The sequence below is a fragment of the Rutidosis leptorrhynchoides genome, chromosome 11 (genome assembly GCF_046630445.1).
Source record: "Rutidosis leptorrhynchoides isolate AG116_Rl617_1_P2 chromosome 11, CSIRO_AGI_Rlap_v1, whole genome shotgun sequence".
NCBI classification, from domain to species: Eukaryota; Viridiplantae; Streptophyta; class Magnoliopsida; order Asterales; family Asteraceae; genus Rutidosis; species Rutidosis leptorrhynchoides.
Window position 1 is genome coordinate 45389795 of NC_092343.1, and position 72089 is coordinate 45461883.

General features: G+C 36.3%; 2 protein-coding genes and 1 pseudogene across 2 annotated transcripts; 1 reads left to right on the forward strand and 2 right to left on the reverse strand.

Moving 5' to 3' along the window:
* Nucleotides 1-5258: 5258 nt before the first annotated feature.
* On the reverse strand, nt 5259-5774 carry LOC139874516 (uncharacterized). Its single transcript, XM_071861941.1, has one exon. The coding sequence runs from the start codon at nt 5772-5774 to the stop codon at nt 5259-5261; it is 516 nt and encodes a 171-aa protein (XP_071718042.1).
* A 1586-nt stretch (nt 5775-7360) lies between these two features.
* Nucleotides 7361-17861, forward strand: LOC139876914 (uncharacterized). The gene is given in 20 exon segments (XM_071864315.1): nt 7361-7378; nt 7526-7638; nt 8232-8307; nt 8399-8541; nt 8711-8797; nt 8985-9068; nt 9210-9417; nt 9835-9920; nt 10018-10249; nt 10624-10747; nt 11088-11224; nt 13296-13404; nt 13618-13660; nt 13832-13967; nt 14691-14761; nt 14887-14980; nt 15441-15662; nt 16449-16658; nt 17215-17502; nt 17736-17861. Coding segments are annotated over 20 exon segments (2607 nt in total).
* Nucleotides 17862-19851: 1990 nt separating this feature from the next.
* Nucleotides 19852-22202, reverse strand: LOC139874517 (calcium uniporter protein 6, mitochondrial-like; annotated as a pseudogene).
* Between the last annotated feature and the right edge of the window lie 49887 nt (nt 22203-72089).

A 72089-nucleotide genomic window follows, 5' to 3' on the forward strand; every position in this document is an offset into this window, starting at 1 on the left:
CAATTAAAACCTAATGTCAAATATTAAAAATAAATATAACTTAATTTAAAGTGTAAAGTAAATGACGATAATAAAATTGCAATAAATAAAAGTGCGATAAATAAAATGACGATAAATAAAATTGCGAAAAATAAAAAAGTACGATAATTAAAAGTATGATAAGATATAAAATAAAGGAATTATGCTTATTTAAACTTCCGTAATCATGATGTTCGATGTATTGATTTTAATTTATTACCATGGGTTAATTGTCCTTTGTCCTGGATTATTCGATATGTCCATACGGTTTTGTCCATAATAGTCCATCAGTCATAAATATAAAGTGCGAGGATCTTCGTCAAATTATCCTTATACCCGAAGTCAAATATTCCAACTAATTGGGGATTCGAACTGTAACAAGGTCTTAATACTTTGTTTAATGAATACACCAGGTTATCGACTGCGTGTAGTCCAAGGTTTTACTACTTTGTTAACAATTTCACCAATTACCCTTGAATGTAATCCACCCCTGTTTTAATGAGTCCATTAACTATTAATCCATCCCCGTGTCCAGTCAAATGAAGAATAAATTGTATTTATGAATATCCCGCCCACCGTACCCGATTAAGCGTATGTGGTTATATATATATACGTCAAATTGAAACCTTTATATTAAATTAACGAGGTATCGTTTAGTTAATATAAAGCCCATTAATAACCCATAGTCTAATTTCCACAAGTATCGTTCTTTTGTCCAAACCCCAATTATGGTACAAAGCCCAATTATCCCGTCTTTAATATTTAGTCCAACATCACGATTACTTCGATTTAAATAAGCATAATAATAACTTAGCTACGAGACATTAATTTAAAAAGGTTGAACATAATTTACAATGAGTATTACTCGCGTAGTGTTACACGGACAGAATTTCGACTTACAAACTTACAACATTCGCTACCATAACCTTATTATTATTAATCTTAAATTAAAATTAAAATTATAAATATAAATATATATATATTTGAGAGATAGACAGTAGATAAAGATGTACATAATTCGGCAGAAAACGTTGAAATTTATAGGATTTGGCTAGCTACAGGCTCTCATGCGATCGCATGACTTTAAGCCTTCCTGGCCATGCGATCGCATGGCCACCTTTTCCTGGTCACAAATGATTCCAAAACGTGGGTTGCGCGTACTTATTTAATATATAATATAATATATATAATTTTATATAATTAATTATATATTATATTATATTCTTGTGCATTGTTGACTTGTAATTTTAGCTCCGTTGCGTTGCGCGTTGATAGTTGGTTCATGTCCCGGTTCCGGATTTTCGAACGTCCTTGCGTACTATTTAATATATTGTATTTTGCGTTTCGCGGCTCGTACTCTTGTAACTTTTAGACGTTTCTCATCAATAAATTGAACAACTTGGATTGTATTTTGTACTTTTGAGCTTTTTGGTCGTTTGCGTCTTCAAATCGTCGAATCTGTCTTTTGTCTTCACCTTTTATTATTTAAACGAATATCTCTTGTAAATAGAACAATTGCAACTAAAAGCTTGTCTTTCTTGAGGGATAATGCTATGAAATATATGTTCATTTTTAGCATTATCAGTAATCTAATCTAATTATCCTAAGTTTAAATATGTTTTTGGTTCTTGCTACTGATTCCCTGGTGTTTTGATAACAGAGCTTCGCACGAACTATTTAACAAACCAAGTGGCCAGGCAGACTACGGAGAGGCATGATCCTTTTGGTTCCAATATAATTGGAGAATGTTCGGAAAATCCAACAACCAAGTCCGTGTATAATTGTCTTTCTTAGACACAACTAAATGCTTGTGAATGAGTTTGATAAAAGCAGTATTGTCTGATACCAGTTCTCCGGCAGCTGTGCCAAAAGCTTGTATCTACAGTGATATGGTCGAAACGGACGGTTTTATTTATGCGGTGTCGTCAGGTCGCACAGCGTCAGAATCAGCCGATCAGGGTAGCGAACAATAGTTTTAAATTTATATTTAGCGGGGCCTAAATCGTACTACTCCTTATTATGAGTAAGGGAAGTATGACCTAGGGTCGTATTTTTAAGATATCAGTAGAATCGAACCTATAAGTAAAGCTTAAGATAATCCTAATGTGAAGGAGTAGTGGTTTATTACCTAATTTTGGATTTTCAAGTTTATAAGACAAAGTAAAGTAAATGCGATAAAATTTATAATTCAGATAATGTTAAAACAAAGGCATGCTATGATTTCATCAGTTGCTTTGTCGAGATTATGGAGTGCTGGCTCATGAATAGGTAGTGACCTTGTATTCATTACACTGGTCCTAAACGCCCATGTTATAAGACATGTCACTGGGTAATGCGATAGGCTTGAAGATTCTGATTAGACAGCAACATCCCTTACCCCCGACGCCCGTGCAGTCTGACTACAGGCATACACGTTCAGACGGCTCATCCAATTGAGCGACTCGGTTGGGTGACGTATTAACATTCCACAAAGGTCTAAACTTTCTTAAACGTAATAGAATACATGGTTTGCCATATCTGAGAGACGTGATGTGCTTTGATGCTTTCATTAATGATTGGGTTTAAAAGATAGTTAGGCCCTTAAAAGAGTTCAGCCATAAAGAACACCATGGCCAAGACGGGTTTTACATCCATGAACACGTTGGGTTATCCCATCGGTCCAATCCTTTATGTGTTTAAACAAACAATTCCTTAATTAACCAAGAATCCCTCAAGCGGGGTGCAATGCTTGAGACCACGTTATGGTGAAGTGTACTAATCAGCACTGACCAGGTTCCATGGCCATACTTAGCAGAGGTACAGCTTACAACAACCGCTGTGCTTCAGCGTGCACGTACGAAGTTTATATGCTTGGTGACTACACTAGCATGGTCTAGGACTGACAATGTACTAGGGGTCTAGTTAGATGTTTCACTACGAAAGAGTCCTCAGTCGAAATCCAAGGCTCGGTGGACTTACTACAACCGATGTGCCTCAGTCAAACTTACGTTGTATCCTATAGACTTCTCTTACCAAGGGGTGAAACAGATAGTTTACTCTGAATCGGGGTTCGCGACTTCCCAATAACAGAGACAATAACTACGTTCTATTAGTTGAAAAAGCGATTGAGTTTGGAAAGCAGCTCGACAACATACACAAACCATAATATTATTTAGGAATTATTACTGACTACATCATAGCATACACCAAAGATAACTACTCGCTAATCATGGCAACAATATCACGAGGCACAATAATGTAAAGTATTATATAAAGACAAAGGATAGAAGTACCAGTAGATTAAACGAGTTCCGAATACAAAAGTGATAACTTCAAACTCCAGACCGCTCCTAATACAATCTTCGGCGTTCTTCTCCGGGTACTAGGTTTCCCGCACGGAGTCGAAGATCTTGAAAGTATGACTAATATTGTAGAAAGAGAGAGAGAAAGAAGTGAATTGAAGTGTGTGTAAAAAGGGATGACAAAGACCCTTTAAATAGACTTGATTTTTGCCTGCAAACGGCTGGCAGGCCGTTTGGAAAGCCGTTTGCAGGCCCCGTTTGCAAGGGTGGCCCGTTTCTGATGCCCGTTTGTTTTGGCCGTGTGGCAAGTCGTTTTTCATTGTGGCAAGTCGTTTGGAAGCTCGTTTGGCAGGCTGTTTTGCTGATTTTACTGGATCGTAACTTGATTTCCTTGATCGTAGCTTGGTTTCTTGTCTTTTACCGTATTCGCTCTAGAATCTTCGTTTTAGCTCCGATTATCTTGATTCTTTTTGCACCGTCTTCGTAATCACTTGGTCTTCAATTTTAACAGATGAATCGGGTATTTTGGAGATAAAGCTTGGAACTTTATTTTTTTTGGGATTCAATACAGGTGTGAAAACGTGACTTTTTAGCCGATATCAAACCACAATTTCATGCATCAACAAACTAAAAATACATGTTGGTCTCATAAGTCTTATTACTCAAACTTAAACATGTCATTCGGTCCCATAACATAACTTAAACATCTTTCATATAAAATACTCATTTGACCCAAGGCGTTACTAAGCGGTTATCATGTAGCTAGATTCAAAGAGACTTGCAACACCACTTACTAGATTGCCAATGCTCCACTAATCCTTAGCCGATTCCTTACCTTCCTGATGCCATCTAGAACCTAGAAACATTACAACATAAACGGGGTAAGCCACATGCTTAGTGAGTTAATGGTAGGTAAAATAGCATAGACATAAACATATACATAATCATAAACGTAACCATAACCTTCCAACCCAAAAGGGGTTGCTTTCTTGAGTCGGATCCGATCATCTCATACCATAAACATAAGTCTAAGCTTATCGCATGACGTTTTTGGGGTGCCAAATCGGATTCAACGGGGTTGTTACACCCCCGATATAAATGGTCTTAGGATGTGTGGATTTTTTTTACAGAGTATTGGTGGTGTGAGTTTTTGGTGTGAGTTAGAAGTGTTGTGATGATGTGTTAAAATATAATTGATAAAATAGTTAAAAAGATATAAAAATTATATTGTTAAAACAATAAAAAATTAAAAAAATAAAAAACAATGTGTGTTGCTTGTTACGTTGAATGGCAACTGACACCCTCATTTTTGCCCCAAGTCACGTCGCAATACAGCCGAATTAAGCATTTGTTGGTGGATGATTGGGATCCAACGCCTGTTGCCAAGCCCCAATACAAGTCATCTTAACCAATACAAGTCATCTTAATATTTAATATTTTACTTTATTTCAATACCACAAGACATTGTACCTTCTTTTACCGTATCATAGCGGTACTAAAACTATGTACTAATGTATTGTATGCAATAAAACGATTATGTCTGATATCGATATCTGATCCTCAAGTTAAGATAAAAAGAATAGGTGTATCACACTCATCTTTTTTTAGTTATTGTTTTCAAGTGAAATAATTATAATTATGTTTTATTGTCATAAATAATAATTAGGTAAATATTATTTTTTATGACGGATAAACTAGTACTGTAATACAATAAATAAAAATGTACTCGAATTATTAATGTATATATTGTAAATTTTAATATTTTTTTTTGAAAGGCAAACAACTTTTTATTAATTAGAAACGGAGCTACAGAGTACAAGAATACAAGAAAATGCATTGAGGATATGCCCAAAATTAAAAAAGGAATTGCAGCCTATACAAAACTAAAGTAAAAAAACGAAACACGATGGAGAGAATTATGGCAGCGAGTTTGAGAACTTCTGCCAACCTCAAGGAAAGTCAACCATGGTCCTCGTAACTGTTCGGATTCGACAACCATACATTCCAATCCAAGGAAGGATTCTTCGAGCGATTGTTAATCCATTGAAAACTTTTAACTTGGATCTCGTTTAACGTCATTGGGACACTCCAGTCCTTTTTCTCGAATAGGCTTAGATTACGATTCCTCCATATCGAATACCCGCATACCCATTCGATACATTGCCAAATTTTCGAATAGGCATTTGGGTCAGATCTCGAACCTTTTCCCAAGAACATTGAATCCCGATTAGCATACATGTTGATACCCGAATTCCACCAGCTCATTACCCGACCCCATAGTTCCTTCACTTTTGGACACGAAAGTATCATATGCTCCATAGTTTCAATATCATTGTTGCATATATTACACCGAACTGAGTCTAAATTTACACCCCGTTTATCAAGTTCTACCTTTACCGGAAGCCGACCAAGTCTTGCCCGCCAAACGAAAATTTTGATCTTAGAAGGTAGGGAGTTTCGCAGTGTACTAGCCATTGTAGAGTCATCAGGCAGAATTTTTTTTTTAGTACATGGAACAGAGAATTGGTTGTGAACTTCCCGTTTGCGTTGAACACACAAGACCAAGAGTCTGCTTCTCTATGTACAAAATTGAAACTCGCCAACCTCTCTAGAAGATCAGCTAGTTCACTGCTTGTTCTACCTCTTGGATTTCTTGACCAATTCCATAAATAATTTGGAGTAGCACCTCCAGGAGTAACACGATCCGCAACCCGAGCATCCTTGTTTACCTCTAACCTGAAAAGTCTTTCATATTTCTCGCACAACAGTTGGTTATCAAGCCATCAATTTTTCCAAAATAAGGTGTTCTCTCCATTTCCGACAACTTTGACAAAAGAATTTGAGAGATTTACGTTTAGCTTGTCAAAGTCTTTGGCAATGGATTGAATTCCTTTCCAGACCGAACCTGTACTTGAAGAGTATCCCGAGTTGAGTTGACCCAACCCCCCGTCCCTCCCGTATATATTTTTGATTACCCGAACCCAAAACGCATTTGGATCTACTCGAAAACGCCACCACCATTTCCTCATTAAAGCCAAATTTTTAGCTTTAAGGGTATCGACATTTAACCCACCCCGTTCAAATGGTAACAAAATTGACTCCCAACTAACCCAAGACATTTTAGTATGTTCACCCGCCCCGCCCCAAAAGAAATTACGTCTCATACCTTCGAGCAAGTTGATAACACCCGATGGAGCACGGAATAGGGAGAAGGCGTATAACGGGAGGCTACTAAGCACGACTTTATAAGAGTTAGACGGCCACCTAACGACAACGATTTTGCTTTCCAATCCTAATATTAACTAAACGGGGTGGGTTAGACTCGTAAATTTATCAATATAACTAATAGATAAAACCATGTAGCACTATTCATCAATAGTGTCAGGGGTATTTTGGTCATTTGGCCTTTTTTTTTTACCTTCCACTTTGCCAAATACCCCAAATTTGTTCAAAAAATAAAACCGACCCCCCAAACAGTGGGTAAAGTGTCAACTAACTATTTTCATAAAAAATCTTAACTAAACTCCACTCAAATATTCAACAGATCATATCTTCTCGCTCGCAACGAGTTAAATTTTTCCGACAACATCGTTAAACTCGAAATAATTTTAGGAACACAATGTCACTAACTATTGGCAAAACGGACGTTTTTTAAAAAACGATAAATATTTGAGGTATTTTTCATACACGTTGATTTTGCGTTAACTTTTTAAATGTCGACAATTCCATAGCGAAACGCGGAGATGTAAAATACCATTTAAATCTTTGACGGGTTATACCTTTTAGTTCGACTCGAGTTGCGCTTCAACGACATGATCGTTAGCCACAAAATAATTTTACAAACTAAACACAGTAAAATACATTAAAAATCTACCCGGCGTCCGGATAACACAACTAGTTATCAAATAATAATCAACTAAACGCAGAAGTATTTTGGCGCGAAATCCAACCCTAATTCTAACCTCAAGTTCTAGAGTATATAAAAGGTTTTCACAGTGAACAATATTTTGTTTCTAATTCAATCCAGTCATTTCATTCAACACGATTGGAAATCAATCAAAATGGAATCAACTCTCAAGGTAATTTCAATTTCCTTTATGAATTTGTCACACTGTTTTCGTTACGCATAAACCCTAATTTTTGATTTCAGTGCTATACAGTCCACCAAATTAGGAACACTTTTACTTATGCGTGTAATGTTTTCATGTTGATTTATGATTAAACAGGAATATTTTGGGTTTTCGACGTTTCGGCCTTATCAAAAGGAGATTATTGAGAAGATTTTGCAGGGAAGAGATAGTTTGGTTGTTATGGCTACTGGTAGTGGCAAGTCTCTATGGTATTATTTCACTATACATACATATTTTTTTTGTACATATATTAGGGCTATGTTTTCACTATAATATTCTGTTGTTTGCAGTGGCGGAACTAGTATTTTTTTTTTTTTTTACCGGGGGCAAAAAAAAATTTAAAACCGTAGCGATACTTTTTGGGCAAAATATGGAGGTTTTGGGGCAAAAAATTGAGATTTTTAGGAAATTATGGAGGTTTTTGGGCAAAATTTGAAGATTTTTGGGCAAAATTTGAAGGTTTTGGGGCAAAAGTTGGAGAATTTTGGGCAAAATATGTAGGTTTTGTGGTAAAAAAAAAAAAGTCCACCGGGGGCAAAGTCGAAAAACCCAAAATTTTTACACTGAAAAATGCAATGGGGGCGGGCTCCTCACCCTTCCCCCAAATTGTTTCGTCCCTGGTTGTTTGAGTTTTCTTCAAATAGTTAATCTACTCTAAATGAAATAGAACTTGTTGCAAAAAATTATATCATAATCCTAAAAATACTAATAGAAGTATCATATACTGCATTGTTACAAAAATGTCATTTATACTTTGGAAATTGTAACAAAATTGTTAATTTTTTTTATTGGTTTAATGTAGTTACCAGGTGCCTCCGTTAGTTGCAAATAAGACTGCTATAGTTATAAGCCCACTTATATCTCTGATGCAGGATCAGGTATTTTTATTTATACAAACTTATATTAACAAGTTATAAACTTATAATAGGTGAGCAAATGCTAATATTAGCGTATCGTGTTTGTTTGTAGGTGATGGCTTTAAAACAGAGAGGTATTAAAGCTGTGCATCTTTCTACTGCTCAGACTAACACCAGTGCACAAATGAATGCTGAGAGTGGCCAATACGACATTATATACATGACTCCCGAGAAAGCATGTTTTGTTCCTGATAGGTAAAGATTGTAATTTTTTTTTTTTTAATTCAATCTGGATTATGATCAGTACCGTGTTTGATTACATTAGTATATGTAACTAAATAATATAATATGCTATTATGAGCACTACAATTAGTCAATTAATAACGTGATATGATGTTCTGAGTCGTTTTGATATCTAATGCAGCTTTTGGTCGAGGTTGCTTAACACGGGAATTTGTTTAGTAGCAGTTGATGAAGCTCACTGCATCTCGGAGTGGGGCCACGATTTCAGGTTGGTTTCTTCATATCCTTTTTTGCACTTTTGAGATACAACATGACTTGTAACTATTAGTGGCTGTTTTGATGTAGTCAAGTATTATTCTATGTTAAATTTAGCAAGCTTAAAAAAAGTAGCTTATTTGGTGGACATTAGTCGGGTCAGAAAAGTTTAAGCTATTAATTTACTCTTCTGCTTACAGGGTGGAGTACACAAGATTATATAAGCTTCGAGATGTTTTACAAAATGTTCCATTTGTCGGATTGACGGCAACAGCTACAGAAAAGTATGCGATTTGCTACTTGGTTTGTCTTTATTGAACATGGATGTTTCATGTTTGTATTCCACTTTTAGTGTTTTTTAGGTTTAGAAGTTATGCTTGCGAGTGAAGCATGTGCTAATAATAAACATCCTTTTGTTATTCCAGAGTCCGCAATGACATAATCAACTCACTTGGGCTGAACAATCCTCATGTTGCTATTGGATCATTTGATCGTAAAAACCTCTACTATGGTGTGAAATCTATTAACCGTGGTCCTTTATTTGTTGATGAGCTTGTGGCAAATATTACTAAATATGTTGCAAATGCTGAATCAACTATTGTATACTGTACAACCGTAAAAGATGTCCAAGAGGTTAGCCCTTTATAAACTGTTTATCTCTACACGTTAAATGGGTAATATAAAAGAATAGCTAAACAGTAAATGGGTTAGATAGGTCAATCATGTCAAATGGATTGGAACTTGTAAATGGATTCGGGTACCATTCTGAAGTATATTTTAGAGCATTAACCTTTTTTATAGTCTTGAATCAATATGGAAATATAAATATAAATTTTGTAATAATATTTGGACAAAGTGTTCCGGTAACAGAAATGACATGTTTAAACCCTAACTTGTTTGATTTACTGCCCGATCTGCTGACCTGGCATGGCATCTCTAGTATATCTATGAATTCATGTGGATGTTATTCTTTGTTATTGACTTATGATATTGACTTTATCTGATGTTGTTTTAAGTACTAATGTCTTCTCACCTATCTTGATTCCTTAGATTACCAAATCACTTTGTGAGGCCGGACTTAAGGCCGGTATGTATCATGGTCAAATGGGTAACAAGGCTCGTGAAGAGTCACACAGGTTTAAAATTTATCCAAACTTTTTTTCATATTGAAATTAATCATGGCTGTTTTAATATATTTTTTAATTTAAATGTGTATGTGTATCTTGTTGATAGATCTTTCATAAGGGATGAGCTACAAGTTATGGTTGCAACTATTGCGTTTGGAATGGGTATCGATAAGCCCGATATAAGACATGTTATTCATTACGGGTGCCCCAAAAGTTTGGAGTCTTATTATCAAGAAAGTGGAAGATGTGGTCGAGATGGTATCGCTTCTGATTGCTGGTTATACTTTTCAAGGGGTGATTTTTGAAAAGCTGAATTCTATTGTCAAGATGCGAGCTCGGTATGTTAACTATAGGTGGGAAAATGGGTTGGTTGGGTAATGGGTTGTTTTAGCATAGGTGTAAATGGGTCGGTGTTTGAATTTTGAAATATTCTTTTAGGTGTAGTGTAATGTTAAACAACATCTATACGTTGATCCTTGCCAATCTAGCTACAATGCAATGACCAATTTCAAATATTTGGCAAAGTATGTTTTTATTTTATGACATATATGACAATGTAGAATACTTATATTAAGTTTAACGACTAAATTGGAATGGTTTGAAGTCTACTGTATAATTTAGAACATTGATATAAGTACTTTTCTATGTTAAAATCTACGTTTAATGCATTATACTTGGATTTGCTTACTATTGTATAATCTTTAATGATCAGCCTACACAAAAGAAATGTATAATGGATTCGTTCATGGCTGCTCAACGGTATTGCATGCAAACAACTTGCAGAAGAAAAGTTTTGCTCGAGTATTTCGGGGAAACATTTTCTCTTAATAATTGTGGTGAGTAACTATGAACAGTGAAACTCTAATATTTATTCTATGAATTTGGGAGTATTATGAAATAATGTCAGCTAGTATGTTTATATATTACAGTTATATAATTGAATAGGTTTTTCTTTAAAGGAACTAGTTTCGATTGTACTTTGAGTGATTATGAATTGAGTTAATGTCAGCTAGTATGTTTATATATTACAGTTATATAATTGAATAGGTTTTTCTTTAAAGGAACTAGTTTCGATTGTACTTTGAGTGATTATGAATTGAGTTATAAAAATGAAGTTTATTTATTATTCATGGATTATATTTTGGGATAATAATTGAACATGTTCCATTTTTACAGGAAACTGTGATAATTGCACTGATGCTAAGGAGGAGAGTGATGTGTCCAGAGAAGCGTTTCTGTTAATCGGTTGCATTCAGGCTTGTGGTGGTTACTGGGGTCTTAATTTGCCTATAGATGTTCTCCGAGGTTCTCGTGTAAGATTTCACTTTTAGATTCAAATAATTTGTTGTATGCTCACACGCGCACACACTCACACACACACTCACACACACATACACCCATTTATATTAAGTGTATTAAGTGCAGTTGGATGAATTATAAGCAGAAGTTGTATAACTGTTATCATTAAGGAGGCATTAAAATGACCCATTTTTCTTTTGTCAAATTTGTATGTTCTTGGATTGAGTTTGTAATGGATATTAAGGATCGTGGCTAAAACACTCGTATGAGATATGCGTAAACCTTCTCGGTTTAACGAATAACAAAGCTAACTTTCACAGTATAGCTGAAGATAAACCTTCACGGTTTGTTTCTATTATTCAAGATAAATATAAAATAACCAATTCCCAAAAGTAAACAATTACGGAACATAAATACTGGAAGTAGCTAAAAATGAGGAAACAAAGAAAAAGATAAATATAAGGAAAACAAATCCTTGTACAACTCAAACACTTATTAAAACTATCCTTGACCCTTTCTCCACTTCTTGTTTCCTAGCTTCACTTTCACGAAAAACTTTTCCCATGTATTGGGCCAAACATTGGCCATGAGGCCCAACTCGTCATGAGCAGCAACAATAGGCCCAATAGCATGCCATATCATTAGCCCAATGATAATAACATCCAATTCTGCATCATTCTCCCCTTCTTCGAAAAGACTCGTCCTCGAGTCTACAAATTTAACGGCTGAAACATCTAGTCGATCCTCAAGAACTAAGTGATATTGTGTTAAATCGTTTTTCATAACAACATGAACATATTCACAACAGAAAATTTTAACATCGCCATGGTACATGTTGATGTAAAATTCATTTATTTCAGTACCATCCTCAACCTCACACTCGTATTGTTCCTCTTCATCTTTCTCAGTGTCAGTATCGTAAATGGGTACGGTGTCCTCAACCACACAAGGTTCGGGAACATACTCCATGTTAAAAACTTATCAACCAAATCAACAAATGTTAAAAACTTGATCAACCAAATCAACAAAGTCATCCGGTTGAACCTCTCTTGAAACTTCGAGATATTCAAGCTTCATCTCTATATTACGCAAGAGGTTGCATGTCTTCCAACTCTTGAATCTTGCGATTCAGTTTCTCGATCTCAACTTGTTTAGCCATGCCTGGGCTCTGATACCACATAATGGATATTAAGGATCGTGGCTAAAACACTCGTATGAGATATGCGTAAACCTTCTCGGTTTAACGAATAACAAAGCTAACTTTCACAGTATAGCTGAAGATAAACCTTCACGGTTTGTTTCTATTATTCAAGATAAATATAAAATAACCAATTCATAAAAGTAAACAATTACGGAACATAAATACTGGAAGTAGCTAAAAATGAGGAAACAAACAAAAAGATAAATATAAGGAAAACAAATCCTCGTACAACTCAAACACTTATTAAAACTATCCTTGACCCTTTCTCCACTTCTTGTTTCCTAGCTTCACTTTCACGAAAAACTTTTCCCATGTATTGGGCCAAACATTGGCCATGAGGCCCAACTCGTCATGAGCAGCAACAATAGGCCCAATAGCATGCCATATCATTAGCCCATTGATAATAACATCCAATTCTGCATCAGTTTGCCTTACCTAAATTTATTAAGAACTAGCTCAGATGTGTTAAAAATTTATCAGCAATTACAATAGGTGGTAAGTTTGACCTAGTTACTTATGAATGGGTTGTTTTGGGTTTGTATTATTACAAACGGGTTAGAGAAATAAAACAAAGTTATAAAGTTAACAGCCCAAATGGGATGAACTGATCGAAAATCTTGAAAGTAGCTTATGTTATATTTTCAAGACCTTATCTCTTTCATCATCAAAAAGACATTTTTCACCTGTACAAAAGGGAGCCTTTTCAACGTGAATCTTTATCAATCGGTAGCAAAACCTATATGCTCTATTCATACACATACTGTGATAACTACTCGTTGTTAATGTACTTGTCTTTGTTAATAGTGTAAGTTCTCATATAACTACACCTGATATTTAATGCTCAGTTGGTTATATGTTTGATAAATCTTCTTGTGTGTTCGTAGGCCAAAAAGATAATTGAAAGCCAGTTTGAAAATCTTCCTTATCATGGACTCGGTAAAGATTTTACAGCGAACTGGTGGAAGACACTAGGATCTCAACTAATTTCGTTCGGTATGCACTACTTTCAAGTAATTCTGTTTATTTCAGTTATAAAAACCTTTTCTTTGTATCAAAAATTAGAGTTGGGTAACAGTTGTGTTGGGTAATGGACGGGTTTGGTAATGGGTTAATATAGGTTCGGGTTAGAAAGGTAATTTACTGGAAAAGGTTGAAACTTGATTGACTTGGGTTGACTCGTTAGTTCAATTATTCAATCTGATGCAGGTTACTTGGTTGAGACTGTTAAAGAATTTTCTAGAACCGTAAGGTATGTTTCTAACCTTTTTGAGTTGTATACGTGTATAAAATACTAAAATATACAATGTTCTTTTGTCCTTCTTTTCTTGTTTATTCTGACTTGTTTCAGCTAAGTTTTTTTCTTTTGTTGTTTATAAAATAATACTGATAAAACTGTGAACATTTTTTTTTAATGTATCAGTGTTAGTCCAGAAGGTGTAAAGTTTCTGAGGTCATGTAGGCCCGATCATCAACCGCCGTTACTTTTGCCGATAATTGATGAATCAGGTGGTCATGGTGATGTCACGGCTGGCTCAGGACAAGATGGACTGTCACAGGTAAGTTAAAATGACATTTTTGTCCTTCCTTACGTCAACTGTTTTCTCATCTTCAGTCATTCACTTGTCTATTATGTTAAATTTTTATGCATCTATTGCACTAAGCCTGGAACAAGGTTGGAAAAGTCGCGAGACGGAGATGAGTCGGTCGGGAAATGTCAATTTATATACACATAAATATATTAAACATAAATACAGGGCACAAAACTTATTTTTTAAAAATATTAAAATTTTTTGCCCAACTTTGACCAACCTTGACTTTGACTGATTTTGACATACTCAGACCGACTTTGACCGACTCATACTGACTTTAATATTTTCTAAAATCATTAAAAATGAGAGTCATTTGTGGTACAGGTTTGGCTGGATTGTCTAAACTCAACATTTAAAAAAAAATTCAAATCCTTGAACTCATACATGTGTCTTGTGTGCAAAAAGCATGATCAAATTCATATGAAACATATCAGTTAATAAAGGTTAAATGCTTTCAAAATACACTTTTGGGTCACTATTTACCCGTTCAAGCCTTCTGACCCATTTCATATTAGCCATTTTGTGATTAGATGTTTTCATGTTTATGTTCAGCCTATCATCAGTTGTATCTTGTACACATATTGAATTTTCTTTATCAGTTTAGCCACTTGGATGCGTTTTATCGGTTTTATCTTTTTATTATTAGTCTGGGAAATATTATATTTTGAAATTTGATTAATTGTTATATAGGCGGAGGCCGAACTCTATAGAGTACTTCTAGAAGAGAGAGCGAAGCTTGCGCGATCTGCTGGAACTGCCCCGTAAGTTTATATTTTTTTTTAACATCTATAATGTAAAACAAATATTTAGATAACTGTAATTAGTGTTAGAAATAGATATGAATAATATAAACATTTTTTTTTTAAGATCACTTTTCACTTTGCAGATATGCTATATGTGGTGATTTGACATTGAAAAAAATAGTAGCAACTAGGCCATCTACTAAAGCAAGGCTGGCAAATATTGATGGTGTTAACCAGGTATTAACAGGTCTTTGTCAGACAAAACCAAATAGTTTTTTAGTTTTTTTATTAAGGAATTTTGATTTTGTTCATTTTACAATCTTCAATTAAATTATATCCACATATTTTATATATTTTTATATAAATTCTCATCTACAGTGTCAGTACCTTAAAATATGTAATTGTTAGAAGTTCTAGATTGTGTTTTGTAACTTTTGAAATATATTTTACACATTATATAATAAAAAGTTTCCATATTTTGAATCTATCTTTATAAAAGAAAAGGATCTATTTTTGGTAATATTATTGTTTTAGTTACTACTAAATTAATCAAAGTTGCAAAAATCAAATAACTGATGATCTGGATTTATTAATTCAAAACAGCATAATCACATACAAACAGTTTCCTGCAGCTGTTCTATTACTACTGATTATTCAACTGTAACATTTATTATCTGCTATTTTTAATAATATGCAGCACCTTGTTACAAAGTATGGAGATCATCTTCTTCAAAGTATTCAAAAATTTTCAAAAGAATTGGACCTTTCTTTGGATAGTGTTGCAACCATAGAAGCTACTCAAGCTAATAATAACAGCAAACCTTACACGGTACCGAAACAACCGAAAGACTTGGCGCCTGCAAAATACGGAGCTTGGAAAATGTGGCAAGAGGATGGTCTCTCAGCTGAACAAATTGCTGTATGCCTTTTTTTTACTGGTGATTCTAATCTCTCAAGGTGGCATAATGGGCGGGTTGGGTGAGTTGGATAATGGGCCAAACCTGGTTGTAACGTGTCATTTTTAACATGGATCATCATTTATATGTTCCTTTTTTACCCATATCTGTTGTGTTGATTAAATTAAAGATAATGTTAGTAGAAGATTCTGCTTCCAGAAAATAATGTGGAATGTTGTGTGGGTTAAACGTACACTTTCAGTGACTTGTTGCCCGTTTGAACCGTTCATGCTCTGCTTTATTTTATTTGAACAGTTTGCGATAAATTACAGCCCACATTGGCCCATTTATATTAAATGGGTTGAAATTGCCACCTTTATTAACTTCAATCATATTGCATGTCTTTTTTTACTGTTTAAATGATACTGATCTCTAGACGTGACATGATGGGTGGGTCGGAGAGTTGAATAATGGGTCAAACCTGGTTGTAACCTGTCATTTTCAACACGGATCAACATTCATATGTTTTTTTTTCTTACCCATATCCGTTGTGTTGATTAAATCACAAAGATAACCTTCGTACAAGATTGCGTTTCCAGAAAATAATGTAGAATGTTGTATGCATTAAACACACTTTCGGTGACTTGATGCCCGTTTGACCAGTTCCTTTTCTTCTATTTTTTGAACATTTTGCAATAAATTACAGCCCACGTTGTCCCATTTATGATAAATGGGTTGAAATTGCCACCTTTACTAACTTCAATCAAATTGTATATGCTTTATCTTTACCATCTGTACGTTTGTTCTAGAACTTTCCTGGTAGATCGGCTCCAATAAAAGTGCAAACGGCTCTTGCATATGTTCTGGATGCGGCTCGAGAGGGGTGCGTAATTGACTGGCCTCGATTGTTTAAAGAGATCGGTCTTACAAAATCAATTGCTGATAGTATTGATGCTGCAATTTTAAAAGTTGGCTCTAAAGACAAGCTGAAACCTATCAAAGAACAACTACCAGAAGAGGTAAAGTTTTTCACATCAAGATATAACATTTGACTGATAAGTAGTGTCAAAATTGATTCTTTTTATATATATAAATGAATTTTTTAAGGTTGATATATACGGGTTGAATTTTTTTTGTTGGTGACATGTATGGGTTGAAATAGAAATATTATAAGGTTGATATATATGGGTTGATTTTTTTTTTTTTTTTTTAGAAAAGAAAAAAATTAACACAATTATTATTATCTTAGTTTTTGACATATATGGTTTAAAATACCTCTACCTTGTATTGATTACCATTAATTGACTTAAACCTGTTTCATTGTTAGATAATGTTAGATAATAGGTTAGGCTCAAGTCCAATATGTGGGCTTGGGTCCGTTAGGGTTTAAAGTCATTAGGGTTTCATTGTATTATGCGACGATCTTAGAATAAAAGAATAAACAAAGTGATTGGGTATTGGGGGTTGACTTAAACCTCTACAATGAAACCCTAATGACTTTAAACCCTAACGGACCCAAGCCCACATATTGGACTTGAGCCTAACCTATTATCTAACAAAACCATGATTTATCAGGTTGATTACACTCATATTAAGGCATGGTTGACAATGCAAGAACTTGGGATGTCAACTGAAGCTTTTTTATCTGCTAACCCAGATACTGAACACGATTCTAATGAATCAGAAGAGTTGTCTGATAAGCACAATGCCATAAACGCGGACCCACGTGAGAAAACTGAAGCGGTACTCATCGATGATTCTCCAAGAAAGCGTCAAAAGGTTGATATACTCGAACAAGATAATCATCCTCTTGAGATTACCGAAGCTTCCCTTTCAGACTTGCATCAGAATTCTGAGAATGGGGTGAGTTAAAATATTAGAAACTTTAATGGGGTTAGATACGTGTTTCAAAAAAAAAAAAAAAAAAAAAATTAAATTTAACAAAAAAAAGATGTGTGGTTCAAAGCTCAAACTCATTATAGCGATTGCATTATTATCTTTGTAATTGTTCCAAAAAAATATCATCTTTGTAATTGTAATCAGATTTAAAAGGTGGTATAATTTGTATTCATTGTTTGGTTTTGTATAATATGCAGGTTACGTTGTCGGACATATTGAAGCACTTTAATGGATCTACAGAAGCGGTCGTGGTAGATTTTCTGACTTTTATGGAGAGTGAGATCTTGATCTATAAAAAGAACAATGTGTATAAACTTATGTGATGGGGGTGATGAATATGCTTTTATCTCTCAAGTTCTATTAGTAGTTTACTAGAAACGAAATAGATGTTATGGCTGTAGTTATGCGAAGTATCTTTTTGCTAACATTTGATCATTGGGTTTCAATCGTAGATGATTCACGCGTTTTAAGTTGTACTCTTAAAAGTGCAGTAATTTAGCTTATTATATGTCAAGTATTCAAGTCTCGTTACACGTAATAGTAAGAGACTTAAGTTTTTTGTCCGTTTTAAGTAATTTAGCTGCTGTCATTTTACACAAAATGACAATTTTTGAATATATCATATCTAAAGGCACAATTAAATGATACAAAAAATGTACATTATAAAAACTGAAGGAGTATCTTATTATTTAGTGCCTAAAGAGGAAGAAGGATTCGAAGCTCGTGTTGTAGACTTCAAAATATTATTGACTATAATTCTCACGTCACTAGAGGTGACTGTCTAGTGACGGTGTGTTAACCTGATCATGTTAACCTGTTGAACTATCAATTTTGCTGATGATTTATTTATATTTGTTAATTAATAAGAAAATAACCATGTTGAGCAATGATTTTTCTCCATCCTAAAATAGAGCAACTTTTTTTTAACCCTCGAGTCACTTTACAATACCTCACAAACACAAAATTGGATGTGAGAATAAAAATATAACCTTCCATCTCACCTTCACATACCTTATATACGTGACCTTCCCATACCTTATATACGTGTGGATCAATGTAGGGGTGTGCACCATTTAGTTTCGAACCAAAAAAACCGAATATCGAATCGAATCCAAACAAAAAAAAAACCAAACCGAATTTTTTAAACGGTTTCGGATCGATCGAAACCGAAACCGAATTTGTAATTCAGTTTTCGGTTTGGTTTTTGGTTTTGAAAATTTTAAATTCGGTTAACCGTAAACCGAATTAAAAACCGAATTCAAATTAATAGCATATTAAAACATATTTATATTTATAATATTTATACATTTATATTATGTTTGATGTATTATTATATTTTTATTATACAATAAACATGTTATATACCCTGTATACTTAAATTAATTCCACAACCGTTATTCCTAATTTATATGTAAGTTTATGTTGGTTAGAATTTTTATTTTTAGTGCTTTTCGGTTTTAACCGAAATCAAACCGAAATTAAATTCGGTTTTCGGTTCGGTTTTGGTTATGGTTTTAATATTTAAATTTGGTTTCGGTTTCGGTTTGGTTTTCGGTTTTGATTTTATAAGTTTCAAACCCGAAAAAACCGAACCGAATAAACCGAAAAACCAAAAACCAAACCGTTGAACACCCCTAATTTATCAATGTTGTGTTAAGAAAACGAGCGAAAAATTACTTAAGATTTACCAAGTTTAATACGGTAGTAATCCACTTATATAATGATATAATTAACACATTATTGTTATCAACTTCTCCGTATAAAGGAATGAGCAAATATGTTTGTTTTTAGCTAATATATGGAGCAGGAGTTTATTGGAATATACACAACTTGAATCTCAAGAACAGATATGTTTTCATGATCTTAAGCGAATAATCACTCGATGTTTGTTGGTAGCTGATATAATAATGTAAACTGCAATCTTAATTTCATGTGAAGTAAAATGTGCTCAGGGTGTACAATCAACTATGACAAACAACCAAAACGAACTAATAAATGGCCGATTTGATCACAAGAATCAACATGTAATGAAAACAAGGCTAAAATTATACCACAACCATTCTGTTAATGCTTAACAAGTCCCTATAAAGACTTTAAAAGGTCTATGATTAGTGGAAGACAGGTTTAAGCATTACATAAGCCTCTAAAACAGGCGCTGAACATAATTCAAAAGTATCAAAACGCACAAATAGGCAATCACGTATAAGTATCTAGTATCTTATCTTGCAAAATTTGTGGACCTAATAGTACCATTAATAGTATGGCAGATCGTCAAAAGGTCAAAACACGTCAATAGAAGTCAAACCTCTTCTGTTAGTTCTTGTGCAACAGATCCCTAGTTTCCAATTCCACTCCTTCAAAATTATGTTTTGCTGAAGGATGCGCATCTAAAGGCGACCTGCATTTCTTTTGTAACTCGATGAATCTTTCAACATCGAAATTATATTTCTTGATCAGTTTTCTTCTTCGGGACAAAAACAGCCTTTTCATCAAATCTTGATATGTGAGGTCCCTTGATGTTATAAGGAAATAAGCATACCCCACAATTAGGCCAGATGTGGTTGCAAAGAAGGCAACCGGTTTCATAACATCCCAAGAAAATTCCCAGAAAGTCAAACGGAAGAAAAGTCCGATTTGAGCTAGTGAAAACGCGACCCTGTGGGGTATGCTAGTGAATACGACGGACCTGTTTGTGGGCCAGCCTATCAATTTCTTCCTGTTTTGCTTGTAGCTTCTTTTTCTCTTCCCTCCTCGGATCATCATCAGCTGTTAGGGCAAGGGGTACAGCCCGTCTAACAAGATCCACCACCTAATTATTCAAAACAAACAGAAACTTTTAATAAAATGGACCACATAAGACTGTGTCTAAATTTGCATATGCTATTTGAAGTAGTAGTATCAATCAAATGTGTGTGTGTTAAAAACTGTAATGATTTGATATCTTTTTTAGATAACATGAGTGCATAACAAGTGATTCGGTAGCTTATAGTCTACCTATACTCACTTCAAAAGAAATTGTTGAAACAAAGATGCTCCATTATCAAAAGTTCAAAACATGAGACTATGAGAGCATAAGATTTAATTAGTATCTTCTTTAAAGAAAGTGACTTTTTGCTATATAAAACAATCTTTCAACTGAGTAATGGCAACCACTGTTTTTGAATCACCTTTATTCTTAAGCACCTTCAAAGTAAAGAAAGCATACCAAGATTATGTACTACAAGTAAAAAACATGATATTATCTCTTCTCTCGTTAAAAGTACAACTTTAATATTATAATTATAAGAGGCATAACAAGTGTTTTGGTAGCTTATCGTCTACCTATTTCCTTACAAATAAATTGTTGAAACAAAGATGCTCCATTATCAAAACACGAGAGGATAAGATTAGATTAGTAGATTTGTAATCCTTTCCATCCATTAATTTGCTCGAAATTCAAGGGACCAATGACAGCGCGACATGAAAATGAGCTTAGGGTCTGTTCTCACTATTGCTCATGTGAATAGTTTAGCGGACACAGTTAACCTTTGTTAGCATGAAGGATGAAATTGAGACTTTAAAATGTTTTTAAAGGTTACATATGCATAAAATAAAATAGAGGGATGAAACGGTTAAAAAGTGAAAAACATAAAAGACAAAATAAGCAATATCAATTCACTTCACTCTATACTTTAAAAAAGAGAGTCATTATTAAGTAATAAATATTTCAAAAACCACCTTCATAACCATTAGATCTAAAAATGACCTCTAAATACCCCTTAATCTAATGGTCATGTCATACTTTCATTACCTAATAAATCAAAATGTCTCTTTTAAATCCCTAAATTACCCTTACCCTAAATCTCTTAAAACATAAAACAACACACCGTAAACCCTAAATTAGCTAACCATGAGTTTTTCATCTCTTATCCTAAACGAAGAAAACAAACCCGCGCTTCGCTGCGGAGTAGTTTCGATCGGTTAACAGTTGGTGATTTTGATCGGTTAATTGAACGTTAGAAAATAACGGAATGAAAAAGAAAGTGAAAAAATGTTGTAAAGCTCCGTGTATAGCAAAAGAATCACCTAAAATCATGCACCGATAATGCTTACTGTTTTACACTTGTTGAAAACTTTAGTGTACGGGAGTATTACATTCATGGTTATAATGTAAAGTAAGTACAGATTTCGAACATCGTCCAGGTTATTAATTTCTTTTTTGTTAATGTTAATTATGTAATTTAAGAATCATGTTTATGTAAATTGATTTTTATGCCCGTTGAGAATTAATCACTAATATATCATATTCGAATATGTTATATGTTTGTGTTCCTTTGTCCAATAATATTTGGAACTTGGAGTAGTTAATGTAGTTAGTATAAGGAAATGTAATGTAATGTGGTTTTTGGTTTCTCCATTTTGGGTTATAGGTTTGTGTAAAATCCACTCTTTTACTCCGTGTTTATTTGCTTGTTTTTAGGTACGAGATTGACAGGTACCAGTTTATTATATCTTCACCTACCAAAATAGATTCACTATACCATTACAATTCAATCTAAGGATTCACATTTTTTTCTCACATAACAATTCACAATCCTAATTTAAAAAAAACACCACTCCCCTCCTAATCTTCTACCGCCACTGGTGAGGTCAACGCTGACCGCCATTCTTACGCCGCCCGCCATTTTTGTTACCTCCGGCCATCGTCGTCACTCTCTCTAACCGCTGCTACCTTCCTCTTTTCTGTTCTACCCGCCGTCCACCGCCCATCCCTCCTCTTTTTTGTTTCTTTTTACTCAGATTTATGGTTGGTGGCAGGTGATTAATTGCTTCATTGCGTAAAACATACTCAGATATATGGTGCTGGTACTCTGCTTTCATGTTGGTGGTCGAGCGTGGAGTTATTGGTGTGGGTTCCAGGATTCGTAGGCGGTTTCAGGCAGGTGGTGGCCGGAAAAAGACTGAGGTTATTTGGGTGGTAAAGAGCGGCGTTGTGGCCGCGGCGGAGGTGGCGGTGGTGGTGGTTGCTGTGTTTTAGTGTTAGGGTTTTTTTATTTTTTTGGTGTTTAATGATTGTTACATGTGGTGTATTAGCTGTACCTGTTTATGAAAGTGAAGGAAAAAAGACGATAATGCCCCTCTGAGGCAAAAAAGACTTTTTTTGCCTCCGTGGACCGTGCTAAGCTCATGAGACTTGGTATTATTATTATTATTGATAATAAATCACATTCTTAGCTTCTTTACCCTAAAATCCTAAATCCATCCACAAACGATTCGCACCCGATACAGCACATCTATCGATTTCTCACGCTCATCGGTATTGATCTTTGGTTAATGTTCAATTTATGATTTGTGTGGTCGATCGCTTTCTTATTTTACGAATTTCTTTGCATAACTCTGTAAATGTTTGTGCAGTTAATATCCATTTTATGCTTGCTGCGATTATCTGTACCGTTTCTAGGTAAGTTGTTCTAATTTACGTAATGTTTGCTTATAGTGTTGTTTTCTGGTGCACTTGATTTGGGTTATTCTTCAGAATCACATTGCTTCTCTGTCAGTTTTGATCGGTTTGTCATCTCCATTGTTATTATTATTGTTCTTTTAATTTACCATTTATCCGCCCATTGGTGAGTCATTTTTTCCAATTTTTATCTGTTACTGTCCGATTGTTTTTGTAGTCATTTTCCAGATTCTACTTAAGAACATTTGTACCATCTCAAGGTAACTAAAGGTTTCAAACTTGGTTTGTGATCTTTTTATTTTATTACGATGTACAAATGCGAACTTGGATTGTTTTAGTATCAAGTACATTTTACTTACATGAAAAACAATATGCATCAAAGGGGTTCGATGCACTGTCTGTGGGAAATGTGACTACATATCTATTTTGTTGGTTATGATTGTTTAGTGATCAGTGAATTATTAGGGATTTTAATATATGAGTTATCCTATACTTCGTAAGAATTATCCTTTATGATATATGAATTATCATTTTTACGATTCAACATCCATATCAGGTAGGCATTGAAGTACTTCTGTTAATAGATAGCTGGCCGATGTAAAGAAAATGTTGAAAAATCATAATTTCAAGCAACCTGGCTCAAAAGTAAGGGGAGTTGATACAATAGAAGTTTAAAGTCAAGAAGCATTCAGCCATTTAGTAACGACGATCGCCTATTTACTAATTTAGACCCAGTAAGTTGTATACGAAAACATGAAGTACAATATAGTTGGTGTAGTATGTGACGAACCTATTTTTTTTGTTTTGCTGTTTTTTGTTTCACATCGTAAATATTTTTTTACTGCTGAAATGTTATATAAAGTTATCGCTGCAAGTGCATGTTGGACTCACTGGCACAATGGTATGCCTATTGCTTTGTTGCTTTGTATAATCGTGGGTATAGTTTACAAGTGATAATAAGCTCTCTCTAAATAGGAGACCATATATACACATACAACTGACTAAGTATGCAAAATATCATCGTTTAGCGAATCGACAATGATAGTTTGCATCTACGAATGAATGAGTTTAGTGTTGAAGATTGTTCTTAGTATAGTGAAATGGGAGCTCTTGATTATGGTGTTAAAGATGATATTACACCTACAATGGAATATATTGTATGGACCTGACTCGAGTTGCATTTATGAATATGTCTCCATATATTTTATATCGACTTATTTCATTTTTATGGGCTGCAGTTTGACTTTCGATGATTTAATTGTTCATTTTGAAGAATTTGTGATATATATATTTTTATATATTTTTCAGGTAGATGTTATCAGATGAGAAGGAAGTATCAAACATCAAGATGGCTATTTAAAACAAATGCTCTCTATTCTTTCCAAAAGTTCAACAACAATGAAGATATAATATATAAAAGTCACTATACTCGATAGGTAAAAAAAAATTCTTCCACTGGAAGTTTGTATTTAATTTCTTATTATACAACTCTATGTAACATGATGGTTTATTAAAAATCAAAAATGAAGTTGCTTTATACTCATAGGTTTACTAAGGACAGTTTCTTTCAGGTACTCAACTGTAACCGAATCATGTAAAACGCCAGTTTCCTAGCGCGAAGACGACCCAAGGCAAAAAGTTGGCCCCCTGGGGCACATGGATCTGCGTATAACCCCATGTATTACCATGCGGTACATATGTTTGATGGAGGGCACTCTGGGAGTTTAGTCACTAGATCTCTATTTTCAATTGGAGTTGATGATGATGGTTTGACAGTTGGCAAGGTCAGTCAGCATACATGTGGTTGCTCTGAATCACTGACTTAGTCATTGTTGCATATAACTCAAGGTGTGTAGTAAACTCTTCCATTTCCATTATTCATTCAAAATTATCTGTTATTCATGTGTCTCTTCGCCTAAAATTCCCTAAATCATGAACCCTGACAATTGCATGAACCCGAAACAGTATACACAATGTCACACCAATAACAAAAATATGATTATGATTCATTTTTATTAACAACAGTTTGGAATCACCCATACGGGACTAAACCACCTACGCCTTCATCTTTTGCAGTTGCATAACCCACTCTCAACTGTTGCCCGATGTACGTAAGACCCCATGAGTGGAATTCAAGGGTTAAAGGACAATCTTGTGTGCAATATTGCACCCCACGAGAATCGAACTCCTGACCTCTCGCTAAGAGAGGCAGACCACTACCACGTGAGCTACAATTAATTTCTCAACTTGCAAATGTGCTACTCCGTATAAGATACTCGAGTCCATATTTTGATGGTAATTGAGTAAAATTGGTTGATAATTAACAATTTAAATGTAAATTGATAAAGTGAAAAGAAATAAATAAATAAATAGAATAAAATAATATAAAAGTAGCCCCGAAATGAGTCATCCGAGTTAGAACCGGTCTAAAGTCGTATAGATTCCAAGGTGTATTTTTAATAACTGATCATAATCATAATCATATGTAATGATATTTGCTTACTCGTGAAGATACTAGTGTTCGTATTTGATCCTTTAGTAACAAACTTATCTTCACAAATAAGCCTTTTTAAATTATATAATTACCCCTATATCCATTTTAATGAAAAAAATTATTTCTCGTTGTTGTTGTTAACTTACTTCTTCACATTCTCCTCGTTCCACGCCTTCAAGCTAAAGTGAGCTGTATATTCTTTAAACTTTCTCTTTTCTTCATCCTCTGTTTTATCAAAAACGGTAACATCTCTGTCTTCTCTAATCTTTTGATATTTAAAAAAGAAATCGCAGGCATTTTCTTGTCTCTCTTCTTTGCTTCTTGCTAAATAATCATCTCTCCATTCTGATAACTTACCCCATTTTCCTAATTTTCCATTCCACCACTCATAATAAAACACTCTTGTACCTGGATCTGAAAAGACTGTCTTGAATCGATCCTCAAACCAGTCAGACCTAGCTGACTCGGAGAATATAATACCGATCGCTAAGTAGAGTCTTTGAGAATCGGGTCCATTTGATGAAATTTGCGAAACACCAGTCATAAATGCATCCAAAACCATATAGTGAGAAATTAAAATTACCAAAGTTACAATATCGACTATCATAAGTAAAAAATTTATGTTTATGAGCAAGGTCACGTGTGAGAGTACACCTAAGACGATTTTCGATTTTTTTTCTCCTTATCCTCTGCCTCGATTTTTGTTTCCCAAACACCATGCTTATTCTTTACACCTATATAGTAGATGTCAGAAGTTTTGAAAAATTAAATTAAAATTACCCTTCTTCGTCGAGTAACATAAACTTCAATCATTCTCTCGTGATGAGTATGGCCTATTCGAGCCCTTCTTACAGATGCTAAACAGTCGAGAAAATTATTACTGTTTTTAACTGGATTTTCAACGTCTATGTCAGAGAAATATCGAATTCGAGCTACAACATTATTCGGATAACGACTTGCAGGCATTTCCAAATCCATTTCCGAACAATTTGTGATTTGGGCTAAAGGAAATTTTTTAGGGTTTATCGAGGATTTGGGCGATGTGTTTTGAGGATGGTAATTTATAGACAAAATTGCTTACTTTGTCCCAATGTTTTTCACTTTTTAACTGTTTCATCCCTCTATTTTATTTTATGCATTTTTGATCATTAAAAATTATTTTATTTCATGCTAACAAAGGTTGAATTGAGACTTTAAAATGTTTTTAATGATCAAAAATGCATAAATTAAAATAGAGGGATGAAACGGTTAAAAAGTGAAAAACATAGGAACAAAGTAAGCAATTTTGTCTATAAATTACCATCCTCAAAACACATCGCCCAAATCCTCGATAAACCCTAAAAATTTCCTTTAGCCCAAATCACACATTGTTCGGAAATGGATTTGGAAATGCCTGCGGATCGTTATCCGAATAATGTTGTAGCTCGAATTCGATATTTCGCTAACATAGACGTTGAAAATCCAGTTGAAAACAGTAATAATTTTCTCGACTGTTTAGCATTTGTAAGAAGGGCTAGAATAGGCCATACTCATCACGAGAGAATGATTGAAGTTTATGTTACTCGACGAGGAAGGGTAATTTTAATTTGGTTTTTCAAAACTTCTGACATCTACTATATAGGTGTAAAGAATAAGCATGGTGTTTGGGAAACAAAAATCAAGGCATAGGATAAGGAGAAAAAAATCGAACATCGTCATAGGTATACTCTCACACGTCACCTTGCTCATAAACATAAATTTTTTACTTATGATGGTCGATATTGTAGCTTTGGTAATTTTAATTTCTCACTATATGGTTTGGATGCAATTATCACTGGTGTTTCACAAATTTCATCAAATTGATCCCGATTCTCAAAGACTCTGCTTAGCGATCGGTATTATATTCTCCGAATCAACTAGGTCTGACTGGTTTGAGGATCGATTCAAGACAGTCTTTTCAGATCCATCGACAAGAGTGTTTTATTATGAGGAGTGGTGGGATGGAAAATTAGAAAAATGGGGTAAGTTATCGGAATGGAGAGATGATTATTTAGCAAGAAGTAAAGAAGAGAGACAAGAAAATGCCTGCGATTTCTTTTTTAAATATCAAAAGATTAGAGAAGACAGAGATGCTACAGTTTTTGATAAGACGGAGGATGAAGAAAAGAAAAAGTTTAGAGAATATGCAGCTCACTTTAGCTTGAAGGCGTGGAACGAGGAGATTGTGAAGAAGTAAGTCAACAACAAGATGAAAGTTATGGTTACAAGTTTGGTTTAAAATGTTTATGCTAAGTTTACTTGAATAATTAAGTTAGGATTTAATTAAATGTTTAGTCTAGTTTTAATTAATATTGTTATGTTATTAGCTTTCGAAGTGTTGAATCAGTATTATTATCTTTGACCGATTATTAGGGGTTGGGTTAGTCTAATTCCTATTTTGATGTATGCACGTTGGGTTAGTCTTCTTATGTATTGAATTAAAGTACACAACAGTTTAATATTTCCTTCTATATATTTATTTTGTTTCCTGTTCCATATCACAACCACAGCCTCATTTTTTTCATTCTGTAATGTAAACAATTTATTTTGTTTTGTTAAGGAGCTAATCCTACAAAAGTTAATGGTGTTGGAAAGTTAATTCCGATTATTCAGAAGGACCAGGTCAGCAATTACAAGATGCGACAAGTTTGACATGGTTACTTATGAATGGGTTTTTTTTTGGGTTTGTATTATTACAAACGGGTTAAATAAATAAAATAAAGCTATAATGTTAACAGCCCAAATGGAATGAATTGATCAATGAGTTCAAAAGGTGCTCAAGTTATATTTTCAAGACCTCATTTCTTTTTCATCATTTAAAAGACTTTTAATATAATTAACCCATTCATAAGTAACCATGTCAAACTTGCCGCATCTTGTAATTGCTGATAAATGATTAACACATCTAAGCTATTAGTGGTAATCAATTTTACATAAGGCAAACTCAGTTCAAGAACATACAAAATGGACAAAAAGAAATCAAACTAAGGTCATTTAAATGTCTCCCTAATGATGTAACTAAGAAAAGTTACATACATCATTGCTTATGCCCCTACAACTTCTGCTTAAAGTTCATCCAACCACAGTTAATATAAATATGTATGCGTGTGTGTGTTTGAGCCTACAACAATTTATATGAATTAAGAAATGAAATTTTACACGAGAACCTCGGAGAACGTCTATAGGCAAATTAAGACCCCATAATCTGCTCCATCACAATTCAACTTGCTGCATCACAATTCAACTTGCTGGCCTGGTCCTTCTGAATAATCGGAATTAACTTTCCAACACCACTAACTTTTGTAGGATTAGCTCCGTAACAAAACAAAATAAATTGTTTACATTACCGAATGAAAAAAATGAGGCTGTGGTTGTGATATGGAACAAGAAACAAAATAAATATATAGAAGGAAATATTAAATTGCCGTGTACTTTAATTCAATACATAGAAGACTAACCCAACGTGCATACATCAAAATAGGAATTAGACTAACCCAACACCTAATAATCGGTCAAAGATAATAATACCGATTCAAAACTTCCAAAGCTAATAACATAACAATATTAATTAAAACTAGACTAAACATTTAATTAAATCCTAACTTAATTATTTAAGTAAACTTAGCATAAACATTTTAAACCAAACTTGTAACCTCCTCCTCCTCCTCCTCCTCCTTGTTGTTGTTAACTTCTTCACATTCTCCTCGTTCCACGCCTTCAAGCTAAAGTGAGCTGCATATTCTCTAAACTTTTTCTTTTCTTCATCCTCCGTCTTATCAAAAACTGTAACTGTAGAGATTAGATTTCAGTTGAATTCGTGTTCCATAGCTTGATTGAATATCACATATAGTATATGTATACGTATATGCTGTAAGTATATGAATGCATATGAAAATAGATGATGATGAACACAAGATGAATCTGAATCTGTTTCAATCAATACATTGTGCCAAGATTAGAATACAATAGGTTGAGAGGATTAGGTTAACTAGGTGTAGGTTAAGGTGAAGGTGTTGGTGTAAAGTGAAGGGAAAGCTTATGTTCTAAGCTAGCAACTAGGTATTTATACTTCCTTATTACAACAACAAATCATATCTATATATTAGACCTAACAATCTCCCCCTTAGATGTGATTTGTTGTTGATCATTTTCGTACTCTTGTGCTCTCAGGGGTCTTGAGGATCTCTTTGATGTCTTGAACTCTCCCCCTTGAAATATGCTCAGTTGTTTGAAAATGAAGAATCTTTTTCTTTTAAAAGCTTCTCTATTGTCGGATAAGAATGATCACAATGCACACCATCTCTTGGTTTTGACATTGTTTATCCCCCTTGGTGTGCGTTGTCCAAATATGTCTTGATGGAATTGAGAGGGGTGTAGGAAAGAGCTTGTTTGATGAGTTTCTTTAACTCCCCATTGAAGGATGACTTATCTTGCTCCTCCTCAATCGGACATGGGGAGTTTGAAGTATTGTTGTGAAGAGTTTGTGTCGGAGATTTGATGCGGAAGTTTGTGTAGTGGGTTTTTCGGGTTGATTTGTCATTGGTTTTGATGAACAATTTGTAGGTCTGGTCGATGTGTTTAATTGATCTTGCATTCCATCGAGGTTGGATCTTGGTTTGAAAAGGTTTTGGTTTAGCCTGAGTCACGGGTCGTGGCTTAAGAGAAAGTAACTCTTTGAATGAGTACTTGAGTGGTTTTGAAGGTGTGTTAATAAACGGTGTTTTGTTCGAGTTGATGGATGATTTTTCTGAACTTGATTGCTTCGGTTTATGAGGAAACCATCCGTATTGATCACGAAATCCGGTGAGTTCTCCATTGAGCCCATAAGTAGGTTCCAAAAACGGTTTATTTGTTTTGGAGTACACTCGTTGTCTGTGGGAAACGAATTTGTGAGGTTGGGTAACCTTGGGGATCTCAGTTGAATGAACCTTTTTCTTAACCGTAGGAAAAGTACATACTGATTCTGAAATCTTTGGTTCATTGAATTCTGGGATTTCAACTTGTATACCCATCGACACCATTGTTGGTTTAGGAGTTGGTGTCAATTTAACATCTAACTCATGTTGCAGATCAGAAATGCGTTTTTCAAAGACACAAGTTAATGTTCGGTCATGAGTTTGAAGATTATCAACAGTAGTGTGAAGTTGTAGAATGGTCTTTGAATCAAACTCACATTTGGACTTGAGATAACTATTTTCTGCTTGAAGAGTTCGAATTGTCTTATTTTCTTCTATGAGTTGAACAACTTTCTGTTTGAGTCCATTATAAAGTGCTTCAGAATTGAGTCGTTCCTTGTGAAAAGAATCTTTTTGACTTTGTAGCTCTGCTTAACTTTCCTTGTACAACCGTACTTGACTCTCTAAATCGTTTTGAAGAGTAGACACTTTCTTTTGTAAGAGCTCCTCCCGTGACCATTTAGATGTTTTTGATTATCATCTGTTGGTATTGGAGGTTCTTCGGATGTTGAACGGTTTGCGGTTTGTGGAAGAGACATTTTTCGAATGACTTCAGTAAACTTCTCAAAATTTCGTTCGAAATTTTAACGAGAGTCGTTAAATTTCTTAGCCTCGTTAATCCTTTCCGTTAGCTTTAACTTTGCAACAGCAGTCCTTCAAAAATAGATTTAAAAAGAAATGTGGCTACCAAGAATTGAACTCATGACCTTCTAAGTAATGACCAAGGTGTTAACCAGCTGAGCTATCTCGTTTTTCTGATATATAACACAAATAACTCTTAAAAACCCTTTGATCTGTTTTCCTTTTTCCCAAAATTAAAAGAACTCTGAACGTATTTTTTTTTAATCGTAACTCAAACTCGATCACAATTCTTGTGCAGCAAAACTCGAAGTTACTTCCTCCCAAGATCAATTAGTTAACTTTTTCAATTCAATTCCTCATCTTCTTCTGTGTTTCTAAATCGTATTTTTTGTTAATTTCTTCTTCCCCAATTTAAAAACACAAGAACCCTAACTATTTTCAATCCAAAATCAAGCGACGAGTTTAGGTTACGTGAGGTTTGAGAGCATTTGGTTAACTAGGTGTAAGTGATGGTGTATGTGTGAGTGACAAGTGAGGAAAAGCTCTTGCATTCTATGGAGGAGATGATATTTATATGCTCATACCACTCCTCTTACATCACAAACTACTAATACAACACACATCATATATTTTTAGACCTAACAGTAACATGTATGTCTTCTCTAATCTTTTGATATTTAAAAAAGAAATCACAGGCATTTTCTTGTCTCTCTTCTTTGCTTCTCGCTAAATAATCTGCTCTCCATTCCGATAACTTACCCCATTTTTCTAATTTTCCATCCAACCACTCCTCATAATAAAACACTCTTGTCCATGGATCTGAAAAGACTGTCTTGAATCAATCCTCAAACCAGTCAGCCACTCCGAGAATATAATACCGATCTCTAAGCAGAGTCTTTGAGAATCGGGTCCATTTGATGAAATTTTCGAAACACCGCTGATAATTGCATCCAAACCATATAGTGAGAAATTAAAATTACCAAAGCTACAATATCGACCATCATAAGTAAAAAAAATTATGTTTATGAGCAAGATCACGTGTGAGAGTATACCTAAGACGATTTTCGATATTTTTCTCCTTATCCTCTGCCTAGATTTTTGTTTCCCAAACGCCATGCTTATTCTTTACACCTATATGTCAGAAGTTTTGAAATACCAAATTGAAATTACCATTTCCTTTCGAGTAACATAAACTTCAATCATTCTCTCGTGATGAGTATGGCCTATTCTAGCCCTTCTTACATACAGATTCTAAACAGTCGATAAAATTATCACCGTTTTCAACTAGATTTTCAACGTCTATGTCAGCGAAATATCGAATTCGAGCTACAACATTATTCGGATAACGACCCGCAGGCATTTCCAAATCCATTTCCGAACAATTTGTGATTTGGGCTAAAGGAAATTTTTTAGGGTTTATCGAGGATTTGGGCGATGTGTTTTGAGGATGGTAATTTATAGATAAAATTGCTTACTTTGTTTCTATGTTTTTTACTTTTTAACCGTTTTATCCTTCTATTTTATTTTATGCATTTTTGATCATTAAAAACATTTTAAAGTCTCAATTTCATCCCTCATGCTAACAAAGGTTAACTGAGTCCGTTAAAACTATTCACATGAGCAATAGTGAGAACAGACTCCGAGAGGAAGACGTAACTTTCCACCAAAGGAAGACGTAATTCTGCAAAAAAAAAGCACCAACAGATTTCTACATACTTGTCACAAGAGCAATAGTGAGTGTTGGTTTATACAATTTTCTCATATTGCTTAACATAATTTCATCATCAACGACAAAAAAAAAATATAAAAAAAAGAAATTGATAGAATGCAATTTAAGTCAAGTGAAGATTTGTAGCGAGAATTCAATAAATAATTCATCGTACAACTAGGTTTTCCACATTTATTCTGCACGAATAATAAAAAAAATAGAAAATAAACTAAAAAAGAAAAAAGAAACCTAATTATATGTATAAACATAATAATATACATCATGTTCTTCTATTAAGGATGAGTGCAATAATTTGACGATTTAAAGAAGCAATTGCACTACCCCTCACCGGTGGAACAAATAATTAGGTTTCTTAAGATGAAAAAATAAAATTGATTAGTTAATCTATTAATTGTGTTGTTAAAATTAAATATATGAAAAAGTTTGAGGTGATGATTGAATTGGGGCTTAGAGGGAAAGAAATGGAGCAAACGAGTGTGGAGAAACGGTGGTGGTGTTTGAGGAAGGCGGTTAGAGGAGAGTCACACGTTAGGAACCAGGTGGCTAACTGCCAATCTTTTATCTCATCGTAAAGCCACATTTAATTTAATGTTTCAATGGTTTGATCGGGAACTGCTTGTTATGAAAAATGGAGTAGAACAGGTTGTTGGTGAAGCAAAACCAGGTGACCTTTTTGGTGAAATTAGGGTTCTTTGTTATAGACCTCAACTTTTTATTGTTTGCAGCAAAAGATTAAGCCAGCTGTTAAGACTAAACCGTACTACATTCATGAACATTGTTCAAGTCAGTTGCTTAGTTTTGCAAAATTACGTCTTCCTTTAGTGGAAAATTACGTCTTCCCCTCGGAGTCTGTTCTAAACTTGATTTTTTTTAATTTAATTAGTTAAAGATTACGTGGGTAGTCCCTGTGAATAGTTCCAACGGACTCAGTTAACCTTCGTTAGGGTGAGGGATGAAATTAGGACATTATAATGCTTTTAAGAATGAAAAATGAAGAAAATAAAACACATGGATGAAACGGGCAAAAAGTGAAAAACACAATGTACACAATGATAGAAAAACCTGCATGAACCCGAAACACTATACACAATGTCACACCAATAACAAAAATATGATTATAATTCATTTTTATTAACAACAGTATGGGATCACCCATACGGGACTAAACCACCTACAACTTCATCTTTTGCAGTTGCATAACCCACTCTCAACTGTTGTCCGATGTGCGTAAGACCCCATGGGTGGAATTCAAGGGTTAAAGGACAACCTTGTGTGCAATGTTGCACCCCACGAGAATCGAACTCCTGACCTCTCGCTAAGAGAGGCAGACCACTACCACGTGAGCTACAATTAATTTCTCAACTTGCAAATGTGCTACTCCGTATAAGTTACTCGAGTCCATATTTTGATGGCAATTGAGTAAAATTGGTTGATAATTAACAATTTAAATGTAAATTGTTAAAGTGAAAAGAAATATATAAATAAATAGAATAAAATAAAATAAAAGTAGCCCCGAAATAAGTCATCCGGGTTAGAACCGGTCTAAAGTCGTATAGATTCCAAGGTGTATTTTAATAACCGATCATAATCATAATCATATGTTATGATATTTGCTTACTCGTGAAGATACTAGTGATCGTATTTGATCCTTTAGTAACAAACTTATCTTCACACATAAGCCTTTTTAAATTATATAATTATCCCTATATCCATTTTAACGGAAAAAAATTATTTATTACTGAAACTAATAATATTTGTATCGAACACATTAATATTGAATACTGACCTATTGCACGACAATTGCATAAATTATTATTCGATAACGTTAATGTTGATATTTATCAAATGTATAATATAATTAAAATAAAAATAAAAACCCGGTGATTACTAATAACATTTGTACAGAAAACAACATTAGTATTGAATAATAACGCACAGACTATGAGACCGTTTATGTGACATATTGTTTATTTAAATTTTAAATATATAAATATAATATCCTTCAATTATATATATATATATATATATATATATATATATATATATATATATATATATATATATATATATATATATAGGGGCAGGATCAATGGGGAAGTAACCAAGCGGGGGAAAGCAAAAAAAAATAAATCGTTTTTTTAGAATTTTTTTTTCGGCATCAAGATCACACGAAAATATGAACATTTAGAAAAGACACTTCGTGATGAATGTTATTATTTAGGCGGGAAAACGATCGACAAAAATAACATTCAAGATAATATTGTTCGTGAAGAATGTGAGCATTTTTTTTTCTTCATGTTTTGTGAAGTAAAATTTAGCCCGATTTAGAGTTTAAGGTTTAGGGTTTAGGGTTTGGTGTTTTGGGTTTATTCCATAAACCCAAAACACCAAATCCTAAACTCTAAACCGTTCGTGTTAAAAACTCAATCTAAATCCTAAATCTAAACCCTAGACCCTAGACCCTAAATTTTCTAAACCCCGATATCTAAACCCTAATATCTAAAACCTCAACATACGCTCGAAAAACACGATAATTGTTATACATTACTTCTTCGAGCGTTTTTCCGCCAAAATAAAAATATTTATCACAAAGTGTCTTTATTAAATGTTCATATTTTCATCCAATCTATAATGTTCGTGAACAAAGTTTTTCCAAAAAACGAAATAAAAAAAATTTGTTTCCCCCCGCTTCCCCCGATTGGTTACTTCCCCCTTGATCCTACCACTATATATATATATATATATATATATATATATATATATATATATATATATATATATATATATATATATATAATCAATGGGAAAGTAACCAATTTGGAGGAAGTGGGTGAGGTAAATTTTTTCTTTTTTAAAATTTTGGTTTTTTTCGAATTTTATTTTCAGGAATCAACATCACACAAAAATATGAACATTTAAAAAAGACACTTCGTGATGAATGTTATTATTTAAGTGGGGAAACGATCGTCAAAAATAACATTCAAGATAATATTTATCGTGAAGAATGTTAAATCTTCGAACGTTTTTTTTTCATGTTTTGTGAAGTACATTTTGTCAAAATTTAGCCCTAAACCGTTCGTGTTAAAAAAATTATGTTTATGAGCAAGATCACGTGTGAGAGCATACCTAAGATGATTTTCGATTTTTTTCTCCTTATCCTCTGCCTCGATTTTTGTTTCCCAAACGTCGTGCCTATTCTTTACCCCTATATAGTAGATGTCAGAAGTTTTGAAATACCAAATTGAGATTACCCTTTCATTTCGAGTAACATAAACTTCAATCATTCTCTCGTGATGCGTATGGCCTATTCTAGCCCTTCTTACAGATTCTAAACAGCCGAGAAAATTATTACCGTTTTCAACTGGATTTCCAACGTCTATGTTTGCGAAATATCGAATTCGAGCTACAACATTATTCGGATAACGACCCGCAGGCAATTCCAAATCCATTTCCGAAAAATTTGTGATTTGGGCTAAAGGAAATTTTTAGGGTTTATCGAGGATTTGGGCGATGTGTTTTGAGGATGGTAATTTATAGACAAAATTGCTTATTTTGTCCCTATGTTTTTCATTTTTTAACCGTTTCATCCCTCTATTTTATTTTATGCATTTTTGATCCTTAAAAACATTTTAAAGTCTCAATTTCATCCTTAATGCTAACAAAGGTTAACTGCGTCCGTTAAAACTATTCACATGAGCAATAGTAAGAACAGACCTGAGCTCATTTTCGCGCTCTCATTGGTCCCTTGAATTTCAAGCAAATTAATGGATGGATAGATCACAACTCTACTAATCTAATCTTATCCTCTCATGTTTTGATAATGGAGCATCTTTGTTTCAACAATTTATTTGTAAGGGAATAGGTAGACGATAAGCTACCAAAACACTTTTTATGCCTCTTATAATTATAATATTAAAGTTGTACTTTTAACGAGAGAAGAGATAATATCATGTTTTTTACTTGTAGTACATAATCTTGGTATGCTTTCTTTACTTTGAAGGTGCTTAAGAATAAAGGTGATTCAAAAACAGTGGTTGCCATTACTCAGTTGAAAGATTGTTTTATATAGCAAAAAGTCACTTTCTCTAAAGAAGATACTAATTAAATCTTATGCTCTCATAGTCTCATGTTTTGAACTTTTGATAATGTAAAAGTGGACATCTCCCCGATGTCAAAGTGAGGTTTCAACTATCAACAACAACAACATACAATCCGCACACAAACAATCAAATTTACCAAATTATATATATACATTGTACTCAACTTGGTTGAGATCTTATCAATGAAAATGCACAATTAAGCCACAAGTCTAGGCAAGACTATAACGTCATCAACAAGCACGATCCATAATGAACCTCCAAGCAATTCAACCTAACATACAAGCATATATATATATATATATATATATATATATATATATATATATATATATATATATATATATATATATATATATCACAACATAATCATCTTAGTCATTCAAGACCAACTACCTAGGGTTCGTCATTAAACCCATTTACATCTCTAACATCATTTGACTCATCTCATGACTTATAACCATAAGTCTTCTCAATTTACAAAACTCAATTTAACCCACAAAACTCATTTGGTCAAACAAGTCAATTGCACATAAGGTTTATCATTTAAACTTACAAAAACACACTTTTAACATCATTAAACAAACACAAGACTTATTACACAAGTCTTTTCAAACCCTTGGTCCAAATGACTAATCCACAACACAAATAACAAGTATTGTTACAATACTCACATTAACCATCAAAACTTATTTTTAAACATCCATTTGACTAAATAAAAGACTAATAATCCCAAGTCTTCCCAAACCATTCCCTAACATCAATTCTTGACTTCATAACCCGAAAGTCATTCATTTACAAAATCATCATCTTACTAACCAAAAATCCGTATTTAATCAACCTTTTAAACTTACAATACTTCATAACAAATTTTAGTATTTTTAGCAAAACCCATTTTGACACCCACTAGTCAAAAATCAAGACTTACATGGATAAGTCTTTTAATTTAAAAACATAACACCATCTCCTAACTTATTCAAACAAGTTTCTCATAAGCAACTTAGCAAAATTAGTGATGACGATCAAAAGATCCGTTGGAAGACAAACGCTCTTCGCAACAAACGATTAAAACACTAACGTGAATTAACCTCGGGTAAATACCCACGTAAATTAATATTACGTAAACAATAGGAGTATAAACTCAAACTTTTAATTAATTCCAAGAGATATATCTCTTCCACGTACATGTGAGGAGTATATATAATAAAAAAAAAGAAACTTAACCTATTATGACTCTAAATCAACTTGACTCCCATCTGTATCCCAATTCTAATTTAATGGATACAAATACTATGTAATATAAAGTAACTAAATAAATAACATAAATAGAATTAATCTTTCTTTGCCTCCAAGTATGTCTTCAATCAAGTTGCGTTCCATATCAGTCTTCCCCACCTGAAAAGAACTCGCCCTCGAGTGCCAACTTAAATAAGACGTTATACCCGGATCAAAAATAAACCAATCAATGACTACTTGGTGTACAGTGCAACTCAAATAAAATGATGTGCCCGGGTCAAAGATAAACACATCAATGACAAACTCATCGTTGCCACTCCAAATTTGTTTGCGACGATCTCTTTCAAAATTATTATGCTCTAAAACCCTTTTACCCTTCTCCCCTTCTCGAAAAGAACTCGACCTCGAGTTCTCAATGCACGGTTTATACACGAACAAATCTCCTTTATTAATCATCTTGCTTGCATCCAGGGAGTTATTCATAGAAGCAATTAAAATCTTATTTCCTCCGTTATCTTTTGAAATCTCTACAACTACACCTGCATCATGGATACCTTCCGAACTCGCGGCTAAATTATCTATGGATAAATTCTCTTCTATTAAATTAGAGCCTAACGAATTTGGATCTTCTTCAACACTAACAACTATACCATTCTGCATCTCCTTCAAAATAATTTCTTTTTCTGGACACGAGGATATATTTTCTACCTCAAGCTGATTCTCTTCAACTATTTTATTATTTTCTGCCTCAAGTTGACTCTCTTTAACAGGTTGACTCTGCTGGTAAAGTTGCGGTTGATAGTATGGATGATAGTAGGGCAATGGTGGATAGTATGGTTGTTGGTAGGATTGTGGTTCATAGTAAATGGGGCATCGGTGGTATTGTGGGAGTTCATATTGATAGTATTGTTGTGATTCGACTGAAGCATCATAAGTAGCTCTTCGGGTTTCCTCTTCAAGCCATCGTTGTTTTGCACGTTCGCTGGATTTGTTAACTATATCTAACGTGTTCTTAAGTCTTTTTAGGGCGGTAGCGAGATCGCAACTTTGATTACCCTTATCGGCCATTGAACAAGAAAAGAAAAGAAGAAAAAAAATCTCTCTCTTTTTTCGCGAATGAACAGTACCAAATAGTAAAATTCTGACGCGTGAACAGTACTTTCTGACGGATGAACAGAAATTGAACAGCGATTTCTGACGATGAACAGTATCTTCGGATGAACAATGACGATGAACAGTGGCGATGATGATGAACAGTAACACGAACTTTTTTTTTAGAACTTTTTTTTTTTGAGATAGAATATCAAAATCCAAACGTGGGAGAGACCCAGCTAATCGAATTAAGATATGGTGGATAGGTTATCAAAAATCCAAACGTGGGAGAAACCCAACTAATTGGAATTATGATAGATTGGATCGATTGCTCTGAATACCAATTGATGACGATCAAAAGATCCGTTGGAAGACAAACGCTCTTCGCAACAAACGATTAAAACACTAACGTGAATTAACCTCGGGTAAATACCCACGTAAATTAATATTACGTAAACAATAGGAGTATAAACTCAAACTTTTAATTAATTCCAAGAGATATATCTCTTCCACGTACATGTGAGGAGTATATATAATAAAAAAAAAGAAACTTAACCTATTATGACTCTAAATCAACTTGACTCCCATCTGTATCCCAATTCTAATTTAATGGATACAAATACTATGTAATATAAAGTAACTAAATAAATAACATAAATAGAATTAATCTTTCTTTGCCTCCAAGTATGTCTTCAATCAAGTTGCGTTCCATATCAATTAGATTCTTGACTTGAGTCATCGAATCACCATTTACACACTTTAAATTTTGACTATTCATTATCTTTACAAAACTCACTTCCATGAACCATAACTCTAATTTCGAATTAGAGTTTCTATGTAACCAAAACCCTTGATTACTAACATATACAACATCATCTAACAATTAAAACACTAAATCAAAGCATAAAAGTCCATACCTTAAGTTAGGGTTTCAAAATCCCTAAATTACACCAAGAAGATGAAGATAAAGGAGAAATCTTGAACTTCAATGATTCTATCTAGTGTTAGGGTGATTGATTACACTCAAAAACCGAATTGACTGAAGAAATTTAAGGTTTTCTTGCTTGATCCCTCCAAACCCGTCACACTCTCTCTCTCTACACTTCTCTCTCTAAAATTCTCTTGAAACTTCCAGAAAAACAAGAATAAAGGGTTGCTACCCAATTTTTATCCAAGTGGGTATTTAACCCAAATTACCATTTTAACCCCACTCATAATAATAAAATAATAGTTTATAAAAAAATGGGTTGTTACAGTAAGTTTTTGTACTTTATATTCTATCAGCGTCGCATCATGTAGGTGAAATTATTTTCAATAACTCTAACCAGTGTAACAAATATATAAACAATATATATACATTTTTTAAAATCACTTTTCACTTTGCAGATACGCTGTATGTGGTGATCTAACATTGAAAAAGATAGTAGCAACAAGGCCATCTACTTTAGCAAGGCTGGCAAATTTAAATGCCAATCCAAATCCACTGTTAATGTTGCTGAGCTTTATCTAATTTTTATCATATTAGAATATACTTTCATCTGACTCTTCAGTCAACTGTAACATCTGCAATTATTAATAAAATGCAGCACCTTGTTACAAAGTATGGACTGTGGAGATCATCTTCTTCAAAGTATTCAAAAAAAAAAAAAAATTCAAAAGAATTGGACCTTTCTTTGGATGGTGTTGCAACCATAGAAGCTACTCAAGCTATTAATAACAGCAAACCTTACACGGCACCAAAACAACCGAAAGACTTGCCACCTGCAAAATACGCAGCTTGGAAAATGTGGCAAGAGGATGGTCCCTCAGCTGAACAGATTGCTGTATGTACCTTTTTTTTTTTTTTTTTTAAACTGGTTAAATGATACTAATCTCTCGAGGTGGCATGATGGGCTGGTCAGGCGAGTTTGATAATGAGCCACTTCGACATGGATCACACACTTATATGTTCCTTTTTTACCAACCAAGATCTTTTGTGTTAATTAATTTATAAAGATTTTAATTAGTACATAATTCTGCTTCCAGAAAATGATATAGAATGCTGTATGCATTAAACGTACACTTTCGGTGACTTGCTGCCTGTTTGACCCGTTCCTTTTCTGATATCTTTTTGGACATTTTTGCAATTTAGCCCATTTATAATAAATGGATTTTTCGCTACGCTTAACAGAACGAATCAGAGAAGAACACCACCTCTATCTCCGAAGAGAAGACAATGATGTTGAAATCCTAGAAGAACGCATTCAAGACTTTATCAATTCTCTTCACGATCATATCTATCACGAAGAAAGGCAACGAGAGCATAATTCAGTGGTTTGCACTATTCTCGAGACAAGATTATGTCGAGATCAGAAGATCATTTACTCCAGGGTTTATAACGCCTTAGCCGGATCTGCACTTCCGTTCTCACGAAACCAACGAGCACTACCGACTCTCATCCGGAAGCATATGGATCTTTCCACCGGACGCCCGACTTATCACTCTGATTTGCAAATGATCGAGGAAATTCACAGCCTTTTCGCTCTTTTGGATAGAGATAATTTCGAAAGCACACCAGACAGACTAGTGATTTACGTAACAATTGATCACCACGTTGATCTGATTATCAAAGAGTTACAAGACGCCGTTATGGAGGAAGCAAGGCGAAACAATCCGTTCTCTCATCTTGAACCAGATCGAGTCAATATTTTCACCTATGTTACGAAGCAGCTATCACGTATCTTCCACGAGTCCACAGATCCTAGTTTCACATTTAAAGCTGGATGTCGGGAGATATACTCAAAGACGGTGAAATTAATACTCGGATCAGGATTACTGTTCACTTCTTTCCAGCTTCGTCTCTTAACAAATCTGTGCAAAGCAACAGACTCTTACTGTGGAGATCACCGTTCCGAAGACTTCGAAATTCTAAAGATACAGTTTCTGACATTGTTTGAAGACCTCCGAAATGAGCATCCCATCAGAGAAATCATCAACACCTGTAACAACCCAACCCGTTAACCGACCAAAAACGCAGCATAAAAAAAAAATTAAAACTGAGCTGTCCAGATGGGGTGCGCGGCGCGCACCCACACCTGTGCGCGGCGCGCACAGGGCCTGACAGCCCGCTGTCCACTTTTTCCAATTTTCGCAAAAAGATCTCTTGCTTCCCGACACTTTTAGACCAAACGCTCTTCACAACAATTTATATTAGTTAAAACTAATACGTTCCAATAATAAAATGAGTTTTACGAGATCGGGCCCACATCGGCCGTTTTACGACTTTCGTACAAACTACAAGTTTTCGACCACATGATTTTTAGCACAAAATAAAGACCGAGCATGGCGATTGGGGATACGCTACCCAATCCTAATCAATCCAAAAGCAAGATCTTCTAAAGCAACTATGCGAGTCCACTAGTTCCCACGCTTACCCGAGCCACCGTCTCCAAGCAAATCTATAAAAATGTAAACAACGAGAGGGTAAGCTAACGCTTAGTGAGTGAGAATATACTACATACATATATATGCATAAAATGGACACGCCACACAATATCAAATAACACATACCGGATCATCCGAGCATATAGCAAGCAAAACTAAGCTTACCGTACAATTGCGATACCACTAGCTACAACATCAATGTAAGTTCACTCACAACGTTATGAACAACACTACCAAGCTACACCCGAAGGGCTAGCTACAACACATCAATATCAAAAATAAGATAATATAATATCCCCGAACCTACAACCCAAGGCTAAACTCTTAACCTTAACAATAAGATGACCGTATAAACCGAGTCACCATGAATCCGCTATAACCGAAATTCACAACTTAACAATAAGATGATCGTGCAAACCGAGCCATCATGAACCTATATGTGAAGTGATCTCTATAACCGAGAACCGCTTCACCCAACACGCACCCATCCTACACATACATATGCACATAGGATATTAACACTCACCTTTTCGCCTTGATGAATGCGACCGAGTAATTCCGCAACACGTCAATGGAAAGTACCTAATCCATTATCACAAATACAATAACACACTTAGAGTGGATTTACAAACCAACTCAATTCGACACTTAGTGCAAATTCGACCAATTGCACTTACAAACACCAAAAGCGTCCAAACTAACCACTAATCACTAATCACAAGTGAAAATGGTCCTAATAAGCCAAAAGAACCCAAACTTAAGTGTTTAACACTTATCAATCTCAAAATCACCTAAAAACCCCAATTTTGACTCAATTCCAAAATTAGTCTTTCAAACACACCAAAAGGGTTCCAATACTTCCATAATCACTAAACCTAGTGATTAAACCCAATTACAAGTCATAAACAAGACCAATTTGTTCGCCAACCCAAAATCCACCAACAATAACAATAAACCCGATTACTAGCATCAACAAACTCACTTCAAGGGTTTTAAATGGGTTTCTCTACAAATCAAGTTCAAACCCTAACTTTGAATATCAAATCAAACAATGAAATTCGGAGTTAGAACTTACCACAACAACCAAAACGTAGCTAGGAACGAGGTGAACAACTTTAAAACCCGAGACTTTGATCAATTCAAGCTCCTTCCTCTCCAAAACCCAATTCTCTCACTAGAATTCTCCCTCTCTCTCTCTAAGATACTTGAGAGTGATGAATGGATGTGAAAATGATCCAAAAGTGGATCCAAACCAGCTGATAAGGCCTGAGATCCGGCCTCAAGTGAAAAGACCAAAAAGCCCCTCATTAAACTTAAAATAGAAAAAGACAGAATTCTGTCGCTGGGCATGTGCGCGGCGCGCACCCATGTCTGGGCAGATTCTGACCTTTTAACTTTTACACTATGCTTCACCCACTAAACGTACATCATTATAACTCTATGTACCATAAATATTTGGGTGTTACAACTCTCCCCCACTCCTCGTGATCCTCGTCACGAAACCAAACGGACCCACACTCTACGGTCCTCAAACATACGTTCCAAACCGACTCCTACCACAATTATCATAAACTCGAAGATTATACCATTTACCAATTACACACTTGCACGCATTTCGAGACATGCAATACACACGACATCCGAAAACTACCACAATCGCTTAACATTCGCTAAAACATCATGTTTCCTTCCAATCTCTCTAGGCAATCCTCCCCAATGAACCGCCTTTAACACTAAATCGTCATCCGCGATTTATCAAGTCCTCAAATCCGAGCACTAAAACTTGCTCAATCCCTCACATCGGGAAAAACTCAACCAATCTCTTACCGAGGTATCAATCCCTTAGCGTACCATTACCGAGTACAATGCTAAAAGCAGCCAAGTCTCAACCTAAGGTCAACAACCCGAAACGATGAAGACCGAACAAAAACGAATCCTTACGGATACGCTTACCACTAAACATCCTTTGTAGCGCGCAATACAACCAATACGCCACTATCCTAACATCATAAGCAACGGCTAAGACCGAAAGCGTCCAAAACGACTATCGCAATACTAAACCCAAGGTGCACAAAAATCGACTAGTGTTACACCCGTAACAACATGTGAGCGAAACACGGCTATCGCCTCACTAATCCCACGACATGGTCCCCACGACCCCACCATCGGCGTATAAAACCACCGTTAGTTCACACAACGTGGCCCTTACGACCCCACCATTGGCGTATAAAACAACCAATAGATCACACATCCAACAACAAGAAGGCTGGCAGAAAACTACACGCGACTCACTTTCCAAATCTCAACACCGAATGAAGTCAGTGGACCCCGTCAACGGTCATGCTTCACCGATATTACACTACACCCATGATGAAGTCAGCGGACCCCGAAGGTCATGCTTCACCAATCAACGATCTCATGATGAAGTCAGCGGACCCCGAAGGTCATGCTCCACCAATCAACAATCCCATGATGAAGTCAGCGGACCCCGAAGGTCATGTTTCACCAATCAATGAACTCATGATGAAGTCAGAGGACCCCGAAGGTCATGCTCCACCAATCAACGATCCCATGATGAAGTCAGCGGACCCCGAAGGTCATGCTTCACCAATCAATGATCTCATGATGAAGTCAGAGGACCCCGAAGGTCATGCTCCACCAATCAACGATCCCATGATGAAGTCAGCGGATCCCGAAGGTCATGCTTCACCAATCAACGATCTCATGATGAAGTCAGCGGACCCCGAAGGTCATGCTCCACCAATCAACGATCCCATGATGAAGTCAGCGGACCCCGAAGGTCATGCTTCACCAATCAATGAACTCATGATGAAGTCAGAGGACCCCGAAGGTCATGCTCTACCAATCAACGATCCCATGATGAAGTCAGCGGACCCCGAAGGTCATGCTTCACCAATCAATGATCTCATGATGAAGTCAGAGGACCCTGAAGGTCATGCTCCACCAATCAACGATCTCTTTTGGCCTCGAACAACGAGTGGCGTAACATCGCGCTCTGCTTCGCCATAGTGAATCCTAACGGATACCACTACCCATTCACAAAATTGAGCAAGAACCGCCTATATCAAACATAGGCACAAAACAATAATTCTCTAAAAGAGGATCTGATACACACATCCCTTAACCGAGGGATTTCACCTTGCTCACCATACCCGTCCATTATCTCTCAACGAGATTTACCACATTACTACCTTGGTGATATTTCAAATCCAAAATCATAAGTACAATTTAACCGAAATTGTACCCTACCACAAATCGACCAAATCTAGGTCCCGACGCAAATTTTGGATCTACCAAAAGCATTGTCCGAAATCTCACACTAAAATCTCCTCGTGCGGGAGTGTAACTCCCCCACTTGGAACTACGTTCCATAACCGCATCTCGTACACCCGCACAATGCTACCAAAGGTAGACTTTACCAATAATTGAGTTCACACAGCCCATCACCACGTCTTGCTTCAACTTTGAGCATACCAAGGATCCTAACCTATCCTTAAACACTTCGAACAAAAAGTGTACCACAAATTACACGAACTATACACTCGCAATCATCCAATTGCTTTAGTTTGTCGAATTTCACCCGATCGCTCATGAACCTAAGGGTTTCACTTCGGTACCCTAAGTACAATGTAACCGCAACACAATCGGAGTCGAACACCACGCTAGTAGGTATAAAAAGGCACCTAATGTCGCATCACGTAGACTCCTTTACCAACATGCATCGAGACCAACACTCGATTTCAAGAGTTTCAATCCACCCGACGAACCTCATGGTTCATCAACTTCAACACGAAAGCGAACACGCACTTAACGACCGAACACCAAAACCCATTTCCATGGTTTGGTAGAAACATTTCCCAAATACTAAGGAATGCTTGGTTGCACCAAGTCTTACGCCCTTCGCCCAACAATCAAACGTCACCATAGGGTACTTCCATTAGGAACGTCACCCATATCAATAACATGCACAACACCATTGAGACTTTAAGGGTCTCACTCAAACGAGCTTAACGACCCGATACCAACCAAAATGCTTAAGCACCCAAGGATTCGCACCATAGGATCAAGGCACAACACACCACTTATACACTCTACTGAGAGCAAACCGGAACCATAAACGTAAACCGCCCGCTTGCTACGAATTATCTCCAACGGAGAATAAAGTTTAGCTAAGACTTATGCACATACCGCATGTTATAACAAACGAACAACATATAATTTCGTACTAAAGGTACCTGATGTAGCGCTGTTGGGCTTCCGTGCACCACCACCCATCATGTATTCGCGCTCTAACCTCCTAACCCGATCGTCATGCGATTCGGAACACTCTGACTTCCGGTGTCCCTCCATCTGGCAAATGAAACACCTGATTGAGCCTAAAGGCACCACCGTACAATCTTGTGTCAAATGACCCCGTTCCCCACACTTAAAGCACGTGAGCTTGTAACCCTTCTTACTCTTCTTCTTCACATTCCCGACGCCTTCAGGCGTACTTCGTGCCCTCTTACCATGAGCACCATGTAATCCTAACCTTGTAAGTACATCTTCATCATTACTACCTCGAGGTTTAGGAAACCTCTTTTCAAACTCTTCCTTTACAACATTAGTCACTTGGTCTCGGACCATTTCCGTCATTTGTCCTTCGACCAACTCCTTGGTTACTTCCCTAACTTTGCCGGTGAAAACCGAGACATATTGTTCAAACACGGCCTCAATCTTTAACGTTAACTCATCCTTCTCTTCGTGAATAGGCTCACTCGTTCCGCATCCATCTTCCGTTTTCATTCTAAGGAATGCAAACGATTAGATCACGAACGTATAAACCACACGCACAATGTAACGACCCTGGATTTTCCAACATTTTTTTATTAATAATTATTATTATTAATACGTGTGATATAACGAATGTATGTTATTACATTTACATGTTGCCATGATTGCCCGAACTTGACTTTTAAGTGCCCGAAACGTCTTTGTGACACACGAAACTTGCACGAATAATATTTTCAAGTATTATTTACATTCATGATTAATTTTATTAATCATTTTAATTAACTATGGTGATTAGTTAGTTACTTGGGCGTTAATTGGGTTTATTTGTTAATTAAGTGAACTTGGGCTTTATTAGTGTTATGGACTTATGACCTTGGGCTTATAAGCCCACCCTACATTATTAGTGGACTTAGTTAGCCCACTCTTCCTTGTAAGTATTACTTAGAATATGTAACTAGTTGGTTAGATCAAATGGAATCTAGTTTGCTCTTAATCCCCATGTAACCATATCTTTTTCCACCCTTTTTAGCTTTAGCTTGCAAGAATCCAACAAACATTTCCCTCCCCCTTATTTTCTGCAGAAAAAAACGTGGCCTTAGGGCCTTGGATGGGAGTTTTTGGTTTTCAAATTTCATTACTTACTTCATTCACATTTACTCTTTCATTTACACACACATTACTTGCATACTTTTCTCTCATTTCTCTCTCACTTTTCTCTTCATCCTTGTAAGTTACAAGCTTTCTTTCTCCTTCCTTTTCCTCCTAAAAACCGATTTCCATATCACCCCATAATCATCATCATCATCTTTTGTTAATTGTTGTTTGATTACTTGTTTGTTATTATTACTTACTTACTTTGTTGTTGTTACTTACTTACTAGCTTCCAAGAATCAAACTTGTTAGTTTGATTCTTCATTTTATCTTGTTAAAACAAGAACAACAAGAACATATACTTTCTAGTTATGTTCTACATTTGTTATTTTTAAAAGATTAATGTTCATGTGTTGATAAACTCATACGTGTGAATCATGTTTGTAAACTTTAAAGTTTACATTCTTAAGGATCAAACTTTGGTTTGAATCTTTAAAGTATGAACAACCATGAACAAATTACATGTTTACTTAGTTTACTTCTTCTTGCACTTTACTTTCATGTAATTAGTTTAAATGGTCAAGTACTACAAGTTAGTCTTGATCTCATTAATCTTGAACTAAAAGTTAACCTTGAAAGTTCAAGAACACACAAATAAGTTTTCTTTAAATATAACTTTGTATACTTATGCTTGATCTAGACTTTTGGGCCTTGGATCTTCAAGATCTAACTAAGAACTATGTTCTACATCTTAAGATGTTGATTAGTTAGTTTACTTTCAAGTTTGTAACTTGTTATTAGCTTTAAAGTTCATGTATGTGTTAGATCTAAGACTTTGATGTAACTTTGGTTCATTAAAGCACTTGCAACACTTAAGTGAGTTGTGTTTCATGTCTTAGACTTGCACTTGGGTTATGATGGTCAAATCTTGGTCAAGATGATGTAGACACATCAATGAGTTGTACACTTGAAGCTATATGCATCAAGGATGAGAACCATGATGAACATCAAGCACCAAGACCACCGGAACTCACTTAAACTTACTGTTTCTGTCCAAACCCTACTGACCTGCTGTTTCTGTAACAGACCCGTAGACCTGGGCTGTTGTGGTTATGATTTTCAAATATCTCTGTTCGAGTAGATAACTTTTCATATAGGACTCTTCTTAATCCGAGTTACGGTTTAGGATTTATGGCCCTCCGATCGTCACTATGTCCTTTAACGTTGTGCAGAAATTTCTGACCTACTCGCACTTAGACCGTCGCCACGGTCAAACGAAGACGAGTTTGCTTCTGGAATTTTTACCACACTTAAGGGACTCATAGACGGAGCCATGGCCACTGGTCTCACCTTAATTCAGTTAGGGTAGAGGCCGTGGTGACTGACTGAAGTCAGCCTTTGTTTTTAAACTACTTTCATAAACGAAACTTACTTTACGCCTTTTGTTTGATGATGAATGATGATGAACTTTATGACCTTATTTACATACTTTTAAACCTATTAAGACGATTTACTGACTTAGTACTATTTGACTTAGGTTGAGGACCTTCGGACCGATTACTTGCACACCTTTTCCGAACCAACTTTACGACTACATTATCATTGTGAGTTATAGCATTCCCTTTTTACTTTAACTTATTTTGGGAACTGAGAATACATGCGGATTTTATGTTTTACATACTAGGCACGAGTACTTAAACTTATATATGCGTGGGTTATACAACGGCATAAACATTCCCTTTAGCTCGGTAACGTTTAATCATTGGTTTTTGAACCGTGAACGCGAATCTTAGATATGGATCCATAGGGTTTGACATCCCCACTCGGGCTAGTAGCGCCAGCATTTAACGAGTGTTTAATACTTCGTAGACATACGCACTTGCTAAGTGTACTTTCAGGGGGTATAAACGTTAAGTTAGTTACCAAGTGCCCACGGTTAACATATACTTTATCATACTGTTTTGAAACGCTCTTTGTAGCACTGAAATCTCGTGGCATACCTTACATACTGTTATACTTAAACTATAGCTCACCAACCTTTGTGTTGACATTTTTAAGCATGTTTTTCTCAGGTGCTTGAGGTTAGCTTCCGCTGTGTACTAGTCGTGCTGTAGACACCCGCTGCTTAGAGTTGCTATCGCATGAACTACTTTATTTTGCATTCAAACATTCGTACTTTTGAACTATGACTTGTAACGACCGTTGTGGTCACATACACTTATTATTTGCTTCTACTTAGTGAAGCATGATTTTGGATTGTAAAACATTCGATGTTGGTTTAGACATCACTTTATTATGAATGCAAACTCTTTTTGAAAACGCATATAGTACTTAACCTTGTAATGATCCTGTTGTTGATGATTCGTACACGATGGTTTTGTACGGGGCATCACATTTGGTATCAGAGCATTGGTTGTAGGAAATTAGGTTGCATTAGTGAGTCTAAGACCGACCCGAATAGGATTCACTAATAGGACTAATCTACAACTTGCTAGTTTACTTGTTTCCGCTGAACTTACTGCATGCTGCTGCTTACTGTTACTGCTATATGCCGTATGCTACTACGTGATTTCACTACTGCATGCTATTACTTGCTTTCGATTGCATGCTACCTTCGTACGATTTGCTGTTATTGCCATGCTACTTATTGTTATACATGATTTAAACTGTTGGCCTAATACGTGCTTGCTTTATGACTTACTGACATGGAAAATTTATTTTCCTTGTTCAGATGTCGGATGTACCACCTGCTAGCGTTTTGGGCAGTTTAGACTCTTCAGGTGCTCCACCTACCACCGTTGCCGATCCACCGGTCCCGCTACCCATTAGTGATCTCGGCGCTTCTACTTCCGGAGCCAGTAGTAGTACACCTGCCCCAGTGGCTGCTTCCGATGGACACGTAGGCCCTACGGAGATTCCAGCTCCGTCTGCTCCCGGACCCTCGGGGTCACAGCCCCGCATCGGTGGGATTGAGATTCCCGCGGAGTTCGGGGAAGGGCCATTTCGTAACCATATGCGCACGCCTTGCCGACGCACTCCCGACGGACGTTTAGTGCCGATTCCGCCAGGCAGACACAGACAGATGTTGGCCGCCTTCGGACTACCAGTTCAGCCACCCGTGTCACCACCACATGATTCGGATGACTCATCATCCGCCGATTCTTCATCAGATGATTCTTCATCAGACTCCAGTGACGACGAGGACCCTGCTGATATACCTATACAGGCACCCTCCACCCCGCCGAAGAAGCGGTACCGTCCTGATGGCACCGTTATTCCAGGGGTGAATGGAGGTCGTGCTTTCACTGACGCTTTTGGTCGGCGTCGGAGGGTTACTGCCCGTAAGCGGCTTGTGTCGTACCCTGCCGACCCACAGATACGTAAGGTTCCCCGTTACGTATTGACTATTCCTGGAACCGTACCGCCTAGATTTAGATACGGACCATTCCCATCTAGGGACGTACCGTCTACATCCGGAGCTGCACCATCTACTTCAGCACCACCCGCACCATCGGCAACACCAGCACCATCCGCTCCATCGGCCCCACCTGCACCGCCAACACCGCCTGCCCCACCATCTCCCACAGTCGAGGAATTGACAAGGGAGGTGGAGATTCTCCGAGCTCGGGTTACTAAGCTCGAGGAGCAGATGGCTCAGGTTTTGGACATCCTACACCCACCTCCACCGTAGGACTTTTGTATTTAGATTTCGTTATGTAATCTAGTTGTATATTCTTGTAATATTTATGTATTGTACGAACTTATTCAGATGTATGAAACTTGTTATTATGAATGGAACTTTGCGTTATTTAATTCTTGCACGATGTTCTATTTACATTACTGTACGATGATTCTGTGGTATTTATACCTAGATGCGTTATTTAATAACATGAGATGTTTTGATTCCATGTTGGTTACTATATACTATATTATTACTATATTGAATGCTGGATTTTGACTTGAGTCAAAATTTTTGTTTAGAACATCATGGCTAACGGTCGATCCACACCTACTGCTGCTCAAATCGAAGAGATGATCCAAGAACGTGTAGCCGCAGCCCTAGCAGAAAGAAATCTCCAAGCTCCACCGCCACCACCACCACCACCGGTTATCCCACCCGTTCGAAATGGGTGTACTTACAAGGAATTCTAGAGCTGCAAACTGCATAACTTCAGTGGAACCGAGGGACCGGTTGGTCTCACCAGATGGTTCGAGAAACTTGAATCAGTATTCCGAGTTAGCAACTATTCGGAGGACAACAAGACCAAGTTTGCTTCGTGCACGCTATCTGACGGCGCGCTAACGTGGTGGAACACGTTAGCTCAAGCGAAAGGCATTGATGAGGCGTATGCTACGCCATGGGAGGAATTCAAAGCTGCTATGATTGATGAGTATTGTCCGAGGACCGAAATCCAGAAGATGGAAATCGAATTTATGCAGTTAAAGGCTGTTGGGAACGACCTTGATGGTTACAACAGGAGATTTTTGGAACTAGCTCTTATGTGTCCGACAATGGTCACCCCGGAATTCAAGCGTATGGAGAGATACTTCTGGGGACTCCCTAAGTCCATCAAAGGAAACGTCACATCGTCTAAACCACCGAATGTTCCCGAAGCAATGCGCATGGTGCATACCCTCATGAATCAGATTCTTGTTGATGAGCCGGAGAAGGCTAAGTTTGAGGCTGGTAGTAGCGAAAAGCGAAAGTGAGATAACAACAACAACAACAACAACAACAACAACAACAACAACCACCACCACAACAACAGGGGGAGAACTTATGACCATACCCCCGCCAAGAGGCACAACAAAGGTGGAAACCCCAACCCCAACAACAACACCAACTCTAACCCAAACTACAAGGGAACCTTACCACAATGCAATAGGTGTTACAAACACCACACTGGTATTGCAATGTTGTCTGCGAGAAGTGTCAACGGGCTGGGCTTATCGGAAAAGACTGCAAGGTCACCACTTTGAATGGGAAGCCGAATACCAATGGACCTAAGAAGTGCTACGAATGCGGGCAGACGGGCCATTTCAGAAATGCGTGCCCAAACAAGCGAAAATATGGCGGGCCACCCCGTGGTAGAGCTTTTAATGTTAATGCAAGGGATGCACGCGATAACCCCGACTTGGTAACAGGTATATTCACAATCAACAATCTTTTAGCTTCTGTCTTGTTTGATACTGGTGCGGATAGAAGTTATGTATGTAGACATTTTTGCGATAAGATTAATTGGTCATTAGTCCCGTTAAAAGAGAGTATGCTTGTCGAGGTCGCCAATGGAAAACTTGAAAAGGTTGACCACATTAGTCGAGGAGCTATTATCAACATAGCTGGTGCAGATTTCGAAATTGACTTGATACCTATCAAACTGGGAAGTTTTGACGTGATCGTTGGTATGGATTGGTTGAGCAAGATAAAGGCTGATATTATTTGTGGAGATAAAGCACTTCGTATACCACAAGGAGATGGCGAACCACTGATCATCTATGGAGAGAGATGTACCTCGAAGTTGAACCTCATTAGTTACGTGAAAGCGCAAAAGATTATGAAGAAGGGACGTTTTGCTGTCCTAACACATGTGAAAGCGGTAGAAACTGAGGTGAAGAGCGTGAACGACGTTCGAATCGTGAACGAATTTTTCGATGTCTTCCCAGAGAAATTGCCTGGATTGCCGCCGCAGAGAGCCGTAGAGTTTCAGATTGATTTAGTGCCAGGAGCTGCACCTGTAGCTCGCGCACCTTATAGACTCGCACCTTCCGAGATGCAAGAATTACAAAGTCAACTACAAGAACTACTTGATCGAGGATTTATCCAACCAAGCTTCTCGCCTTGGGGCGCACCTGTGTTGTTTGTGAAGAAGAAGGATGAATCCTTCCGTATGTGTATTGACTACCGTGAACTCAACAAATTGACTATCAAGAATCGGTATCCTCTTCCACGAATTGATGATCTTTTTGATCAACTACAAGGATCGAGCGTTTACTCAAAGATCGATTTGCGATCCGGATATCACCAGCTGAGGGTGAAGGAAAGTGACGTGATGAAGACTGCATTTAGAACTCGTTATGGTCATTATGAGTTTCTCGTGATGCCATTTGGATTGACCAATGCACCTGCCGTGTTCATGGACCTCATGAATCGTGTCTGCAAGCCGTACTTGGATAAGTTTGTTATCGTCTTCATAGATGATATCCTCATCTACTCTAAGAGCGAAGAAGAGCATGAGCAACACCTCCGACTAGTGCTTGAACTCTTGAGACAAGAGCAACTTTACGCTAAATTCTCCAAGTGTGAATTTTGGTTGAAGGAAGTCCAGTTTCTGGGTCATGTTGTGAGCGACCAGGGTATCAAAGTTTATCCCGCCAAGATTGAAGTCATCAGCAAGTGGGAGACCCCCACTACTCCGACTCATATTCGCCAATTCCTAGGTCTCGCCGGTTACTACCGAAGATTCATCGAAGGATTTTCTCTGATTGCGCGTCCTTTGACCGCGCTGACTCACAAGGGCAAGAAGTTCATTTGGGAACCCGCACACGAATCAGCATTTCAAACTTTGAAGAAGAAGTTAACCTCCGCACCTATCCTATCACTTCCCGAAGGCAGTGACGACTTTGTTGTTTATTGTGATGCATCGAAGAGTGGTTTTGGTTGTGTACTGATGCAACGATCAAAGGTTATTTCCTATGCTTCTCGACAATTGAAGATTCACGAACGGAACTACACTACTCACGATCTTGAACTTGGAGCCGTTGTCTTTGCGCTCAAATTGTGGAGACATTATTTGTATGGAACTAAGAGCACTATCTTCACCGATCACAAGAGTCTCCTGCACATCTTCGATCAGAAGCAACTGAATATGAGGCAGCGTCAATGGATCGAGATGCTCAACGACTACGATTGTGAACTCCGTTATCACCCTGGCAAGGCCAATGTTGTAGCTGACGCTTTAAGCCGAAAGGAGAGGATGGCACCTCTTCGTGTTAGGGCTCTGAACATCACCATCCATTCGAATCTCAACAGCCAGATCAGAGTAGCCCAAGATGAGGCTCTCAAGGAGGAGAACATATCTCACGAACATTTGAACATACTTGTCTCTCGATTCGAGGTTAGGGAGTCTGGACTCCGATGTTATGCCGGAAGAATTTGGGTACCTTGTTATGGAGATCTACGAAACCTGATACTTGATGAAGCACACAAATCGAGATATTCGATTCATCCTGGAGCGGACAAAATGTACCACGACCTTAAAGAACAGTATTTATGGCCGAATCTCAAGAAGGACGTTGCGACTTATGTTGGTAAGTGTTTGACTTGCTCGAAGGTTAAAGCCGAGCATCAGAGACCTTCTGGGTTACTTCAACAACCAGAAATCTCACAATGGAAGTGGGAACGGATAACAATGAATTTCATCACCAAGCTACCAAAGACGGTGGGCGGATACGATACCATTTGGGTTATTGTTGACCACCTCACCAAATCTGCACACTTTCTAGTGATGAAGGAAACGGATACAATGGAGAGACTTGCTCAATTATACATCAAGGAGGTTGTATCTCGTCATGGTGTATCTTTATCGATCATCTCCGATCGCGATCCCCGTTTTGCTTCTAGATTTTGGCGTTCTTTGCAAGAAGCCATGGGAACTCGTCTCGACATGAGTACTGCTTATCACCCTCAGACTGACGGGCAAAGTGAACGAACGATTCAGACCTTGGAGGACATGTTGCGTGCATGTGTCATTGATTTTGGAAAGGCCTGGGAAAGGCATTTGCCACTCGCCGAATTCTCGTACAACAACAGTTATCACTCAAGCATTAATGCCACACCTTTTGAAGCATTGTATGGCCGTAAGTGCCGATCTCCTATTTGTTGGGCCGAAGTAGGCAAAAAGAAAATCACCGGACCCGAGGTAGTCCACGAAACCACGGAGAAGATTGCTCAGATTCAAGCTAGACTAAAGACTGCTCGTGACCGTCAAAAGAGTTATGTCGATCTTAAACGTAAAGACTTTGAATTCAATGTTGGAAAGCGTGTAATGTTGAAGGTTGCACCTTGGAAAGGTGTGATCCATTTCGGAAAGCGTGGGAAGTTAAACCCACGATACATTGGTCCTTTTGAAATCTTGGAACGTGTTGGACCCGTTGCTTACCGTTTGGATCTACCAGCACAATTGAGCTCAGTTCATCCCACCTTCCACGTGTCGAACTTGAAGAAGTGTCTTGCTGCACCTGAACTTATCATACCACTAGAAGAACTTACAATTGATGACAAACTCCACTTTGTGGAAGAACCAGTTGAGATTATGGATCGTGAGATCAAAACTTTGAAACACGACAAGATTTCGATCGTCCGAGTGCGATGGAATGCCAAACGAGGACCCGAGTTTACTTAGGAACGAGAGGATCAAATGATGCGGAAGTATCCTCACCTTTTCCCGACTCCTCCATCTACCTCAGATTAAATTTCGGGACGAAATTTTCTTTAACAGGTGGGTAATGTAACGACCCTGAATTTTCCAACGTTTATTTATTAATAATAATTATTATTAATACGTGTGATATAACGAATGTATGTTATTACATTTACATGTTGCCATGATTGCCCGAACTTGACTTTTAAGTGCCCGAAACGTCTTTGTGACACACGAAACTTGCACGAATAATATTTTCAAGTATTATTTACATTCATGATTAATTTTATTAATCATTTTAATTAACTATGGTGATTAGTTAGTTACTTGGACTTTAATTGGGTTTATTTGTTAATTAAGTGAACTTGGGCTTTATTAGTGTTATGGACTTATGACCTTGGGCTTATAAGCCCACCCTACATTATTAGTGGACTTAGTTAGCCCACTCTTCCTTGTAAGTATTACTTAGAATATGTAACTAGTTGGTTAGATCAAATGGAATCTAGTTTGCTCTTAATCCCCATGTAACCATCTCTTTTATTCACCCTTTTTAGCTTTAGCTTGCAAGAACCCAACAAACATTTCCCTCCCCCTTATTTTCTGCAGAAAAAAACGTGGCCTTAGGGCCTTGGATGGGGGTTTTTGGTTTTCAAATTTCATTACTTACTTCATTCACATTTACTCTTTCATTTACACACACATTACTTGCATACTTTTCTCTCATTTCTCTCTCACTTTTCTCTTCATCCTTGTAAGTTACAAGCTTTCTTTCTCCTTCCTTTTCCTTGTAAAAACCGATTTCCATATCACCCCATAATCATCATCATCATCTTTTGTTAATTGTTGTTTGATTACTTGTTTATTATTATTACTTACTTACTTTGTTGTTGTTACTTACTTACTAGCTTCTAAGAATCAGACTTGTTAGTTTGATTCTTCATTTTATCTTGTTAAAACAAGAACAACAAGAACATATACTTTCTAGTTATGTTCTACATTTGTTATTTTTAAAAGATTAATGTTCATGTGTTGATAAACTCATACTTGTGAATCATGTTTGTAAACTTTAAAGTTTACATTCTTAAGGATCAAACTTTAGTTTGAATCTTTAAAGTATGAACAACCATGAACAAATTACATGTTTACTTAGTTTACTTCTTCTTGAACTTTACTTTCATGTAATTAGTTTAAATGGTCAAGTACTACAAGTTAGTCTTGATCTCATTAATCTTGAACTAAAAGTTAACCTTGAAAGTTCAAGAACACACAAATAAGTTTTCTTTAAATATAACTTTGTATACTTATGCTTGATCTAGACTTTTGGGTCTTGGATCTTCAAGATCTAACTAAGAACTATGTTCTACATCTTAAGATATTGATTAGTTAGTTTACTTTCAAGTTTGTAACTTGTTATTAGCTTTAAAGTTCATGTATGTGTTAGATCTAAGACTTTGATGTAACTTTGGTTCATCAAAACACTTGCAACACTTAAGTGAGTTGTGTTTCATGTCTTAGACTTGCACTTGAGTTATGATGGTCAAATCTTGGTCAAGATGATGTAGACACATAAATGAGTTATACACTTGAAGCTATATGCATCAAGGATGAGAACCATGATGAACATCAAGCACCAAGACCACCGGAACTCACTTAAACTTACTGTTTCTGTCCAAACCCTATTGACCTGCTGTTTCTGTAACAGACCCGTAGACCTGGGCTGTTGTGGTTATGATTTTCAAATAGCTCTGTTCGAGTAGATAACTTTTCATATAGGACTCTTCTTAATCCGAGTTACGGTTTAGGATTTATGGCCCTCCGATCGTCACTATGTCCTTTAACGTTGTGCAGAAATTTCTGACCTACTCGCACTTAGACCGTCGCCACGGTCAAACGAAGACGAGTTTGCTTCTGGAATTTTTACCACACTTAAGGGACTCATAGACGGAGCCATGGCCACTGGTCTCACCTTAATGCAGTAAGGGTAGAGGCCATGGTGACTGACTGAAGTCAGCCTTTGTTTTTAAACTACTTTCATAAACGAAACTTACTTTACGCTTTTTGTTTGATGATGAATGATGATGACCTTTATGACCTTATTTACATACTTTTAAACCTATTAAGACGATTTACTGACTTAGTACTATTTGACTTAGGTTGAGGACCTTCGGACCGATTACTTGCACACCTTTTCCGAACCAACTTTACGACTACATTATCATTGTGAGTTATAGCATTCCCTTTTTACTTTAACTTATTTTGGGAACTGAGAATACATGCGGATTTTATGTTTTACATACTAGGCACGAGTACTTAAACTTATATATGTGTGGGTTATACAACGGCATAAACATTCCCTTTAGCTCGGTAACGTTTAATCATTGGTTTTTGAACCGTGAACGCGAATCTTAGATATGGATCCATAGGGTTTGACATCCCCACTCGGGCTAGTAGCGCCAGCATTTAACGAGTGTTTAATACTTCGTAGACATACGCACTTGCTAAGTGTACTTTCAGGGGGTATAAACGTTAAGTTAGTTACCAAGTGCCCACGGTTAACATATACTTTATCATACTGTTTTGAAACGCTCTTTGTAGCACTGAAATCTCGTGGCATACCTTACATACTGTTATACTTAAACTATAGCTCACCAACCTTTGTGTTGACGTTTTTAAGCATCTTTTTCTCAGGTGCTTGAGGTTAGCTTCCGCTGTGTACTAGTCGTGCTGTAGACACCAGCTGCTTAGAGTTGCTATCGCATGAACTACTTTATTTTGCATTCAAACATTCATACTTTTGAACTATGACTTGTAACGACCGTTGTGGTCACATACACTTATTATTTGCTTCTACTTAGTGAAGCATGCTTTTGGATTGTAAAACATTCGATGTTGGTTTAGACATCACTTTATTATGAATGCAAACTCTTTTTAAAAACGCATATAGTACTTAACCTTGTAATGATCCTGTTGTTGATGATTCGTACACGATGGTTTTGTACGGGGCATCACACACAACACCGTCCCATCTTGCTAAACACTCGTCGTACATCACTTGTTAGACATGATTTGCACCCGTAATAAGGTTTGCAAGTCCTTATTATGCCTACACGCCGTATCAACTTGTTAGTACAACGACCGCCTCGCTTGATGTCATAAACAAACACAAACAAATTCCACGCAACAACAACACACGCAAGAATTATTATCACAACACAATAATATATTAATAATATCCGCATTACTAATATAAACGTTAGTCCACTTACAAACAAGGCACTAACTATAACCCATTCCGACCCGTAATCCTACAAGTCCAGCAACAAATAAGCACACACAAAAGTCTAAGTCTAGGCACCTATCTCAAGTCACCTAAATCCCTTAGACCATGCTCTGATACCACTTGTAACAACCCAACCCGTTAACCGACCAAAAACGCAGCATAAAAAAAATTAAAACTGAGCTGTCCAGATGGGGTGCGCGGCGCGCACCCACACCTGTGCGCGGCGCGCACAGGGCCTGAAAACCCGCTGTCCACTTTTTCCAATTTTCGCAAAAAGATCTCTTGCTTCCCGACACTTTTAGACCAAACGCTCTTCACAACAATTTATATTAGTTAAAACTAATACGTTCCAATAATAAAATGAGTTTTACGAGATCGGGCCCACATCGGCCGTTTTACGACTTTCGTACAAACTATAAGTTTTCGACCACATGATTTTTAGCACAAAATAAAGACCGAGCACGGCGATTGGGGATACGCTACCCAATCCAAAAGCAAGATCTTCTAAAGCAACTATGCGAGTCCACTAGTTCCCACGCTTACCCGAGCCACCGTCTCCAAGCAAATCTATAAAAATGTAAACAACGAGAGGGTAAGATAACGCTTAGTGAGTGAGAATATACTACATACATATATATGCATAAAATGGACACGCCACACAATATCAAATAACACATACCGGATCATCCGAGCATATAGCAAGCAAAACTAAGCTTACCGTACAATTGCGATACCACTAGCTACAACATCAATGTAAGTTCACTCACAACGTTATGAACAACACTACCAAGCTACACCCGAAGGGCTAGCTACAACACATCAATATCAAAAATAAGATAATATAATATCCCCGAACCTACAACCCAAGGCTAAACTCTTAACCTTAACAATAAGATGACCGTATAAACCGAGTCACCATGAATCCGCTATAACCGAAATTCACAACTTAACAATAAGATGATCGTGCAAACCGAGCCATCATGAACCTATATGTGAAGTGATCTCTATAACCGAGAACCGCTTCACCCAACACGCACCCATCCTACACATACATATGCACATAGGATATTAACACTCACCTTTTCGCCTTGATGAATGCGACCGAGTAATTCCGCAACACGTCAATGGAAAGTACCTAATCCATTATCACAAATACAATAACACACTTAGAGTGGATTTACAAACCAACTCAATTCGACACTTAGTGAAAATTGGACCAATTGCACTTACAAACACCAAACGCGTCCAAACTAACCACTAATCACTAATCACAAGTGAAAATGGTCCTAATAAGCCAAAAGAACCTAAACTTAAGTGTTTAACACTTATCAATCTCAAAATCACCTAAAAACCCCAATTTTGACTCAATTCCAAAATTAGTCTTTCAAACACACCAAAAGGGTTCCAATACTTCCATAATCACTAAACCTAGTGATTAAACCCAATTACAAGTCATAAACAAGACCAATTTGTTCGCCAACCCAAAATCCACCAACAATAACAATAAACCCGATTACTAGCATCAACAAACTCACTTCAAGAGTTTTAAATGGGTTTCTCTACAAATCAAGTTCAAACCCTAACTTTGAATATCAAATCAAACAATGAAATTCGGAGTTAGAACTTACCACAACAACCAAAACGTAGCTAGGAACGAGGTGAACAACTTTAAAACCCGAGACTTTGATCAATTCAAGCTCCTTCCTCTCCAAAACCCCAATTCTCTCACTAGAATTCTCCCTCTCTCTCTAAGATACTTGAGAGTGATGAATGGATGTGAAAATGATCCAAAAGTGGATCCAAACCAGCTGATAAGGCCTGAGATCCGGCCTCAAGTGAAAAGACCAAAAAGCCCCTCATTAAACTTAAAATAGAAAAAGACAGAATTCTGTCGCTGGGCATGTGCGCGGCGCGCACACCTTATGGTGCGCGGCGCGCACCCATGTCTGGGCAGATTCTGACCTTTTAACTTTTACACTATGCTTCACCCACTAAACGTACATCATTATAACTCTATGTACCATAAATATTTGGGTGTTACAACACCAGCACCGCTTCTATGATTGACATTCATGGGTCAACTAGCCGAGCTGTGGACCATATTCTCATCGGACTTCAAGACTTATCAAGAGCCAAAACTGCGCACTACTTATCTTTCAGAAGATCTTCAAGAGAAGTACCAAATCTGTTACCACTATTGGTCCGACACTTTCTCAGGATTTATCCACCAAGACTCACATTCCCTCGAGAAGACCAAGATCACAACCATCAGCGAGGAATGTTTGCTTTTTGAAGTATCACTACGGTCGAGCCAACGACCTTAAACAAAAGCACTTCTCGGAGGCAACCCGTGCAATAAAGTAGAGTAGAAGAATAAAGGATGACAAATGAGCCGATAAAGACGCAAGGATTGGAAACCAGCCGCATCTGCTAGGGGTATTTCTTTCTTTTCGCTACTAGCTCAAGATTCAAACTATGCCACATCCTAGCTTATCACTAAGTGTGGGATAACACCCAATAAAAACACTAGACAAATACTCCCAAATCTTCAACTAAAACTCCTAAGTGTGGGATACACTAGGAACATTGAGGACAATGTTCGTCTAAGTGTGGGATGTTGGTATCTTTTTATGCTGTATTATAATAAACCATTACGAAGATTCCAAGTCCTTATGCCAAATTTCAAAATTTTTGCAAAAGAAACCCTTTTTGAAAGAGTATTTTTGAAAATCTAAAACGTTTGTCAATAAAAAATAAGGCTTAAGTAAGGTGGAAATCTTGTTAGATTAAAATCTCTAATAGAGCATTGCATGACTAAGGCATTATCGACCTAAATTGATTATGGTGAGGCACCCCAAATAAGACCAGCATTCATAATTTATGCTTCACTATTTTTCGTTGAGAGTGCCGATGACTGTGCTCAGAATCAGAACTTGCTTTAGATCTACATCTCCAAGCAGCGAAATGTGATTCGGTTGTAATCAAAATAGCTAGCCATTTTTCAAACATAAACCTTCCGCACATTCACTACTTCTACTCCACTACCACATCCATATCACTTTTACTATTTCTCGGAAAATCCATAAAATGAGATTCCTTCCGAAAACCCGATGTTATAAACCTCTCAAGTATCATGGAAAAGGTCTTGAAAAATTTTACCGGCAAAAAGTTTCTCGAGATGAAATCTTCAAAAAAAAAAAATGAATGATTTTCAAGTTCTGAAAAAAGGAGCAGAACTAAATAAGAGAAATGCCGAAGAGAACTCGATCGAAAATGATTATCGAATGAAGAAAAGTTCAAAAGTGCTTCTCAAAATACTTCAGCACTCCTATCTATCCGAATAAAAGTCTGTATAAAGACTACATTACCCTTTTATCTCACCCCTCAAAAATAACTTCACTACCACTCTAAAATTCCTTTCCCATCTTTGACAAATGACCTATAAAAGCTGAGATTACTACCGTTCTCACATTAGCAGCAAGGATTTGAGTCTGTATCAAGCCTATGACGATGGGTGCAGCATGACTGGCTATGAGCGTTTTTATTTCTTAGATCTATAGGGAACCCTAAACACTTGAGTGATTTGAGTGACCCGTGAAAGCTAGCCTATGTCATGTAACCTCCTCGCATGCTTGCAGAGATAATTTTAATCCTAACATAGATGACTCACCTTATCTTTTTGCTCTTATAATAAAAGCAAACCGCTTAGGCTATTAGAAAAGAAACACCGAAAAGATTCTTAAAGAATAAGAATTTGTTTAAGGACAAGCAAAGTCTAAGTGTGGGATATTTGATATCGGCTAAAAAGTCACGTTTTCACCCCGATATTAAGGCCCAAAAACAATAAAGATTCGAACTTTCTAGGAAAAATACCCACTTCGTCGGTTAGAATTGAAGAATAAGTAATTACGAAGGCGGTGAAAAAGAATCAAGAGAACCGGAGCTAAAATGAAGATTCTAGAGCAAAAATGGTGAAAGACAAGAAATCAAGTTACGATCCAGGGAATCAAGGCTGACCAGCACCAAAAACGGTGAAAGGACCCGTCCTAATCCACCTGGATGAAGTCATCAACATTTGGTCCCATTGCGATGATCGGCTCCAAGTAATGTCCTTATATTGAGCAAATGCACAGCGAAAGACTTAATTTGTACCTGAGAATAAACATGCTTTAAAGTGTCAACCAAAAGGTTGGTGAGTTCATAGGTTTATCATAACAATCATTTCAATATGTTAATAGACCACAAGATTTCATAATCATAAACATAATACACTCGCAAGTGTATGTAAAGCATTCTAAGTGGTTGAGCACTTGGTAACCATACTTAACATTTAATCAACGTCGCATATTCCCTTTATTATGAAATCTCACTACACCGTACCAAGTGTAGTCACCAAAACGAAGTACTGTGCAACCGTTGAATACTGGTCGTCCAGTCCGGTTGGGGTTGTCAGGCCCGATAGATCTATCAACAGGATTCGCGTTTACAATACCCATGTAAATAGTAGTTACCAAGCTACAGGGAAGTATGCCAGTGGTACAACTCAACGTAGAATGTATTTTTAAGTACTTGTGTCTATTTCGTAAACATTTATAAAAGCAGCGCATGTATTCTCAGCCCAAAAATATATATTGCAAAAGCAATTAAAAAGGGAGCAAATGAAAGTCACTTTTGCCTTGAAGGTATTTAATTCGACTTGGTCTCCGATAGATATCACGAACCTAACCATATATATAATATATCAACATATTTTCTTTTTAAGTAATCGTTACATATATATATATACTTTTAATACTTTTAATATTTTCTTAGTCCGTAGTTAGCAGTCCGATGTTAGTGGTCCACAATTAGTTGCTTAAATAAAATAAATAAAGACCCCATCGTATTCGTATTGATCAGAATTAATCTCGACCCATGGTACCATGTTGTCAAATGACGTGTTGCGTACATAAAGTACCGTGTTGTCAAATGACGTGTTGCGTACAATCATGAGGTCTTATGATTAATCTTCTCGTGTTGTTTACGGGTGGTCCTGAAATATATAAAATCAAATCATAAGTAATTATATATAAAATATCATATTAATTAGAAAAGATATGATTAATTTACTTTTTCTCCAAATATTTTCGTAGCTAAACTAGCTTCGGATACCCAATCTTGTTTTAGTCGTAGTTTCTTCATTACAACTCCGTTTTTGTTGGTTCAACTTGCCACTTCCTTGGATCGAGTCAAATTTTAAGAATATGAACTAAAAATACCTTAATTTGTATTCGAAATCATAGGTTATAGGTCAAACTTTGGTGAAACTTATGAAAGTGATCATTTTCCATCATAAAAACAACATTTAATGATCATTTTTCTAAAAATACTTACACTTTGAGTTAAACCATGAAATTTTTATGTGTTAACATATTCATAAGAAATATCATTTTTCCAGAACATGAACTTCCAATTCAAAGTTCAAGATGGTTTTTAATTATCCAACCCAAAACAGCCCCCGGTTGCACTCCGACGACGTAGATTCAGTTTTTAAGATGTTCTTTGTAAAACCAAGTTATATCTTGTTTGGTTAGCATATCATTATGATATATTACAGGTCTTGAAGTGTTTTAAAAGTCAAATTAGAAGGATCTATTTAGTTTGCGAACAAGTTTGAAATCATTCAAACTATGTTCTTGCTGTTAAAATTTTATACCACAAAATAAGATAGCTATATGAATATGAATTGAATAAGATTATGAACAAGGTTACTACCTCAAGTTACTTGGACAAAGTTACTGCAAAAGATAAGAAATAATCTTGGAATCAAAGAGTGGTGGAGTTAGATCAAAAGGTTGGAAGTAAACTTCTTCAAATGGATGGTTATTTTGATATGTTCTTGAAAGAGTTTTCTTATGGTGTTTAAGGCTTGTAATTGAAGCTAAATGATGGGGAAAATGCTTGGAGATGATCAAGTATGAAGTTAGGAGTATTTTGAGAGAGAAATGAGGGTGTAGGTATGAGAAAATGGAGTGAAGAAATGGTGTTCATTTATAAAAACGTTTTTAGTTTATAAAGAAAGAAAAGGATTCCTAATTTTGTTTTCTTACTAATAATTCATACTACATGACAAATCCTAGTTACCTCATATCTAGGGCAGTAATAATGTTGATTAGGATGTTGATTTGATGTGTATATACCAATAGTAAATACGTATAAAGCTGGGTATGATACGGGTACATATACCCTAGATATACGTATAGAAATCTTGAGGAAACGGAACGAGAATTCAAATATAGCTATCTTTTGTGAATATACTTATATTGTTTTATGTATTTAAGTCCTTAAAAAGTGATTAAATACATTATATATACGATACATGTATAAGCATTATAGATTATAAGTATATATATCAAGGAATGTTACGTATAGTTATCGTTTTGAAAACTTAAGTTAGTAGTTATAAAATATACTTATAACTCATTGTCATTAGTATATAATGAGATGTTAAACCATCCTTAGATCATGTTAAATATATATAAATACATATATATACATAAACGTATAATTATCGTATGTTATATAGTTCGTGATATCATCGGTCATATTGGACGGTCAAACGTTGTGTAAAACTCTTTTCAAAAACACAAGTCTCAACAATTTGGATTGCTTATCATGTTGGTATGGTTTAATTTATGTAAATATTAATCTCATAAGTATAATTTGGTCGGAAAATTCCGGGTCATTACAAACGGCCCACCATACGGCCTGCCAGTATGGGGTACGGCCTGCCAAACGGCCAAGCAAATGCCCCCAAGAAACGGGTTGCCAGCCATACGGCCTGCCAAATACGGGCCACCATACGGCCTGCCATACGGCCTGCCGGCTGTATTTTGGCAAAATTCTAGTCTATTTAAAGGGTCTTTGTCATTCATTTCAACACACACTTCAATTCACTTCTTTCTCTCTCTTGTACAATATTAGTCATACTCTCAAGGCCTTCGACTCCGTGCGGGAAACCTAGTACCTGGAGAAGAACGCTGAAGATTGTATTAGGAGCGGTCTGCAGTCTTGAAGTTGTCACTTTTGTATTCAGAACTCGTTTAATCTACTGGTACTTCTATCCTTTATCTTATATAATGTTTTATGATATTGTTGCCATGATTAGCGAGTAGTTATCTTTAGTATATGCTATGATGTAAGCAGTTATAATACCGAAATAATATTATGGTTTGTGTATGCTGTCAAAATGCTTTCCGATTATGCTTTAAACTCAATCGTTTTTTCAACTAATAGAACGTAGTTATAGGCTCTGTTATTGGGAAGTCGCGAACCCCGATTCAGAGTACACTATCTGTGTCACCCCTTGGTAAGAGAAGTCTATCGGATACAACGTAAGATCGACTGAGGCACACCGGTTGTAGTAAGTCTATCGAGCTTTGGATTTTGACTGAGGACTCTTTCGTAGTGAAACATCTGACTAGACCCTTAGTACATTGTCAGTCCTAGACCATGCTAGTGTAGTCACCAAGCATATAAACTTCGTACGTGCACGCTGAAGCACAGCGGTTGTTGTAAGCTGTACCTCTGCTAAGTAAGGCCATGGAACACGGTTAGTGTTGACCAGTACACTGCACCATAACGCGGTCTCAAGCATTGCACCCTGCTTGAGGGATTCTTAGTTAATTAAGGAACTGTTTGTTTAGACACATAAAGGATTTGACCGTTAGGATAACCGAACGTGTTCATGGAAATCAACTTGACTTGGCCATGGTGTTCTTTATGGTTGAACTCTTTTAAAGGACCTAACTATCTTTTACCAATCATTAACGAAAGCATTGAAACGCATCACGTCTCTCATATATGGTAAACCATGTATTCTATTATGCTTAAGAAAGTTTATACCATTTTGGAATGTTAATACGTCACCCAACCGAGTCGGTCAATTGGATGAGCCGTCTGAACGTGTATGCCTGTAGTCAGACTGCACGGGCGTCGGGGGTAAGGGACGTTGCTGTCTATTCAGAATCTTCAAGCCTAACACAGTACCCAGTGACATGTCTTATGACAGGGGCATTTAGGACTAGTGTAATGAATACAAGGCCTCTGCCTATTCATGAGCCAGCATTCCATAACCTCGGCAGAATAACTGATGAAGTCATAGTATGCACTCACTTTAACCTTATCTGAATTACAAATTTTATCGCATTTACTTTATCTATCTTATTAAATTAGAAAATCCCAAAAAATAAATATTCACTACTCCCTAACTATCTTAAGCTAAAATATAGGTTCGATTCTACTGATATCTCAAAATACGACCCTAGGTCATACTTCCCTTACCTATAAGGAGTAGTAAGATTTAGGCCCCGCTAAATATAAATTTAAAACAGTACCTTCCTCCCACGAGTGGCTGATCCTGGTGAGCCGTAGCCCGACGACACCGAGCGAATAAAAACCGTCCGTTTCGGCCATATCAGTTGAGGTCGAACCTCAAATCGTCGTGTGTTTCCCCCTGCCGGTGCGGGAAAAACAATGGGTGAATGATCCTCATAATCACCCGGTTGGTAGTAGGTGTCTACCCCTCTTTGTCGTTCAGCCATCTCGTTTCGTTGATTGAAAACTTCCTCTTCAGTATCGGAATCTGATTTAGGAGAGTTTAGTGGAACAATCGGATGTGACTCTAACTGTGGTTGAGTGGATGCTGAAGCCACTGTCGAGCCCTTTAAGAATCTTGTAGCTTTTCGATTAGCTTTTGAGGATTTCTCGATTTCCGGGTCTAAAGGTTTAAGATTTTGATCTCCCGAACTCCGAATTTGCATACACTAACCTGCACTTCAACAAAAACAAGAACACCGAGCATAAAACTGACAAAAACAAAATAAACAAAACACTATTTTTTGAATTTTTATTGGTTTTATAATTTTTATGGTTTTTTCTAATTTAACACGAAAGCAATAAAATAAGAGCTTGCAATCAAGCGCACACCTCCCCGACAGCGGCACCAAAATTTGATCGGTGTCGAAGGGCTGGTCAAAAGTAGCCTAATTACTCTAACCTAGCTAGGGTAAGCAGGATTCGTTCCACGGGAAGTTATGGTTAACTAGCAAGCAATTTCAAGATTGATTTGTTTGTGATTAACTAGAATTAACTAAAGTAAAGACTAAATTAACAACTACTAAGCAAATGTAAACTTTAAGTATTTAAGAGCATAAACAATGAACTAAATGAAATGGTTGTAATCAATTGGATGAAAGCCTTTATTCCTTTACAATCCTAATTATGCATGCATTAGTTCAACAAATCCTTATGCTATCAAATTATCGACTAAACCTCATAGACAAGGCTTCTTCAATTCTCTAATTTATGATTATCTCGGGCACAAACAATGCTACTTAAACACGTTGTCTTTATCCCTATACTAAATTATAACTAGGTTGGATTAAGCACAAGATGTTAAATAACAATCACTTGTCTTGCAATAATCAATAACTTTTAAACTTGCATTAATTGATAACTCAAAGGATTCAATGAAGTTATAAATCAAAAGACATAAGGATTACAAAATCAAGAATCACATAAATAAATGAAGAACTAAGCATACAATAATTGTTCATGCAAGGAATAAAGTGAAAGAAACTAGCCAAGCATGTTGGTGATGATGATCATAGTTGTTTCTTGAAGTTGCATGATGAATACCACTTAATTCCAAGCTTGAATCTTGCTTGATGATGATTGTTGTTGTGTATTTTTGTGTTTTATGCTCTCAAAACTGATGAAAAAGGTGTCTAGTTCGTAACCCTAATGGTATCCTTATATAGGAGTTGGATGACTTGGCCACAAAGCTAAAATTCGGATTTCGCGGCTTCAGTTTTTTGTGAAGGCGTATTTTACCCCAGGACTGGCGTATTTTACGCCCGTGCAATTTCAGCTTGGGCGTATTTTTACGCCATAAAATGACTTTTGCTCTGAACGGACCTGAGATATGGCGTATTTTACGCCCCAACTGGCATATTTTACGCCAGTATTAATTTCTGGGTCACTTTTCGATCTCTTAATTGTTGCCCGTAATCCGCCTTTAACCGCTGTTTTGTACCACATTTTGCACCAATATCTTTTCTTGCCTGTAAAACACAAAACCAAATCAAAGTATCTCCTTTTTCACTCACACATGATTAATTTCACGTATTTAAGCATAAACGATCGTGTCAAATAAGGACCGATCAGTTGCCTTTAGATTGCATTAATCTTATCACGTTGTATGAGAGAGTTGAATGCTTTTATTTTGATGTGTAGTAAAAATGAAGAGGGGTAGAGTTAAATAAAAAGTTATGGGTCATGTGACTATACTCAAAATTCATTACTAAATTAATATAGTTTAATGGTCTAGTATGAAAATCATTAGATGTATTGTCTCAATTCGAAACCTAACATTAAAATTTTTAGAAGTTATATTTTATTTCTGATATTTACTTTGTTCTCATTCAATATTTGTTTTATCAAACTATGTTTTGATCAATATCTTTTAAGAAAAAAACAGATTGAGTATCATATGTCTATTATGAATATCTTACTAGATATTTCAAATCCACTGCAAGAAATAATATGACTATTATATGAATATCTGACTTACTAGTTGTTCCATATCCATCACTATATGTTATATCTACAAATATTATATATGGCTATACATAGAGTTTAATTAATCAATCAACTACTTCGCCCGTATAACACCATAAGCAAATGCTACTTCACCTATGCAATATCATAATTAAATGCTCGTGTCGCTATAGAAAGCTCAATACCTTGTACAACATGTCACCACATGTGAGCCTAAAAAGGAGTGAGAGTAAATATATGTATTATATGATCAAGGCGGGGAATTCGTTGAGGTTCGTAGGCCTAATTCGAAGCTTCCATTTGAAATCGATGGTACAAAAATTGAAATAGTAGATGCAACTAGCAGCAGTGGCCTTGATATGAAGGTGATGCTATAATCTATTTGATTTGTATACTATCAAAATATACACTTTAGACTTTTTTGACTTGTTTTCTTTTTTGACTAATATTATGATTTACCAATCTGACCAGTTTCCCTGTTAGCATAATCCGTATTCAAATGAGACTAAACGATATGCTATGTGCACATATTAGGTGCTGATTGTATATGTTGGCTTTGGTGCATTAGTGGTCATTCACTTTTTTGGCGAATATATATATATATATATATATATATATATATATATATATATATATATATATATATATATATATATATATATATCGCAATGGTCAGACATATTACAAATTACATAATTGAGCAGATCTGATGATCTGATGATCTGTTGCACGTGACTCTACAATCACTACAATCGTTTAAAGATAAATGACTACACCATAGAGTACACACTAATACACAAACATCTCGAAAAAAACATTGCAGCTAAAAAATAACCAAGCTTCAACTCTATTTAAATCTTGACCTATCGATATACAACCCCAAGCCTGACCTATCTCCAAAAAGATCTCCCGGACCAGCGCCTCACCATCCCATCAGAAGAGCAGCACCGATCACCAACAAACCCGCAAGTTCCATCCACCGAAAAATCCAAGAACACCACCCTAAGACCATCAAACTGATGAAGGCCCCCCATATTAGATAAAATAACTTAACATGCGGTTGAAAAGCCCTCAAAACACCACATCTACAATCCTCATTTTATGAAATCAACAAAGTCGACAGCGACAACAACAACATCGGTCCAACCTGAACCAAAACTGACGACATGGAAGGGGGATTGAAACAGAACTAACACATCAAGCAAATGACCAACCCCACCCAAAAATCGTATGGACATTACCGGCCACCAAAAGTCCGATTGGACTTCCGGCAACCACAACAAGGACGACAGTTAGTTCATAACATCAACCAAGAGACAATAAAATTGCCTTTTTCAGTAAACTAAACAGAATGAAGAGAAAAACCTATAAAGAAGCTAGCAACAATTTTCGAAAAGAAACACGCCGGAGTAAATCTTCGACGCTCAGGAGTCTGGCGATCGAACTACGGAGGCTACTACAAACAAGAAAATAGCCTTAACCACCTCGTCATTCTCAAATCTCACACTGAGATCGTTGCCTAAGAACTCAAATGAACGAGGAACCGTACCAGACGCCAGAAAAAATAAATAAAACCAAACGGTCAACCCAATGTTTGTATTGAATAATAGAGAATATTGTGAAGATAATCAATATGTGTTCCAATAAACATGTATCTGATCCGGTAACTAGACCAGGAATGTAACATCCTCAATCGGGCCTAGATGTAAGATTACTAAATTGCCCTTAAGTTTGTGTTGTGTTAGTATATTCTTTTATTTTTATTTAATGTTTATTATTATTTAATGATGTGGTTAGGACC

Excerpts from the sequence above, each read along its gene's own strand:
- LOC139874516 (XM_071861941.1), bottom strand. The coding sequence starts at position 5,774 with ATGGCTAGTACACTGCGAAACTCCCTACCTTCTAAGATCAAAATTTTC.